At 41.2% G+C, this 59,499-nt stretch overlaps 1 protein-coding gene and 1 long non-coding RNA gene across 2 annotated transcripts; both read left to right on the top strand.

Moving 5' to 3' along the window:
• Positions 1-986: 986 nt before the first annotated feature.
• On the top strand, positions 987-1,856 carry LOC135246892 (uncharacterized). Its single transcript, XR_010328013.1, has 3 exons — positions 987-1,126; positions 1,300-1,321; positions 1,466-1,856. It is a non-coding gene; the product is annotated as an uncharacterized LOC135246892 (long non-coding RNA).
• Positions 1,857-22,705: 20,849 nt separating this feature from the next.
• Positions 22,706-46,128, top strand: LOC135246891 (basement membrane-specific heparan sulfate proteoglycan core protein-like). The gene is made up of 8 exons (XM_064320161.1): positions 22,706-22,836; positions 24,293-24,316; positions 24,682-24,939; positions 26,048-26,332; positions 27,317-27,604; positions 43,384-43,674; positions 44,666-44,952; positions 45,421-46,128. Exons 1-8 carry the CDS (start codon positions 22,806-22,808, stop codon positions 45,448-45,450), a joined length of 1,494 nt encoding a protein of 497 aa, XP_064176231.1. The 5' UTR covers positions 22,706-22,805; the 3' UTR covers positions 45,451-46,128.
• Positions 46,129-59,499: the final 13,371 nt, after the last annotated feature.

Raw genomic sequence — 59,499 nt, forward strand, 5'->3', positions numbered from 1 at the left:
CAGTACGGCCAACCGGATGGCCAGTTCCTGATAGACCAGTGCATCTTACAGATAGGAAGTGTAAGCTACACTACACACCTGTGTCAAGCACATATATGAACAGGATTATTCTGTAACATTTGGATACTCCTGCAGTTCCCTGGGAATTATAAAGAAAATATATTTAAAGTGTAAAGTCAAATTGCAAACGTTTGCACATCATAACAAATCTGCTGAAAATACATCTTTCAGTTTATTTAAAAATCGAAAGTATTGGAAAATGTTTAATTAATTTACCCAGGGTAACTTTAGCTCATGAATCAAATCAAATATATTCATGAGCTTATGAATGACTACAGTTAAAATGTGAATTAACTATCAGTAGACAGTCTCGGATTGGGGTCTCCACCATTTTGTTCTGACATTAATGGGTGGAGACCCCAATCCTGGAGGCTGGACCTGCTTCTGAATTACTGAATGAAGTTCAATTATGTATATTTACACAACCTGCCATTCATTCATAAGTATCTGGTTTTGTTCTTCAGGAAATGGATTCTGCTAGTGAAAGCACCAGGAAAAGCACTGCGTTACTTCCTATAGAAATACTCAAAATGCATGTGGCCCGTTCCTGGATATCTGTCTTGCATCAGACCGCCCATCGACGGATACCTGCTTCCTGCTACTGCTGTTAAGATGCCCATTCTTCAGGGGTGAGGAGAACATCTTGTCATGCGGTTATGTTGAAATCCCTAAAATGATCCTCATATTCTTTGGATTCAGGAGAGCCTTCTTTCAATAAAATCAATGAGATGAAGGACAGTGTCTCCTCACTGAAGTTCATCACCAGCATACTCCTTCAAGCTGAGCTGCACATTCGAGCATATTCAGAAACGGTAACTACTTTACTTTTTACAATGTGCTATTTACTGTTGTGTGTTCAGGAATTCTCACATAAGATAGGACTGCATGTGATCAGAAACATCAGCAAATGAACAACTCCAGTGACCTTTGACCTTCAACCCTGATTGTTTCTCTTCTGATCATCAACATCCTGCCACAGAAATGGCAACCAGGCTCTGTGATCCATCAGACAGCAAAGATGGTCATGTCCATGACACCGGCTTTGGATGTGCTCATGAGAGGAAGAGTATGCATTTCTCTCATTATTATCAGTGCTAAGTGTCGCACAGTTTTCAAAACATATTGTACTGTATAAAGACTGTACCTTCTATTGACCAAGATTCTCTGCCTGCTTGACTTTTTTATTAAGCAAAATATTCTATTCTGATACCTCCATTCTATTATATTTTCCTTTTCCAGCTTAAAAGCAGGACCAATCAATGTGAGTTTATTTATTTTATTATATTGTTTGATTAACTACCATCTATTTCCTTCTGTAACATATTTTATGTAGATCTTAGGGCCAGATTATCATGTGCTAGAGTCTCATGTAGTCTCATACTTCCTTTCTATTTTGATTTCTTAGTGACCAACAAGCAATTTTTGGAGCAGTTTGCTCAACACATGGATGAGAGTCATGTGAAAATTTCAGCCCTGAATAAAAAAGTAAGCTTCAGATGAATTTTATCCACATGTAAAGTATATGCCTCTGGAGAGTTTGTATTTGTCATAATCCATGTGTTTGTCCATTTTACATTAGAGACACTAAAGAAAAAATTAGAAGAATCGAAAGAATGCTTTCTTCCTCCCAACTGGAACCTGAAGGTGAGAAACAGAAATTAGTAATTGGCAAATTTCCCAGAATTGTATGAATACTGCTCGATACTGTCATACTGTAGATGAGTGTGATTAATTTCAGTTACTTTCAGAATGTGAAGCTTTAATGGAAGCTATGGCTGAAGTAGTGCACTGCTGTTTGTGCAATGTGAAATGTGTATTTACGCCATTTTATATTTCATAAAGGCATGTTTCGGAGAGTGCAAAGGAGATGCATGAAAATATGTGAAGAGAGAGATGCACTTGACTTGATGCTGGAGGAGAGAGAGAAAAGTGCTGATCTGGAGCAGGAGGAATTTAAGAAGACATTTCAAGAGAAATCTACAGCAGTGAGTACCAAGCAAGACTGTGTTAAGGGAAACCAAATATGACATCTAAATAAGGTAACCATGGCAATGGGAGAGTGAGGCTTCATGAACTCCATTATAGGTGGGACTACCGTGTGCTGTTAGTCATTGACATTGATATGAACCAAACTATCAAGTTTGGTCTCCATAGCAGACCACTTTGACTGGATCAATTTTATCAGCTGTTAATAACTCATAATAGCTCCACCCATTTCTTATTCCAAGTAACAGTCATTGGAGAGGAAAGGTAATAATATTGATGCTAATTTTAGAAGTAACAGTATCTGAGTTAACAATGGACAGACACTTAACAGAAAGCTTAAATTGTACTTGAATGATGAAGCTTTTGATTATTTTTTAACGTGCTGGAATCCTGTACAGGATAGATGAGTGTCACATGGTGTCTCATGGTGTCACATTCGCTCTCCAGTCCAGCTTGAGCAGGACTGGAGAGCGAAGCTGGAAAGAGTGATGGAGGAGAGGAGCGAGCACGAGCAGCGTGTGAAGAAGGAGATCCAGGCTCTGCTCCTTAAGCTGTTCAAGACTGAGCAGCTGCACCAGACCCAGGTGAGCACATCCAGCGAGTACCAATGCTCCACTCTACCCTCTCTAGTCAGGTCTGGCTCCTATTATAGGATTGCATCCATATGTGTGGGTCTTAGAAACATCTTTAATCTCCATGTTCTCCTATTCCATTGCAGATAAGTGACTATGAGGTCAAGTACAGGGACTCACTAAAACTGGTGTCTGAGCTGCAGCGTCAAATCGAGGAGCGTGAGGTGAGAGGCTGAAATAGAGGTCGACAGGAAGATCCGTATTTGTGAGTGTGTGTGTGTGTGTGTGTGTGTGCATGTTCTGGCAATGAATACTTGCCTCACCTGTCAGATCTTTTGCTGACTGTCACTTGTCTTTCTCCAATGCAGTTCTTCAGAACAAACGGAGAAACTTGGTAAAAGGACACTATCAGTTGTTTTTTTAATTGGTATCCCTGACAGAACATAATTACCCTCTTTTCCCTCATATTCAAAGCAAAAGCAGCAAGCGATGTCCTTGAGCCGAAGAGAACGATGGCCATGTCTCGGGAGATATATTGGAGCACCACATGAAGAAGGCCTCTAGATTATTAGATGATTGTTTGTACTGTTTAGAGGAGGCATTCACATCCACCTGGCCTCCTGTGGTTAAGACCACACTCACGCCATGGCAGGCATATGAACCCACACCGTACAACCAATCAAAGCCCTTACTGCTGAGAGACGGGTATACATTCGTTAACAGACCAGAAAACTCTCATAGCACAGTGAATACATTTTACGACATTTGACCAAACTCTGAGATCAGTCCAATAATTCCAATTTATGACTCCTGTATAAGATTTTAAAAATCAATAATTTTACGCTTTTGGAGTTTCATTGTACATGGCAACAAAGCGAGTGAAATTCAGTGTTTATTAATAGTAAAACAATGGTATGTGAGAACAGTTATTGCTCACACATGGACACAGATGGGAAAGGAGATGTTTAGAGATGTTTGTGCAGCATGGCTGTGAGCTTCAGGTGCTCATTGGTCAGTGTCATGGCGGACGTCACATAAGCAATGAGAACAGGGCCGACCACACTCAGATCACACAGCTCCTGCAGAAGACTGACAGCATGGAGGAGAGGAACAGAGGAGGCTCCTGCAGCATGAGAAAAAGACATCAGAGAAGATCCAGAGGGAAGTGGACGAAGAGAAGAAATAAGAAGAGGAAAAGAACATAATAAAGGAGGGAGGGAATAGGCAGGAGCTCCAGGGAGTGACACAGATGAGAAAAACAGCAGGAGGATTGGGTGATTTAAGCATAATGTCAGAGGAAAGGGAATATTCACACCGCATTTTTTCTCCAGAGCTGAACCTCTCCTGGTGAAAACCCCTGTTATGACACTACTTGGGGGCCTGGATGGATGACCTCGATTTTCTGCACCGCATTTTAATAAACACGGGCTGTTAATTTTCTCAGCTAATTTAATACCTCAGGCCATAATCTGTACAATCTCTGATTATTTGCTTTAACAGATTCCTATTTATCCCGTCTTTAACTGTTGATACCAGACTAGTATAAACCATTTAATCATCAATGTTTCAGTATTTTTACTTTCCTTACTGTGTATTGGGAGGCTCAGGCTTGATCTTGCCCATTTTTTAATTTGCTGTTTTGGCTGACCGTGAAACATGGCCTCTGCTGACCTCGCCTGGTCACAGATGAGTACAGCATCAGCATTAACCCCCTGCAGGATATCTCACTCCGGTATAGAGACTTAAACATTAAAACAAAGAGTGGTTGGTATGAAGTTATTGTCTAAGTTAAGTTGATTAATCAGTGTTGTTTATTTGTTTATTTAGTGGCCTCCCCTTGCTCTCATACCTTCTGTTTCCGTCTTGTAGGAGGGTGTAGTTACAAGGCAAAAGCCACACATTTACACAGACAGTGGTGGAATGGTCATTGGTCACAGGTGTTTCTCACATGCAGGTCCAGGCACCATGAACATCTGACCACCAGCACATCCCCTACATCTGAGAGGTTACACAACACCTTCACTTCCTCACATACATTAATTCCCCAAGCTGTCACTACAAAAGAGAATTTAGTTCTCATTTACTGTCTGATGAAATGAAGATTTTTTAATTTTGAAAATGGATACGGTGAGAACATAGGTAATTGGATATTGAGGGCAATAGAGTGTGAAGTGAGATTGGGGTAGTTGGAGCAACATTCATATCCATTATATATGGCAATGGTATATGCTGGCAGGTGAGTGTCTGCGTTGTGAAAGGCTTGCATATTTTCACCACTAGGTGTCAGTAAACTCCCACTAAAATCCCTTTTCAGTGAATGTGGGGAAATGATGGTCTTTCTCTGGGACATAACCAGACTTCTGTCAGGATCACTGTCATCACAGTAGAACTTTATTGACAATAAAGGCAATACAGTTATGTTTGGTGGTATGGCTCTGTTCTGGAGCTCTCCCGCCAACCACGTAGCCCGCATGGATAAGGCCGGGAGGCCAGCAGCCAAACCCCCCTAGAGGGGTACACACAGAACAGATCCAGCAGCAAAGCAAGTTCTTAACACATAGGGATGGAGAAATGCAATTTCTTAACACATAGGAATGGAGAAATGCAACTTTTTGACGCATGGGGATGGAGCTGGGGTGGTGGAGGGGATTTACGAAGCAACGTGCAACGCTTGCATGCAGGAGGAGCAGCCGAATGAGTAGAGGGAAATATACTACCGACTACGTCAGTGCAAATGAATCCTCACTCGTTGCATAGGCCTACCGGAGGAGCCAGTAGTAGCAGCAGCAGGAGCATGGTGGCAGTAACGCAGCAGCGTAGGAGCCATAGCGCAGCAGCAGTAAGAGTAGTGATGTGAAGCACATGTTCAACGATGACATGATGACTATGTGTACGACCACCTGGAGGAAGCCCTTCGTCCAGTCAAGCCCTTCGGCTTGAGGCCGTCTATTTTTTACATGGATCAGTGGTTATGTGTACCAACAGCATGTTGGACGTTCCCCTGAGGCCAATAGTTAGATTAATTATTAATTAATAAACCAGGGGAACATACTATGTTAGATGTAATATTAGGCTATGTGTACCGACAGCTTGTCGGTATTTCCCCTCGAGCACCGAGATTTAAACTAAACCGGGGGAAATATGCTATTACCTGCATCAGTGTAAATGAATCCTCACTCATTGCCATCCATACAAGCATGCATGGACAAAACCCCCAAAACAACCATACGCTGACATGTTGTTAGTACTTAGTCTCCGGCTGAAGTGATGACTATGTGAAACGCCATTCGGCTACCGGAAGGGCCCTTCATCCGGTCAGCTCGAGGCCATTCTAACATTGTGGGTCAGTGGCTGTGTACCAAGCTTTTTTTTTTTTTTTGGCCTTTCCCCTGAAGCAAGAGTAAAATTAAACCAGGGGAAAATACAATTTGTAATGTTGAAGGCTATGCCTACGTGTATGGCCTTGGCTTCTATCAATCAAATTTATTTGTATAGTGTATTTTACGGCAGTTGTCACAATGCACTTTACGGACAACCCTGGCCTGAACCCCCACAGGAGCAAGCCTAAGGTGACATTGGCAAGGAAAACTCCCTGTGGCAGATAGGAAGAAACCTCGGAAGGAACCAGGCTCAAGGGGGAAACCCATCCTCCTCTGGTCGGCTCAGGTTGTTGATTGTGACAAGCATGTCAGTCAGTGGCTTAGCTACCTCGTAAGCCCAAGGCCATTCAAACTAATCACCAAATATTATTAGGCTGTGTGTACCAACAGCTTGTTGGTATTTCCCCCCAGCACAGAGATTTAAACCAATTAGAGGGAAATATACTACTCATATAGTGTAATGAATCCTCGTTCGGTAGTAGTAGCAGCAGCAGCAGCAGCAATAAACAGCAGGAGCAGTAGGAGCAGTAGCATTGTGGAATTTTTAAGAGTTCAATTTATTCCGCCGTACTTTTGTAAGTAGAAAAATAAATGCAGGCACGTCTTCGTTTCAAAATAGGTTGTTTAATGTAGCAAAGGAACTAGTGGGTCTGTTACCCAAGTACAGATAAACACAGAACCAACAAATGACGGAGACAGTGAATACTTATACCCTGTTCCTTCAAGGAAACAAAGGGCCAAATGGTTATCTTAAACACATCACGGGGAAAGGGGGGGGGAGGTAATCAGACATTGGGGGGGGGGAGAAACAAGGTGTGGGGGAGTTGGACTGAAGTAGGGGGTAGAGGATATCACACAATGGTACTGCATATCAAAGTGAGACAATTTGACTGGGCAAGGGGGTAGAGGATGTAGCACAAAGGGTGTGATTAAAAGGTTAATTTAACTGAGTGTGGTGGTAAACAATCAATGTTGTCTGTAACTGGCCCACTACAATGTGAGACACCTCAGAAGGGTAAACTGTGGCTCCCATGTTTTCCAACATTCCCTACTTTTTTAAAATTTTTTATAAGAAAGTCTTCTATATTCAAAGGTGTATGTAAAGCAAAGAATATGAAGCAAAAACAAAAAATAAAATATAAAAATTAAAACAAACCCACAAATTATTCAGGGGTTATTTCTGAGCCATCCCACAGTTTCATTTCTATCAATGACTTTCTCCAACTGTCTTTTTCTGTTTATGCCAGCAATAACATTGTGTTTGATCATTGGGGATATGAATTACTATTAGACCTACAATTGCCAGGAATATCCAGTTCCAAAAATGTGTTTTCATCAGAGCATCCTTGTCACTTCAGGACTGTGGCCTCTGCCTGGGCCAAGCTCACCTCCATTTTTGTTCTGAGTAGTGTTGAATCACTCTCCATTAGAGCTTTCTTTACCTGAGCATGAATACCTGCAAACACATTTGACTGAGGAACCAGGTAGGCATCATCCCACATGGCCAAGCTGTTGGACTCACTGGCATCAGTAGTAGGTAAACGAATGTTCCCCATCTGAACAGTGTATGCTGGTGTAAACCAGAAACCAGGGGGTGATTAACACCTTATATTACCATATGGAAATCCTGTGGGGTGACTCAGAATACATCAGTGACACTGGTCCACCACGCTCTCCACTTCCTCTAAAGGGTGAACATTCCTCTCTGTGGACAGTTCATTATAGTTAATAGATATAATTATTGCATGACTTTCATGCATAACATGTATGAGTGTAATAATCTGTTGATTCAGCCATTCCCTTACCAGTTCAAACCTTAACAATAGTAAACAATACTGATCAAACATGACAATGACATTAGCTCAATCATAAACAGCATGCATGAATACCATATTTACATCATATTATAAAACCCCTTTTTTTTTTTTTTCTTCTGGTCCAAAAATGATGCCTTCTCTAGGAATAGGGTGCAGTGGAGGACATTTGCTCCAGTCCAACTGCTTGAGTCTTCCCATTCCTTTAGAGGTTGGCATTGTCTATTCTCAAATGTAACTTCATACATATATGTATTATTACTATTATTATTTATTTTATTTATTTATTTTTTTAACCGTATAAATTTAGATGCATCATTGTTAGACCAGAGTAATATGTACATTCATGCTCCACGGCCCATCTCCCCAGGTTATCCTGTCCCTCATCCCAACTAGTTATTGCATTATCATAATGTGTCCAATTACATTACATTTAATGTAATGTACATTACAATTACGTGTTTTTACTGTCACAATGAATTCTTGTATTCTTGGAAGCTGTCTTCCACCCTCAATCATGTGTTCTAAATGAAGATTCACTTGATACTTTCCATGTGTCCTCTGTTGTGAACGGTTCACCATCTTTCCACCTGTCTGATGTCCATTTGGTGAATCCAACATCAACTGCGTCTATTGTCCTTGCCACATTGTGTGTCGTTTATGAATATGATAGGAATGTCCCACTTAGTGCTGACTTCCAACCTGTTCCTGAATACCAGGAGCCTCGTCCTCATCACGATTAATTCTGTAGGGGAGAGAAAGACCAAGTGTGAGTGTATATTCTTATGCAGTTTTAATCATTTAAACATTGACATTGGTATCAAGTTCAGCTTTGTTATATAATTTGCATTGGTCCCAATGATATCGGAAATACTGTATTGCCCTACCCCGCTTTTGCATCACCAATTTCAAATTTGTTTCACCAAGTTTGTTCATAACTTCTTATGAACCTTCTCAGTTTGCTTCCCAGCCTCCCCCTTTTAAATTTTTATTATTATTATTATTATTTTATTTTATTTTTTTAAGCATCCCCGATTTAGAAAGTCACTGTATGTGGGGTTGGACTGTGAAAGGGATTCTCAGAGCCTTTCTGGCTGCTCTGCTCAGCATGTGCCTTAATCATAGACAATAGGTCTGTGTATGTAAGAGTGCCTTCAATCTGGGGCTGTTCTGTCTGAGGCTGCTGTGCACGCAGCTGTTTTGGCCCTTTTCCTTCCATCCCTCCTCCTTTTGACCAGCAGTGTCGCTTGGAATGGCCAACACGCTTGCAATTGGCACACACACGGGGGCTTCTACACTCATTCTGAATGTGACCTGGCTTCCCACAGTTAAAACAATGAAATTTGGCCTGGCCCTTATTAGATGCTAGCACAGCAACCCTTTTTCTAGAGCTCTGTTTAGGGCTCAGTGAACTGAGTTGCGACTCATTCCACACAGTTAAACAGTCTTGGATATCCCTGCCTATGTGCTGTCTGACTGGCTGTGCACCCAGTTCTCTATTCAACTGTAACAATAAATGTTGGCAAGTAGGCGAGACGAGATCTTTATATTTATTGATTACCAAACTCCAAAACATTGGATCGTCACCAGTTAGTAGTGCTCTGTTCCCTCCACCTATGTTTCGATTGTACACAATCACAAATGTTCTAAGAAAATCAGTGGGATGCTGCCCTTTCTTAGGTACAAACTCAAGAATTTTATTCATGTCAGCTATAACGCGATAACCCACAGCCTCGCTCATTAGCCTTAACCTCGCATCATGATTGGGGAAAACAACAGGGTTTCCCTGACCCTGTATGAATTCTAACGGAATAGTAACCGATGTAGGGAGCACATATTGCAATAATTTACAACAGTCCTTGTCAGCTAGCGAGTGTATTCGCTGCAGCGTTTGCACCTTTTCAACAACTGCGGTCGGGTCACTAACTCCGTCCCACGTGGGAAGTTGTTGTTGCAGTGTAATCAACTTTGAAAGTGTAAGATTGCGATCCACCTGTTGATCTGCATATTCATATGTGATAGCCCCATTGACAGGATTTTGTGTTGCGCTTGTACGAACTCTGCGTGTTATTATTGGTGCGATTTTCGTGTTTTTTGTCCCGACTGATTTAGTTGCTTTTTGTGATGTAGAACTTCTAGAAACCAACCTTCGGCAATTAGAAAGAAGTGAATTGGTAATAGATGCATTACATTCTGTCCCCCCAGTAGGCCTATGAAACCCCGGCTCCTCATCTAAAATTCCATTATCACTTCTTTCATCATCCACATCTAACAAAGGAGCTGTTTGGCAGTTTGTATGTCTGACTTCCCATTCGTCATCATCAGAACTGTATACTGACTCACTCTGCTCCTCTAATGTCCTTAAAATCACTGCCACTCGCCGTTTCATTATGGTATTTGCAAGTTTTTGCTTCGCCATTTTTTCTTTCAGCGACCTGAACTTCTGTACAATCGCATTATCCTTATTCTCCCCAGACACATTCCATAACTCTTTATATGCCACCTGAGCATCGCGTCCCTGCGTTTTAACCAATTCTGCAGTTGTGGTACTCAATTTCTCCCTCAACTGGCAAATTTATTTTCTAAATTCTAAGTGTGTTGTGGCATGTAATATACGTTCTGCAACAGATGCTTCCAACTTCCTTGAATTTACCTCCAGTGCTTTATTCAAACTTTCAACTTCATCTCGCAATTTAGGAACCTCTACAACTTTATCGGTCAAAAACTTAATTGTTTGGACCATAGCCATCACACAGTTAGCGTGTCTCGTTTTCTCATTTTTCTTCTTTTCATTGCGCTGCTCACAAGCAGTTTTAAGATATTCAACAACATCTACTTCCTGTGGTACGTTATAACGACCCTCCTTACAATGTTTGGCCAACAACATAGCGGCCCACGATTTCCAACCATTCACTGCCATTACTAAACTCCTATACAATGGACACACAAACTTTTGGTACTTGAAATTGTCCATGGTCTGTGTAACTTTATACAAGCCCCTGTCTAGAACACTGTACACGTGTACAATCAATTCTGACCATTTTAAAACATTACACAATTTCCGTAACTATTCCTCTACAATATTACATACATAAATATTTCATACTCACAAATGTACGTGGTCCGTTCCGTGCCTTCAGCGTTGGCAAATGGCTTCCAAAACAGTCCTCCTCTTGCTGTAATCCTTTCTTGAATTCGGCGTCAACGTAAAAAAGAAAGTCTCTTCTATAGGCCAGTGTCACACGCGAATGTCAGCCTCCCCAGTTTTTTTTTTTTTTTTTTTTTTAAACGCAACAAGAACGACGGATTTGGGCTGGCTCGCCAATAATGTGGATTTTTTAAGAGTTCAATTTATTCCGCCGTACATTTGTAAGTAGAAAAATAAATGCAGGCACGTCTTCCTTTCAAAATTTGTAGTTTTAATGTAGCAAAGGAACTAGTGGGTCTGTTACCCAAGTACAGATAAACAAAGAACCAACAAATGACGGAGACAGTGAATACTTATACCCTGTTCCTTCAAGGAAACAAAGGGCCAAATGGTTATCTTAAACACATCACGGGGAAAGGGGGGGGGGGGGGGGGGTAATCAGACATTGGGGGGGAAGAAACAAGGTGTGGGGGAGTTGGACTGAAGTAGGGGGTAGAGGATACCACACAATGGTACTGCATATCAAAGTGAGACAATTTGACTGGGCAAAGGGGTAGAGGATGTAGCACAAAGGGTGTGATTAAAAGGTCAATTTAACTGAGCGTGGTGGTAAACAATCAATGCTATCTGTAACTGGCCCACTACAATGTGAGACACCTCAGAAGGGTAAAATGTGGCTCCCATGTTTTCCAACAAGCATCAGCAGCAGCAACACAGTAGCAGTAACATCAGCAGTAGTGGCAGCAGTAACGCAGCAGCAGCAGTAGCAACCAGCAGCAGTAACAGCAGCAGCAGCAGAAACAGTACCAGCAGCAGCTTCAGTAGCAGTAGCACCCAGCAGCAGCAGCATAGAGGAAACATTGGCGGCTGTGACACCGGTACTTGCCAGTAGAAAGTAGCAGCCGTGCTCCTATACTGCAAAGCTCATAGCTTTTGAACGGAAATTATGTCAATGCCAACGGATGAAGAAGTACATGTCCAAAGACCCGTAGCTTCACTGAGGATGCCGGGAACCATCACTGCTGTCGTTGCCGCACTGGAGCAGGAGTGGTGGTGTAGAACTCCAGAATGGGGACCACATTGCCAATGAGACAGAGGCGGATGGCAACCAGATTGCGTCATGGCATTTCCCAATGAAGGCTCCTAAGGGCTCGCATGGGGGTGCCACCACAGGTACCGGGTCATGGAGGAGAGGATGGAAAACAGTGCTAGTATGCAATAATGACACGAGTTCCTTCATTTTCTCAGATTAAAAGCTTGAGGTGTATACAAAATATAGCTAATTTAAGCATATTTGCCATGGTGAGATCATATAAAGAACCATGAAGTATAAGGAAATGCAGTTTCCAACTGTGGGTACTTCGGGGTTGAAACTCTTGCCTTAAAAGAGAGACCAGTTGTGGACGGAGTTATGAGGCTGAAGAGTCTATGCATCTTTTAAAAATTGTGGGGAAATGCATTATGCAGAGATTGGATGAACAGATTACTGCTTCTGCCCATCAGGCGTCACGATGAGGCTAATCTTGCGTTGCGCTATCGGAAGCGACTGCCAAATGGATACGCTGGAAAAGATGCATAGTCTGGTCCCGAAAGCCGAGACGATTGGCGATCGTGTTTTTGAGTTTCGCTTAATTCGCTGACATAAGGGCCACTCCGGGCGAGGGCGGGCATCGAAGCAAAAAGGTTCGAAGAATTATTTCTCAATACGTCACTATTTAAATATTATTTAACAGTTGGGCACAGTGGGCTGCTTTAAAGCGCCACATTGCATTACTAATATGCTTACCGAATGAGTAGCCTATATTAGGAGAGGAATTGGAACCAGGCTTTTTTTTAAGCCATCGTATTGCACTCTATTTAGACGAAAATGCAATGTACGATTAAAGAAACTATGACAAAGTTGCGAAAGCACATGCTACAAATCTGCCTGGAACCAAGCGGCCAAAACCATTTCCTGGTCTTGTTGTTCCTGGTTGCTCACTAGCGCCACTACGGTTGGCTCCATTATTGGTGTTTTCATATCCGGTTTCCATGTAAGTCTACGGTACAAATGCGGTCAAAATACAAAGTCAGTAATTTTTTCTCATGAGAACAAATAGTCACAATATGTGTATTTTATTCGTCTTATGACTGTCCATGGGTCGATTTCATGATTTATTGTGTCATTTGGGCACCGTTATAATATTTGTTGTGGACCAATGAGGTACAGTTTGTGTCACTTCCTGATTACTGCGGTGGACTAGGCTACAGTAAGGGCTACAGTCTATGGTCACTAGGGTGGGAGGTGGCGCCTCTTGGCCTTGACATTGCGGCTCCGACCACGGTCCACCTGTGTGAAGTCAGAAAATGCAGGCATCCCATTTCGTAGTGATTTCATTATGGCGTGTGCTATTTACAGCTGCACTAGACGAGCATAAAATAATCCTCCTCTGAAGTTTTTCGGTAGCCGAGTCATTTTTACTATTTCCTTTAGCCTACTTAACCAAATAATTAGTTGGCAGAAAGCGTAATCAGCTTGCTATATTTGGTAGTCCAGTAGCCTATGCTAAAACAGTTTGCAACTTCGGCTACCAAGCCATTTGACTAGCTAGCTAACCCTAAACTGCAAATATTCAATCTGTCAAACGTGTTTGACGGCTTGTCAGTCGTGTACATTCCGTAAATGTCTACCTGGGCCATGCTTCACGCATGTGACAAAGCTACTATAATCCCGATTTTGGGATAAACACTGCAAAATTTTCAGTTTCACGAAGCGAATTAAGAGTCTTAAGGTTTATTTGCTGAATAGCATACACACGATGAAATCACACACACAGAATTTAACGAAATTAACCATCTTTATAAATGGACTGCATTTATATAGCGCTTTTATCCAAAGCGCTTTACAATTGATGCCTCTCATTCGCCAGAGCAGTTAGGGGTTAGGTGTCTTGCTCAAGGACACTTCGACATGCCCAGGGTGGGGTTTGAACCGGCAACCCTCCGACTGCCAGACAATCGGTCTTACCTCCTGAGCTATGTCACCCCACCTTTGTAAGACTGACATTTAGAAAGGAACATGTTTTTAGCATTTAAGAGATCGACAAGAGCATTTAAGACAGTGGTTCTCCGAATCGGTCCTGGGGGCTCCTTGCGTATATTGGCTTTTCTCCATTGGTTTTGATAATAAAAATAAAAGTCTAATAATAATTAGAAATTCAATGTGGTTCATATTGCTAATGCGTGAGCTAACCACGGATAGCCTACCTAGCTCACTGGCAAGCTGATATGCTGGCTAAGCATATTCGTTTTGCTGAGAAACATAAATTGAAGATAACTGAACATAATTGTATTATTAATGCCAGACATATAACGTGATTACATGACACAGTACAGTCACGGATGGAAATTAAACTCCGTAAACATTTCATAATATATCTCAAAACATAACGGCAGACAGTCAGCTAGCCTCAAGTTCGTTCTGCAATCGTTCGTTCAGGTTGATGGGCTTTTCCGCACCGGACTGTCAATCACATTATAAAAACCACAAGACCGCATAACTCTATGGTTTTGGCTCCAAATCGACAACATGGCCGCGCCCGCAATTGAGTTTCAAAACGTGTTTTAGAGACCCACGGAGAGTCAATGGGTGACGTCACAGTAGATTTGTCCATATTTTTTACAGTCTCTGCCTGGAACCAGCCATAACCGGGAGCAGATGCAATGGATGACGCGCAACGCCATTCGCGTGAGCATGCAACTGTAGAAACGGCGAGGCCAATACCTAGGCTATGCGGAGCATGTCCGTAGCAGGAGCAAGCGGCCAAAACCAGACTTCGTTTTTGAAGCTCATTTCCTGGTGTTGTAGTTCCTGGTTGCTCACTAGCGCCACTACGGATGGCTCCAGTATAGGTGTTTTCATATCCGGTTTCCATGTAAGTCTACGGTACAAATGCGATCAAAATACAAAGTCAATAATTTTTTCTCACAAGAACAAATAGTCATAATAGGTGTATTTTATTGGTCTTATGACTGTCCATGGGTCGATTTCATGATTTATTGCGTCATTTGGGCACAGTGCCAATATTTGTTCTGGACCAATGAGGTACAGCTTGCGTCACTTCCGGATTACTGCGGAGGACTGAGCTACAGTAGGGGCTACAGTCTATGGTCACTGGGGTGGGCGGTGGCGTCTCTTGGCCTTGACATTGCGGCGCCGGCTACGGTCCGCCTGTGCTAAGTCTGAAAATGCAAGCATCCCATTTCGTGGTGATTTAATTATGGCGTGTGCTATTTACAGCTGCACTAGACGACCATAAAATAATCCTCCTCTTAAGTTTTTCGGTAGCCGAGTCATTTTTACTATTTCCTTTAGCCTACTTAACCAAATAATTAGTTGGCAGAAAGCGTAATCAGCTTGCTATATTTGGTAGTCCAGTAGTAGCCTACGCTAAAACAGTTCGCAACTTCGGCTACCAAGCCATTTGACTAGCTAGCTAACCTTAACCGGCAAACATTCAATCTGTCAGACGTGTTTGGCGGCTTGTCAGTCGTGTACATTCCGTAAATGTCTACCTGGGCCATGCTTCAAGCATGTGACAAAGCTACTATAATCCCGATTTTGGGATAAACACTTTTTCAGTTTCACGAAGCGAATTAAGAGTCTCAAGGTTCATTTGCTGAAATCACACACAGAATTTAACGAAATTAACCATCTTGGCATTTAGAAAGGAATATGTTTTTAGCATTTAAGAGACCGACAAGCTAGGCATTTAAGACAGTGGTTCTCAGAATCGGTTCTGGGGGCTCCTTGCGTATATTGGCTTTTCTCCATTGGTTTTGATGATTTATAAGAAAAAAACGATAGCCTAATAATAATTAGAAATTCAACGTAGGCTACATTATTTTTGTCTTCATGCACCAGGTGGAAAACTTGCTGTACAAAGTGCGTTGTCATATTTACACGCCTGCAGATCAGTTATTAAAATACTTGGTAGATTTGTTAATAACCGCTGACAGTGTTAATTTTTATTCGGTAGAAAGTGATTTGCGAACGATCGGTCAGCTAGCGTCACCCAGCAAGTGAACACCACAAACGGCGATGGAGTAGCTAGTAGTAGCAGTTACTGGCTCATTAACTGACTGGCGAAAACCTACGACGATAACTTGCTCGGTTAACAGCAGATCTACCAGACAGTTATACGAAAATTAGCCTAGTCAAATCACCAGTAGGCTACACATCTCCGATTGATTGACCATCAGTGTAGTCAATGTTCTTCCCCTGTGGTTCATATTGCTGATGCGTGAGCTAACCACGGATAGCCTACCTAGCTCACTGGCAAGCTGATATGCTAGTTAAGCATATTCGTTTTGCTGAGAAACATGAATTGAAGATAACTGAACATAGCCTAATTGTATTTTTAATGTCATACATATAACGTGATTACACGACAGTACAGTCACGGATGGAAATTAAACTCCGTAAACATCTGATAATATATTTTAAAACATAACGGCAGACAGTCAGCTAGCCTCGTTCAGGTTGATGGGCTTTTCCACACCGGACTGTCAATCAAATTGTAAAAATCACAGAGCGGCTTTTAAACTCTGTGGTTTTGGCTCCAACTCCAAAATGGCCGCGCCCGCCATTGAGCTTCAAAACGTATTTTCGGAGACCCACGGAGAGTCAATGGGTGACGTCACAGTAGCTTTGTCCATATTTTTTACAGTCTCTGAGCAGGAGGTATAATTTTTCCTCAACATATGTGCTCAGTCGTGTGGTCACATGCCTGATCACATGCACGGTGAAGAGGTCAGAGCAGTGACGTGGAGAAGGCTACATGAAATCCCTTCTCCGCTGTGATAAGCCTAAACGCCCGTTTAAGTGTCATGGAATACAACGATACACTTATGAATGCGGAACGTACGGATTGGCGTCTTAACAGCACAATATTGAGAGAACCAGTTGGACGAGACAACGTTAAGCCTAATTTGTCTCATTACAATGGACATTAGCAATCCCTAAACATTCAGCATCGTGATCTGACAGCTAAATTAGATAGCCAACCAAATTGTATCCTCGCAGATTTAACACCAATATGAATTTAATGTTTTCATTTTTCTGTCGCGATGTTTGGGTCCCGATAGGGAACCGGCTTTTTAAGCGCAAATCGTGAATCAGTGGAGAAAACTTTCTGTTTCTTAAGTTGAAAGCCGAAGCTGGTTTGCATTTTTACAACATTGGCTGTAGCCTACTTGCCGGTAACACTCCTTGTAGTGTAGCGATTCAGCGAAGGGTAGAATGCAGCTTTGAACAATTTAGACGACTCTGCATCTCTGCTCTTTGCAACTGTGGCAATATAGAGACAATGACGGGTGACCCCCCCCCCCCATTCCCTATTTTCTTGTTTTAGTTTACATTGTTTAGATTTAAGTATAGCGGCTGTGGGATGTATTCTCTTATTTTACTGTTAGTATTCCTGTATATTGGTCATCTGGGTCAGGTATCTATGGCTATCTGAGTATGCAGTACTCGCAATGCACAGCAGAGTAGCGGAGCTGCTTGGGAAGGAAATGGGATGACTCGGTGCCAGAGACTGTAAAAAATAGAGTTTAGTGTTTTCCAAAGCAGTGAAAGTGAAACATGCTACTACGAAGTGATCATTCTTTTGTGCATTGTATTGCAGGTGAGATAATGGTTTATAAGTGATGCAGCGCCACTGTATTAGGAGGGAAATGTGTATAATGTGTTTTGAGGAACTAGAGTGTAGATTTGGAGTGTAAGTTAGCTAACGTGGCGCATGTGGAGTGGAGCCTAGCAATATGATTAGCCATAGCAGAGATGTAGCTAGCTACTTCGCGGGAATATCGTTCACCTACCTGATGTCAGTGATGAATGTATGGGATATGATCAGTGTAAATGGGTTATTGAGATAATTATTTTAGTTAACAGGAAGCGTCAAAGCTCAACGTCGGCGTGTCCGACCACAAACGTCAACCTGAATCGCAGACAATCCGTGGCGTTAGCTCCCGACCGAGTGCTAGCCCTTATAACGTATACAGTAAATGGTACTAACGTTAGCTAGTAGGTTATGTGTTGCAGGGCTACGGTAATAGCAGCTGCCAAAGTTTTAATTGTTTCTTCTGTTTGCGATGAAGGGGGCAAATTATCAAGCGAGGTATCCAAGTAGTTACGTTATAACTAGTAGGTCAAAGTTTAAATCACATTAGCGCTATTATCACTGGTTTCTAACAGCCAGTTAACCAACTTTCTGCATGACCATCGTGTATTAAAAATGACCAAACTGTCAGCTTTTCATTACTCCTGCAAGCAAGCTAGCTAACAGTTGCTTGTGAAGTTAACTGGTGCTGTAGAACACAAACTGCTTGCAGATGGTTTATTGAAGTTCTTGTTCTCTGGTGTTTATTGGGGGTTGGTCAGTCAGCGTATAGGTGCATTACCGCCACCAACTGGACTGGAGGGTGGAACAAGAGATGTTAATGCGAATATAGGAATGTTAATGTGATGATAATATAATAACTGTTATTATTTTGGAACACGAGACTTGAGTGTTTGCCAAAGCAGTGAAAGTGAAACATGCTACTACGAAGTGATCATTCTTTTGTGCATTGTATTGGATATTGCAGAGTTTTGATAAAGAACCCTCAACAACATGCGCGCTTGAAGAGTCATCTTTATGAGTGTGCAACACAACACGCCCTGCCGCCCATGTTCAATCTGCCAAACCTATAACAGCCAGAGTTTAACTGCCATCTCGTAGCCCAATCCTTCCGGAATAACTGTGTACACCAGGAAGTAGGCCATTAGCCTACAAACACACAAACTATAGCCCGTGTGAGACATGGGGGCTATCTAGTAGCTGCGTGGTAGCGACTGCCCTTAATCCATTAGCCGTTCACAATGAACAAAGATTCTTTATCGATACGCCTACTTTTCCATCTCAGCCTAGCATGAGAACTTTGGCGTTTTCACAATTGAGACATTTCCGCTTAGATTTACGTGCACAAATTCCAAATTCGCGTAAAACGTTTGATTGGAAGACCCCGCTCTGATCAAGTAGGGGATGTAGTGTACGACCCAATTCTACTGCGTTCCGGAAGGTAGGCGAAGGCATTCACGCCAGGGATTCTTTAGTAGTGACAGCATCTAGCGTTGACTCTGGTGGTGAGAAACTCGACAATAAGCATGCCATTAACTTGTGCCCGCATATGTTGGAACGTTTCCGCTTTTAGCGAAAGACTTGCGATATTCGTGAAAACAGCCCCTCTGTGAGACGTCCCCGCAATCGAATGTGTATATTCGGTGTTGTCAATTTAGCGACTTTTAGAGGAGGCCAAAGCTACTTTCCATAGAAATAGTTGGCAACACTGTGTATATTATGCGTTTACCGCTAGACTCAGAGCTCAGCAGAATTTAAATAAGGTTGATGACATTACCCGGCAAGAATCTGCAGCTAGCAGATATGGACGTGGCAGCAGCTTCCAGTCTTGAACATGGCGTCCTCCATGGAGGGGCGGCGGCCGCCGCAAAGCAGCGCTCCTTGAATGAAGCTCCCTGGCCAGTTAGCAGTGAAGACAGTGCACCGGTATCCTCAATATCTGGAATATGCCGCTTAAACAACGCTTTGCGTGGCTGGCCCCAAATGGATCGCCTGCCTGCTGCATCTATAGAGCTTAGAGGTAAGGAGCGATGCAAATAAATAGCAAGACTTCCTCATAGTGCCTAGGCTGTGAGCTTAGACTAGCAGCTAACATGTAGCAAGCAGACATGGTTTACGCTGGCAGCATGCCGTAGCTGGATTGCAGGAAGAAGCGCCGATTTACGAAGCAACGTGCAGCGCTTGCATGCAGGAGGAGCAGCCGAATGAGTAGAGGGAGGCTGTTTAAGTAGACCGCCCTGTTAGTGAATGTACTGTGATAGGCGAACATCACTCAGCTGAGCCATCAGCTGATTCAGCCGGAGCGCTTGACTCTCGTGGCCTGCCAGAACTACGCGATGCTCCATTTCTGTTCACTGGTTCTGCCTTTCAACAGGTCAACTGAAATGGCACGAAATAAACGAGTGTCTGTACGTCAGGAGTAGCGCTGTCTCCTAAATTTATTGGGCCTGAACTACGGGAGTAATGGGGGTTGGGAGTACGTGTGGAATGCTGATGGCAGAACAGAATCATTTGAAGACTGCCAGAGAGGTGGGAGATCTCTGGTGTTCACTGAGAGAATTAGTTGAGCAGTACGTGTATAAAATTAAAGGTGCATGTAGGATCGGTGAGGATAAAGAGATTCCCCCAGGGGGGTGGGACTGGGGGGAGATTCATTGTGTGCCAGTTAATTTTATTTTGGTTTATTTTTGGTGGCCAGGTCTGTGTTGTGTCTTGAGATACTTTTAACCTTTGGTACAGCACCTTTGTGTGGTGTCAGTGTTGTGATTGGTTGTGCTTGTAACCTGGACGAGGGGCTTATCTGGCGGCAGACGGGGGGAGAAGCCCTAGCCTGGAAGCCAGAGTGTACAGCAGTGTTGGCAAAACCGCGGATCAGGCTGGAGGCACTGCAGTAAGTTGGAACAGGAAGTGCAGCAGTTTCTTGAGAAGTCTTTAGTTTATTCAGAGCTCAGAGTGCAGTAACTCTGCCCCCTCTATCTATTTTCTCATCAGTTTCCCACATAGTGGTCCTTAGCTATGACCTAACACAGCTCTTCTGCTGCAGCCAATCAGCTCCCAAGCTTGGAGAAACAGACAGAACACAAATGATTCTGTGGCCAAGCAGCCATGAAGTCCGCATATGCAAGAAGGGTGGAGCCAGTTAGACTGTCTCTGAGCTGATGGAGCATGGTGGCCAGATGTTGGGCTTTGACTGGGCATTGTTGGGCATTGTTTTTGCAGAGTTCATTATAGTAGAACCTCTACTCTCCATCACCATCAGGGAATCCGTGGTGCCAGATAGTAGAAAAATTTGTATAGTAGAGCGTACCCTAAAAATTAGGCAGGAGCCAAATTAGTGAAGTAGTTATTTATTTTATATTTTTTTAAACTCAATGTATTATTTTATTGCTCAAAGGCCCCACCTGCTGGCCAAATGATTTTATTATTTTCAATAAATGTCAGAGGGACATGCACTGTAAGTTTAACGGACCACAGACAAGCACCCCATCCTGTGTAAGTTTGTAAGCACACAGACTAGCACCTCAATCTTCTGTACGTTTTTTAGTGCACAGACAAGCATCCCCATCTTTTCAAATCAATGCAACCAGCCTGCTGCTTGACTATTGAGTCAGACCAATCAGAGGAGCTGCTATGTTGTGATGGGACGGTACTCCTCACAAACTGATGCCACCTTTCTGTGGACCACACTACAGCCTCTGGACAGCACAGTAGCCAATCACATACACCCAGGGCTTCACTCTAGCCAATTGTGAGCTGTCCTGCAGGTCCAACATTCACAGTCAGCTCTGGCACAGTCAGGTTTTTTAGACCATGCAGTGTTTCATTTCACAGAGGACCAGTGCATTTAAGCAAGGTGCTGCCCTAAAGTCTCTCTGATTCCCTGTGATAACGAGTGGAGTTCTGCACTTTTTCTTTAGTTTATAAAAAAGAAGAGAAGAAACCATGAAGCTGGTTTGCTGTGCAGGACCTACTTCCTTATTTTTGCTCTCACGAACAGAGCCCCCCGAATGTGTTATAATGGTAGAGGGAAATTGGTTATTTTTGCTCTGTGCTTACGGTGCTTGGATATGAATATGAGACAAAAGTACAGTGAGCTTTTAATATCATGGTATGTGTGTTACCATTTCACAGAAACTGCCGTCTTTGTGTTGAGTCCCCCTATTTTCAGCTGTGTGAAGGTAAAAAAAATAATTAAAATTAAAAAGCAGAAGTTATTTCCTCCACACTTTCAGCTTTCCATTGCTTTTTTTTTTTTTTTTTTGGTCTCATCTGTTCACAAAACTGCTTCAAAACTCTTCAGGATTGTGTTTGTATTTTTTGGCAAATTCTAATCTGGCCTTTTGATTCTTGACGTTGTTGTGAGGTTTTGCATTTTGCTGTTTAGCCTCTATAATTCTGCTCTGAGTCTTCTGCATTTGGGGGTTTGCTATATTTTTACCCCTGCCCTGTGGAGACTGCTGGTGACATCACTGACTGTAGTTTTAGGGTTCTCCTTCACAACTCTTCACAGGATTAATCTGTCATCAACTGCAGTACAACTCATACAGGTAGGCTACTTAGAGTTGTCTGTAGCCTACACAACTCACATACAAGTTTGGATAGTTTATTCTCTGTTTGGCACTGTGAGTGCCTGTGGGTTTTTTGGCTTCTGTTGTTGGTGGCTTTTTGTCAGTAGACAGGAAATGTAAGAGTGATCTTCTGCAGATATATATTTAAATTTTGTTGATTGTAGTTACAGGAAAGCGGAAGGTAAAGCAGTGATGAAGTAGAAGGGTGGGAGCTTCTGTGAGAACTTTTTCACAACTTGCTGCTCACACAAGCAGATAAGAAAAGAATGCATTAGAGGTGCTGTACAGTATATCTCATAAAAAAACACGTTTTCAACGTACAAAAATGCCAAGTTACTAAAAAGTATTGATATCAAAATGACGCCAAGTTACGATACTACAAACAATATAGCCTATCTTGCCTCACCGAAATGACATAAGATGTATCTCAAAGCAATGCTACCCAACATTTCCTCAGTTCTTTCAAGTCAAACTCTCGGTGCTGTATAGGTATGGGGCATGCCCCCGCCATGGCGTAACTTGGCGGGATGGCATACCTGCCATCCCAATAGCCCAGGGGTTTCTTTTTTATCGCTCTTTTGATCACTGAAGTTGAAGCACTAAACTTCCTCTTGAATCATGCAGGCAAACAGAGGGGTCACATTGATCTGTGAGTACTACCGAATCAGTTTTTTAATGTAAAGGTTTTTAACAGACAAGTATGATTTTGTGGTGAAATTAGCATTTGATTGAAAAATAAAAACAACACATTTGTGAAGTTATGCTTAAATAAGTAAGTAGGATTTTACCTCACTAATACTAAAATGCTCTTTAGCATTTGGGCTGCATTGGAATGACCTGCGTTATGGGAAAAAAAGAAAAGTATGAGTGAAGAAGTATGCTTTTGCTTCGGTAGATAACATACCTTGAATGATCACTAACATTTTCTGTGAAAGAAGAAATACAATTTTATGTATTTGTTATTTGAAAGAGACATTGGACAGTTAGTAACTGCCCCAGAATTAGCTTGTCCCTAGTTGTCCCTTGGCAGGTGGGAAAGTAGGAAAATTTACAAAAAATATGTACAAGCAGCAATTTGCAATTATAATATAAAGGTTGGTGTGCATCAATACACTCTAGCAGTAAAATGAAAAATATAAATAATCGCAAAAGGTCCCAATATAGCATATTGTGCTACAAATATAATAATAAAACAAAAATTACATGATAAATGGTAAAACAATTGTACTTAATTACATGTCAGTGGTGATATGTAACTGGCTTTTTAACCAGAACTTTCAGTGTATTTTTGCACAGAACATGTAAAGGCTTCAAATATGTTCACACAAACAGATATACGCTCCATTCAAACTGATTATTGCCGAACACAAACACTGACTGGTGGACCTGAGTTTACCCAACTTCCACAGTACTGCATGGATGATATCTTGAAATCAAACAGCAATGATGTGGATGTCATGGTTCTGTGTTTTCCTGTCTGTGTTTCCTTGTTGGGCCGCCAGATGGCGGCACTTCTGTTTTGTGTCCTGTTTAATTGTATTATTGTTTTCAATTATCCCATTATTGTTTGCTGGGTGTCTCGTTTTCCCTTCCCTCCCTGTGGCCTGAGTGTTCATTGTGCCCTCCTGTGTCTCGTCTGTGTCTGCCTATTTAAGTTTCCCGTCTCCTGAACTCAGTGCTGGATCCTTGCTCGTTGTTAGTTAGTTTGTTCGGTTGTGTTTCTGATCCTGTTCCTGCCCTGTGTGTTCCTGCCCTGTTCTGTTTCCTCGTGCTTTATGGATTTTTGGATTTTCTTTGTTTGATGTTTCTGAAGTTTTCCTTTATTTTGAAGAGTTGCCCTGCAAGGCTTTTTGTTCCCTTTGTTCCCTTTTTGTTTAGTAAAGTCTTTTGTTCTTACCCTTTTTTTGGAGTTTGAGTTTTTCCCCCTCCGCATTTGGGTCCTAACCCTCCACCTCACCGTGACAGGGGATGTGTTTAGGCTTTATTTAGAACATTTATGGTTTTGTATTTTTCTTGCACTTACTGCATTTCTTTGGCCATTTCGATGATGTCAATGATTCCTGTCTTTTTTTTATTTTTTATTTATTTATTTTTTTAAAAAACAGTGCTGAGCCTAATGACAAGACTGGGTGAGTGTTACTAGATTTTAAAACAAACCCCACCTTCTGTTACCTGATAATTTATCAGAGATAAACCTTATTCAGACAGTTTAGTGAAACTTATGATCGATAACAGAATGTCATGCTTCACAATAAGACTGCCTAACAGCATTATGATGTGATTAATTTGACTGCATATGTGGACGGTGATGTAGAAATATTATTCTGTGAGACTCGAGGCATGTCCTACAGTAGGGGGTGATACAGAGATCACAAACCGAATCAGTTCTTTACTGTTCTAAACTAATGAAGCTGAGGCATTAATCAGGACACTATAAACATGTCATGAGTATTTAAACACATGTACTGACGTAGTGCATGCACTGTTTGTACAGGGAGCCCAAAGGATGTACTGACTCTGCAGCCTAACTGGCCCCTGTTCTTCACTGGAGAGACCGTCACTCTCAGGTGTTTGGGACAGCCATTCAAACATTTTGGATTCACATGGTCCAGATATGAATCAAATAGTCTTGTGACAAAGCACACATCCCAAGAAAACTACTACACCATCGCACCTGTTACTGAAGCCCACAGTGGTGTATATAGGTGTTATGCTGAATCCAGCAGTGATCCTGTTAGACTGAACGTGTCAGGTGAGTCAAAACTGGTCAGCAGCTGATCACTGGTGGTCTCACTCATCCCACAGAGAGACCATATTTAACACATTTATTCAATCTTCCCCAGTGCACATTATGCTTCCCGTATCAGTTCATTTATTACAGGCAAATATAAATAACTTATTTTCACTTAAATGGGGTGGGTATACCACCAACTGAGTTGAGTTTGACTGTCACACTGTTTGTATTGTTAATATTTGAGCTTCTGTATGTTTAAATCCATGGAATGTAGTCTTTTCTATCTGTTACGACAATGAGAGAACCTACTGCTTTAGCTCTTTGTTTCAACCCCAATCAGAGCATGCCTGTCCCTTTGTAGTCATGTCTACACTCCACTAGCAAAGTTGTATGTAAAAGTTGTGTAAATCGCTCTGGGTAGGAGCATCTGCTAATGCCTGTAATGTAATGTAATGTAATGTAATGTAATGAGCAGTTAGAGCTGTGACAGTCTGTCCGTCTTCACAGCCTCGCCCACACCCATTCTGAGAGTCACATGCTTTCCCAGTACATGGATAAGCAAACCATGTTCTACTGTATCACAGATTAAAGCCAGATTGCACTGTGTGATTGATTGCCATTATTAGGAACCTGGGGGAGAGATTCAGTCTGTTCTCTCTGTTATAGAGAAACCCCGCCTGTCCTGACTGTCTCTCCACACAGGCAGTTATATGCAAGAGAACATGACAGTCTTTCTTGAAAGGTTACAGTGACATCAGCTGGCTGGGAATATTACTGGTAAAAAGACCCAGTCTGGTACACAGAGTATAGTTACCCCACCCACATACAGGTATCAGGTGAGTGTTGACAGGCATTAGTCAGTGTGCAAAATTGGTACATTCCCATAATGCACTGGGTCCAACTGCTGTGATGATTCTGGGGTCCTGTTCCCTAGTTTAATTCTTACCATTACGATCAGTATTAGAGCTTTTTCATTTCTGATTTTTGAATATCTTCTCTTACTATCATTGAAAATAGGAATGCAGCTACCCTGGTTTTTGTTCATTTAGGGTGATTTGTTTTTTCCATAGTCATAAAAATACTGGCATGACAACAGAACTGAGACCCAGTCTGTCTGTTTCTACAGCACTGCCTAAAGCCACTCTGACGGTACAGCCAAAATGGCACCCACTGTACAATGGAGAGAACGTCACCCTGAGGTGTGAGGTGGACCCCTACAGCAACTGGATATATTCCTGGTACAAAGACCAGGCCCAGATGGCTTTGTCTCAGACTGCTGGTCACAGTGTAACTGGTAACAGACTCAACATCCCTGGTGCAGCTGGGTCTGACCAGGGGCAGTACTGGTGTGAGGGGAGGCTGGAGGGGAGAAATGTGACATCACAGCGCAGCGACTCCATCCCTCTTGCAGGTGAGTCTCAGGTATGCTTTCAATTTGGATATGTCACATGCTCTATTGGATTCAGATATGGGGACTGTGCAGGTCATTGGAGTAAAATGAAGTCGCCGTCCTGTTTGTGGAACCAGCTAGAGGTGACGTGTGCTTTGTGACAAGGCAAATTACCTGCTGGAAGTATCAACTTGATAAAAGCTAGACTGTGGTCCTAAAGGGATGCATATGGTCTGCTACAATGCTTAAGTATGTTCTGGCACTCAACTGATGGTCAGTTGGTATTAAGGGGCTTAATGTGTGTCACAAAAACACACCATTACACTACCGCTACCAGCCGTTACTGCTGATACAAAGCAGGATGTGATTTTATGCAGTATGGATTCATCCTGTTTTGTCAAATTCTGACCCTACCATCTACGTATGTGTCGTAGCAGAAATTGAGATTCGTCAGACCAGACATTTATCCATTCTTCAATTGTTTAATTTTGGGTTGTGCATTCAGAGATGTCCTTCTGCGCAGCACTGTTGTAAATGGCTGTTATTTAACCGGCCTTTCTGCTAGCTTGAATGAGTCTGCCCATTTTACTCGGACGCTCTCATTAATAAGGTATTTTCACCCACAGAACTGCCACTCACTGGATTTTATTGTTTATTGCACCTCTCTTTGTAAATTTCAGATATGTTGTTGGGATTCTAATGAACTCAGCAGTGCTAGAGGCTTTGTATAATTATCCTAATTTCAATGATATTCAACTTACGCTCACACTATAGAGAATAAAAATATTCTGTGAATGATTTCACATATATAATTTACTTTTGAAGTTATGCTTCAAATATTTATATTTTATGAAATATTGCACAGGACCATCTATTGATTCAAAGATAATTAATCTTTCTGACATGGTTCTTTTTCCCTTGTATTTTATACACAACTGTTTCCTCCTCAGTCACTTCTACATTCTGACAGAAGAAACTGTGACCCAGTCTGTCTCCTTTCCACAGCCCTGCCTAAAGCCACTCTGACTGTAGAGCCAAAATGGCGCCCACTGTACAATGGAGAGACCGTCACCCTGAGGTGTGAGGTGGACTCCTACAGCAGCTGGACATATTTCTGGTACAAAGACCAGGCCCAGATGGCTGTGTCTCAGACTGCTGGTCACAGCGTGACTGGTAACAGACTCACCTTCCCTGGTGCTGCTTGGTCTGACCAGGGGCAGTACTGGTGTGAGGGGAGGCTGGAGGGGAGAAAAGTGACATCACAGCGCAGCGACTCCATCACTCTGACTGTAGGTGAGTCTCAGGTACGCTTTCAATTTGTATATGTCACATGCTCTATTGGATTCAGATCTGGGGACTGTGCAGGTCATTGGAGTAAAATGAAGTCACCGCCATGTTTGTGACATGATGCATTACCTGTTGGAAGTATCCACTTGAAAAAAGAGACTGTGGCCTTACAGGGATGCATATGGTCAGCTACAATGCTTAAGTATGTTCTGTCACTCAAATGATGCTTTAGTTGGTATTAAGGGCTAAGGGGTGTCACAAAAAAATTCCCCACACCATTACCAGCCTTACTGCAGAGACAAAGCAGGATGATTCATTGTTGGGGCAAATCTTACAGTCTCGCCATTTTCAATTGATAGTCTTGGGTTGGGTATTCGAGATGCACATTCTACCAGTACTTTTGAAACAGCTGTTATAATGAGCATTGTAGCTTTTCTGCTAGCTTGACGAGGTGTCCATTTGTTCTGGCCTCCTTATTGGCAAGGTGTTTGCCCCAAGAAAAGTGCATCAAGGATGTTTATTGCACCACTCCCCATGAAAACTAGAGACTGACGCATAAAAATCCCAGGAGCAAAGCTTCTGTTGGATGCTTGAATCGCCACTCTGGAACCAGCTATCATACCGGTCAAAACGCTTTAGATTGGGTATCTTGCTCATTATAATTTGTTAACAAAAAACTAAAACTCTTTACCATGTGTCCATGCTTATATGTTGACTTGCAGATGCCACACCTTGTTGTGAGTGGTATTAAAAGGGAATAAAGAGGAGGAAGGAAATGACTGAACACAGGAAATTATATTAATCAAGATGCAGCTCACAAAAAGGGCCAGCTTTTGGTTTTCAACCTCAGCACCAATGAAATGTCGCCCCGCTGAATCATTTACTCAAAAGCAAGTTCCCATTGGTCCATTCATTTTGAAAAAAAATAAAAACTCAAATAATTTTTTTAATTATTGGGAAGAAAAACTTTAAATTTGTTCAACTGTCAGGCCTTGAATGAATTTTGGGCTTTGGGTAATTGAATTTCAATGAATTTTTTGAAAAAAAAAATTCAGAAATTTTTTTACATAAAATTTCTTTTGGTTTTTAAATTGAGGGCGGGGGTCGTCTGGGGGAAGCGGGGGGGCAAATACACTGAAGAAAATGGGGAAAATTGGGGATTTAAAAAAACCTTCATACAAAAAGTGGATCAGTGTCCATGTAAAATGAAGAACTTTTGAGAGCCAGGTTTTTTTTTCAAGGGATTTTTTTAGCCAGGGGGGAAACCGATTGGGGGTGAAGGGGGGGGAAAAATTGGTTTTTTTTGGGGGAAAAAAAAGGGGCGTGGGCCTTTTTAACAGGAGGGGGTTTTAATTTTTTCTGGGGTTCTGATTCAGGGGGCCCCAAAAATTTTGTTTCCCTTTGTCTGTTAGTCTGTTTGATTGCTGTATGTTTGTTTCGGTTTCCTATGCTAAATTTTTTTATATATTATTTTTTTTAAAGGGGTTCCCAAAAAAGCTTACATACAGAAAAAAACAGCTGAGATTTGCAACATGTTAAAAAATTTTGCTTTCTTTTTCTGCTTGTTTTTTTTTTTTAAAATTTTAAAAAAGGATTTTGGGGGGGGGTTTTCCCCTTTTTTTAAAAATTTTTGGAATAAAAAACCAAATCCAATTGTGAGAAGGAGAAACCAAAGGGGGGAAGGGGCCCCCTGAATGTGGACAGAGATGGGGGGCCCCCGGATTTTTTTTATATTTTTTTATATAAAAATGTTAATATTTTTTTACTGAAATAAAAATTTTTTCCCAGTAAATTTTTTTTCTTGTCTTCTTTTTTCCCGTGGGATAAATTTGGGACAAATAAAAAATAAGTCCCAAAGGGGGCTTTTGGGTTTTTTTGGGGAACCCCCAATATTACCCGATTCCACCATATTTTTTTGATTTTTTGGGTAATTTTGAATTGCTTTAAAGCGATTCCCTTTTTTTTTTTAAATTTTAAAAAAGGGGTTTTTTAAAAAAATGTTTTTAAAGGGGGTATTTTTTTTCCCTTGAATTTTTTTTTCCCCGAAAAAAAACTATGAGTAATTAAAAAATGAAAAAAAAAGGGGGCCCCCATCAAAATAAAAATGAGAATAGAAAAATTTTTAAAATTTGTTTTTAAAATTTTAATTTTTTTAAAAAAATAAAATTGGGCCCAGGGAATAAAGGGGATGGGTTGTTGGTTTAAAAAAGCATTTTTTAAAAGTAGACTACAAGGACTTAAACCCCCGGGGTTTTTAGTCCCCCACTGTGATCCAGGGGGAGGGAAAACCCCTTTTACTTTGGGAAACCTTGGGGGTCCATTTATACAGCTGGGCCTATACTGAAACAATGCAGGAGGTCCCTTTTCCGGGACAACGGTTTTGCCTACACGGGAATAAAACCGGGCCTTTTTGGGGTTTCAAGACCGTTCAAATATTATACTGGCTACGTCTTTAACATAATAGCGTGTTTTTTGGGGAAAATTAAAACTTTTGGGGAGCCCCCTTTTTAAAAAGATGTTCTTTAAAGCAGACCCCTTTTAAACCCCACATAAGGATCATATAGTTTTAAAGTGCCCTAAGGTTCTGTTTTTGCGGGGGTGCCAAAGGACAGCGGCACTCCTGGCTCAGGGCTGAAGGGGGGAAAAAATCGTGGACAGGAGACCCCGGGGTTGAAAAAAAGGCTGCAGTCATTAAAAAAAGTTTGGGGAAAATTTTAATAGGAATCAATAAAAAAATTTCAGCACAAAAACGTTGATATAACGACTTTAAATAATAAATTATTTAGATAAAAACCTTTTTTTTTTTTTAAAACCCCCGGGGGTGGGAAAGGACACCTTTGTTTTTTACCTGACTATTAAAAAAAAAAAATACGGAATTTTTCCCCCTTTTTCCAAAAGGGAAAAAAGGGTTTGAACAAGACCTGGGGGATCAACACTGTTTTTTTCCCGCCACCACAGGGGGAAAAGGGGGGGAGAAAAAATTTTTAAAAAACACAGGGATGTCAAAACCCCTTTATTTTTTTCCCCCCAGAAAAAAAAAAATTTTAACCCCAAAAAGGGGGCGCCCGGGGTCATTAGCTTTTCCCCCTTTTTTTAGCATTTTTACAATTTAGAAACCACGCGAGCGCCCCCAACCTGCAGCTCCGTCTTTTTCCCGAGCAGAGGGGGGAGGAGCATGGGTAAAAAAGCAGACGCACATGGGAACCGGGGGCAGCCCCGCAGCGGGGGTTTTGGGGAGGAATTTTTGGGGGTTTAGAGGGGGTGGCGGCCCTGGGGAGCCTCAGTTTTAAGAAAGTGAACTTTTTGGGAGCTTTTTTAGGCCAAAAGGAGTTCAGGGGGATGTTTGGGGGGATGCAAATTTCTTTTCAAAAATTTTTAACCCCAGCCAAAAAAGATCAATTTGGGAATAATTTTTTTAAAAAATTCCGACAATTTTGTATTCAAAAAAAAGTTACATTATAAAATTTAGGGTTTTTTTAGACCTTAAAAGTTGCCCAAAAAGGTGGTTACAAAGATTTCAGAGGGGGAGTTGGGGGCTTTCTTTTTTTAAGTTTTTTTCCCTGACCCAAAAAAGGCCCAAAAATTTTTTTAAAAAGACTTTTTTTACGCCCTTTTTTCTACTAAAGGGGGCCTTTTTTGGCAGCATTTCCAAAAAAACCTGTTTTTGGGGGGATGGGGGATTGATGGGTTTAATATGAGACTTGGTGATTTTAAAAACCCCAAAAAAAAATTAAAATGTGACCTTGGGGTCTTTTTTTCCTCCCTTAAAAAAACTTTTCCCCGCCTTTGGGGGGCCTATGATCCCAAAAATTTTCCCCCTTAAATTTCCCCGGAAAAAGGGTTGGGGGTATAACAAATTTTCCCCAAAAAGGAGTCTTCAAAAACATTAGCCCAATTTCCCCTTTCCCCGAAACCCCCCCCCATTCCCCCAAATCAATAACCCCTCTCTCTTTTTTCCTTTTCCCCCCTTTCTTCTCTTTTCCAAGCCCTTTTTTTTCCTTTTCATACTCTATCTTCCCAGTCACATTTCCAGTCTGTTTGACCCCTGGGGGTGGAATGAGCTTCTGACGCGGGGGGGACTTTTTGAAACCCCCCCATCTTCCCACTGCAGTCAGGACAGGAAACCCTGCCCATTTTTCCCCCTTTTATACTGAAGACTGTCCCCCAGATTCCACCATGGCCCCTAACCTACTTTTTTTTTTTTAAATTTTTTTAGAAAAAATTTTTTAAATTCACTGTGAAAAGATAAGTTTTCGTTAATGGTACTTTTATTTATCAAAAACAGTTTTTTTGTAGGGGAAAAAATTTCACTTAAAAGTTATAAAGAGCATCTATGCCTTTTTACCCCAAAATTTTAACCCTTATTTATTTTTAAAAATTTTTTTTTTAATTCATTATGACCCGAGATTTGGTCCCCGTATTTGTTCCCCCGGGTGTTTTATCTTTTCCTGTGACCCCACCCCGGATTCCTTTTAAAGGGTTCCCCGACTGGGCCCCCATATATATATATTTCAGACCCAGTTCCTGTTTTAGTAAAGGGTTTATGTGACTGTATCTCTGTTAACAGAACCATAAAATAAAAATAAAAAATTAAATCCATTTTTTTAAATACAGAAATTTCCGCTGATTTTCATAATGGGCAATGAAACATTCGTAGACCTGGCTACAGACAGGTCGGCCGTGTTTCTCGTTGCGTAACCTGCTGTTCAAATCTGAATTACGACAAAATGTTATATTTTATTTTTAAAAAACAAACAAGATTCATGTTGGGGGAAGGGGGCAAAATTCCAGCAACTTGTGGATCCCTCTTTGACGCTTTTGACAACTCACAAACTGCATTGGGTCATAATTCGAATTCGAATGAACAGAGGTTCTGCGCCGGTTTTATATTTAAACGCGTTTCCAAAATCCAGCCGTTAGTTCATGAGTGCGCTTTTTTATATACAGATTGTGTTCATCTTTCAATTTATTTAAAAATCGAAAGTATTGGAAAATGTTTAATTAAGTTACCCAGGGACAGTCTTTAGCTCATGAATAGTCAAATCTATTCATGAGCTCATGAATGACTACAGTTAAAATGTGTGTACATAATTGAACTTCATTCAGTAATTCAGAAGCAGGTCCAGCCTCCAGGATTGGGGTCTCCACCCATTTTGTTCTGACATTTAATGGGTGGAGACCCCAATCCTGGAGGCTGGACCTGCTTCTGAATTACTGAATGAGGTTCAATTATGTATATTTACACAATCTGCCATTCATTCATTCATAAGTATCTTTTTTTTTTTCTTCAGGAAATGGATTCTGCTACCAGCACCAGGAAAAGCACTGTGTTACTTTGTATAGAAACACCCAAAATCCACCTGGACATTGGCCCGTTGCTGGATATCTGTCTTGCATCAGATCGCCCATCAACAGGTACCTGCTTCCTGCTACTGCTGTTAAGATGGTCATTCTTCAGTGGTGAGGAGAACATCCTGTCATGCGGTTATATTGAAATCCCTAAAATGATCCTCATATTCTTTGGATTCAGGAGAGGCCTCATTCAATCAAATCAATGGGATGAAGGACAGTGTCTCCTCACTGAAGTTCATCACCAGCATACTCCTTCAAGCTGAGCTGCACATTCGAGCATATTCAGAAACGGTAACATCTTTACTTTTTACACTGTGCTATTTACTGTTGTGTGTTCAGGAATTCTCGTATAAGATAGGACTGCATGTGATCAGAAACATCAGCAAATGAACAACTCCAGTGACCTTTGACCTTCAACCCTGATTGTTTCTGTTCTGATCATCAACATCCTGCCACAGAAATGGCAGCCAGGCTCTGTGTTCCATCAGACAGCAAAGATGGTCATGTCCATGACACCGGCTTTGGATGTGCTCATGAGAAAAAGAATAAGCATTTCTTTCATTATTATCAGTGCTAAGTGACTCACAGTTTTCAACACACATTGTATTGTATAAAGACTGTACCTTCTATTGACCAAGATACTCTGCCTGCTTGACTTTTGAAAAGTTTAATTAAGCAAAATATCTTATTCTGATACCTCTATTCTATTATTTTTCCTTTTCCAGCTTAAAAGCAGGACCAATCAAGGTGAGTTTATTTATTTTATTACATTGTTTGATTAACTACCATCTATTTCCTTCTCTGACATCTTTTATGTAGATCTTAGGGCCAGATTATCTTGTGCTATAATCTCATGTAGTCTCTTTCTTCCTTTCTATTTTGATTTCTTAGTGACCAACAAGCAACTTTTGGAGCAGTTTGCTCAACAAAAGGATGAGAGTCATGTGAAAATTTCAGCCCTGAATAAAAAAGTAAGCTTCGGATGAATTTTATCCACATGTAAAGTATTTGCCTCAGGAGAGCTTGTATTTGTCATAATCCATGTGTTTGTCCATTTTAGATTAGAGACACTAAAGAAAAAATTAGAAGAATCAGAAGAATGCTTTCTTCTCCCATCGTAATAACTGGAACTGAAGGTGAGAAACAGAAATTAGTAATTGGCAAATTTCCCAAAATTGTATGAATACTGCTCGATACTATCATATACTGTAGATGAGTCTGATTAATTTCTGTTACTTTCAGAATGTGAAGCTTTAATGGAATCTATGGCTGAAGTAGTGCACTGCTGTTTGTACAACAGCTTATATTAGAAATGTGTATTTTCACCATTTTATATTTCATAAAGGCAAGTGTCAGAGAGCTGCAAAGGAGATGCATGAAAATGTGTTAAGAGAGAGATGCACTTGACTTGATGTTGGAGAAGAGAGAGAACAGAATAAAAAGTGCCGATCTGGAGCAGGAGGAATTTCAGAAGACATTTCAAGAGGAAGAGATGGCTCTACAGCAGTGAGTACCAAGCAAGACTCTGTCAAGGAAAAACCAGATATGACATCTAAATAAGGTAACCATGGCAATGGGAGAGTGAGGCTTCTTGAACTCCATTATGGTGGGACTACCGTGTGCTGTTAGTCATTGACATTGATATGAACCAATCTATCAAGTTTGGTCTCCATAGCAGACCACTTTTACTGGATCAATTGTATCAACTGTTAATAACTCATAATAAGACAAATTGAGAATTTTAGACGTTTAGTCTTAATATCATTTCATTTCACTTTTTTACTTATCACTTATCTAGATAATTATTTTCCTATCAATTAAACTTTGCATCATCATCTTCAATTTCATCATCGTTGTCACCACCACCACTGTTGTTGCATTGATGACAATCACATTAATAATTTTCATTATCCTTGTCTTTACTATTTAACACAATGAATAAATACAAGGCTACACTGAATCACAGTACAATGTGTTCATTATATTACATGTTTTAAACAGCGGCGTGTTTTGGTGGGCGCAAAACCTTCCTTTAAACTAATTGATCTCAAACTGTTTTAATTAATTTTCAGTGATTAACAAGCATGCAAACGATCTGACTAATCAATTGGAAAGTGACAGACAGCTCTTCGCATTGTGTTAGGGAGATTAAATGATAAATGCGATTTAGAAAAATCCGTTTTAATCACTAAGCAGTGGCAGAAACTTCCCTGATTTTCCTTGAGTATCAATACAATTAATCCACAAAATAGGCTACTCAATACTATCATATATAGCCAGCTCTCCCCAAATAGGCATTTTAGCGAGTAGCCTAGGCCTTATAGCCTACATTTATTTTCATTTGCAGTACGAAATTGTGCACATTTTTAATCTATATTATTTGCGGATACATGCGCTTCTTTCTCCGCACTCGTATTCATGGCAAATAACCACAATGCGTAGGCTAGATTGTAAACAATCTTGAAATGCATGACATGGCATCGGCGATGATGTGAAGTTACAGATGATAATGTTACAGCTTTCAGGGAGCAGGTAAGCTAACGCTAGCTAACTAAACATCGCCTGTCAGTCAGCATATATAGCGAGGCTGACAGGTGTTTTATAATGTGATTGCTAGTTTCTCAACGCTTAATGTCATCGTTACTTAGCCTACCTGGGTATTTTCTTTTCAACACCAGTTCCACTATCCTCTTTCCCCTAGATAGTGCCATCTTAAACAGCTTTGTTGTGTGAGGTTAGATGGGTGAAATCAGCTGGTGGTAGAATCCCAAGCAGTCGCGTGAGGTAACTTAGATGGGTAGAGCGCAAAATCGGCCGGTAGAATCCCAAAGCAGACCGCAGTAACTTCACTTACTGCGGTCTGCCATGGTTTTGAGTCGGGTTTTGTAGTTACTGCAATTTTTATACCGTTTTTTCTCTAAAACAAAGCAAAATTTAACTCTGAAACTTTGTCACAAGATAAAACAGATATCAAGAAGTTCATTTTTAGTTATAACTCAATTTCGACCAATATGTAGTTACTGCGGTTAGCCTTTGGACGGCAGAATCTATGAGTTTCAAGTACAGGGACTCACTAAAACTGGTGTCTGAGCTGCAGCGTCAAATCGAGGAGCGTGAGGGAGGCTGAAATGGGGGTCGGCAGGAAGATCCGTATGTGTATGTGTGTGTGTGTGTGGTGTTGTGTGTTTCTGGCAATGAACTTGCCTCACCTGTCAGATCGTTTTCTGTCTGTCACTTGTCTTTCTCCAGGTTGCAGTTCTTCAGAACAAACAGGAGAAACTTGGTAAGAAGGACACTATCAGTTGTTTTTTTAATTGGTATCATGACAGAACATTAATTACCCCTCTTTTCCCTCATATTCAAAGCAAGGCGGCAAGCAATGTCCTTGAGCCGAAGAGGCCATGTCTCGGAGATATATCTGGAGCACCACATAAGAAGGCTCCTAGATTATTAATGATTGTTTGTACTGTTTAGAGAGGCATTCACATCCACCTGGCCTCCTGTGGTTAAACCACCCCCACACCATGACAGGCATATGACCCCACACCTGTACAACACAATCAAAGCCCTTTACTGCTGAGACGGTATACATTTCTGTTTAACGACCAGAAAACTCAATAGCATAGTTAATACATTCACTACATTTTCCTATTAAAAAATAAAAAATATCAAAAAATTTTACGCTTTTGGAGGTTCATTGTACATTGCAACAAAGCAAGCGAAATTCAGTTTTATTAAATGGGAAATGAGGTCCAAGGAAATACTGTTGAGATGCTGTGTAATTTTCAACTGGCATCAGTGCAGCCCTGCGTGTCAGGAAGCACACTCCCTGGTGGTTGGGGAGGAGCATTGCAGTGATTGTCACCCATTCTAAAAGTCAAACAATGGTATGTGAGAACAGTACTGCTCACACATGGACACAGATGGGAAAGGAAATGTTTAGAGACGTTTGTGCAGCTGGCTGTGAGCTTCAGGAGCTCTTGGTCGTGTCATGGTGGACGTCACATTTTAAACCCAATAGGAAAGGCTGCCACACCGATCACACAGCTCCTGCAGACGACTGACAGCATAGGGGGAGGAGAGGAACGGGAGGCTCCAGCAGCATGAGAGAGACATCAGAGAAGATCCAGAGGAAGTGGAAGAAGAGAAAAAATAAGATGAGGAAAGAACATAATAAAGGAGGAGGGAATGGGCAGGAGCCCCAGGAGTGACACAGGTGAGAAAAACAGCAGGAGGATTGGGTGATTAAGCATAATGTCAGAGGAAAGGGGATATTCCACGCTTTATCTCCTGAGCTGAACCTCTCACAGTCAAAACGCTGTTATGACATCTGGGCCTGAATGAATGACCTCGATCTTCTGCACCTCATTTTAATAAACACGAGCTGTTAATTTTTTTCAGCTAATTTAATACCTCAGGCCATATTGTACAAACTCTTGGTTATTTGCTTTAACAGATTCCTATTTAGCCCGTCTTTAACTGTTGATACCAGGCTTGTATAACCATTTATCATCCTGTTTCAGTCTTTTATTTTACTTGCTGTGTATGGGGAGGCTCAGATATGATCTTGCCCTTTTTTATTTTGCTGTTTTGGCTGACCGTGAAACATGCCTCTGCTGTCCTCCCCATGGTCCAGATGAGTACAGCATCACTTTAACCCCTGCGGATATCTCACTCTGGTATAAAGACTTTTATAAACATTAAAACAAAGAGAGGTTGGTATGAAGTTATTGTCTAATTTAAAGTTTATTAATCAGGGTTGTTCATTTGTTTTTGTGGCCTCCACTTGCTCTCAGCCTTTTGTTTCTGTCTTGTAGGAGGGTGTAGTCAAAAGGCAAAGTCACACATTAACACAGACAGTGGTGGAATGGTCACTGGCCACAGGTGATTCTCTCACCTGCAGGGTCGGGTCTACAAACATCTGAGCACCAGCAGATCTCCTACTCTGAGAGGTTACACAACACCTTACTTCCCCACAAAACATTAATTCCCAAAGCTGTCACAACAAAGAGAATTTAGTTCTCACTTGACTGTTTGATGATTTTTGAATTTTGAAAATGGATTAGGTGAAACATAGGTAATTGGATATTGTGGCAACAGAGTGTGAAGTGAGATTGGGGTAGTTGAGCAAAAATCATATCATATGTCTGGCTATGATAGATGCTGGCAGGTGCGTGTCTGTATCGTGAAAGGCTTGCATATTTTCACCACTAGTTGTCATAACCTCCCACCAAAGTCCCATTTCAGTGAATGGGGGGAAATGCCAGTCTTTTCTGGGACTGCCAGAGCGGTGGGACTCTCGGTGTTCATTGAGAGATTAGTTGAGCACAACGGGTAATAAAATTGTAGGATCGGGGAAGATAAGAGATTCCCCCAGGGGTTTGGGGCGGGGTGGAGATTCCTTGTGTGCCAGTTAATTTTATTTAGGTTTACTTGGTGGCCAGGTCTGTGTTGTGTCTCGAGATACTTTTAACCTTGGGACAGCACCTTTGTGGCTGTCAGTGATGTGATTGGTTGTGCTTGTAACCTGGACGAGGGGCGGCAGACGGGGGAGAAGCCATAGCCTGGAGCCAGAGCTTACAGCAGCGTGGCAAAACCACGGACCAGGCTGTGGGGCTGTGGGAAGTTGGAACAAGAAGTGCAGAGTTTCTTGAGAAGTCTTTAGTTTATTCAGAGCTCAGAGTGCAGTAACTCCGCCCCCTCTATCTATTTGCTCTTCAGTTTCCAACATGTGGTCCTTAGCTTGACCAACACAGCTCTTCGCTGCAGCCAATCAGCTCCCAAGCCTGGAGAAACAGACAGAACACAAATGATTCTGTGGCCAAGCAGTCATGAAGTCCCATATGCAAGAAGGGTGGAGCCAGTTAGACTGTCTCTGGGCGACGGACATGGTGGCCAGATGTTGGGCATTATAGTAGAATCTCTACTCTCCATCACATCAGGGAATCCGTGGTGCCGGATAGTAGAACATTTTGAATAGTAGAGTGTACCCCAAAAATTAGGCAGGAGCCAAAATTTGTACAGTATTTATTTATTTTTTAACTCAATGGATTTTTTTATTGCTCAAGTGCCCCACCTGCTGGCCACATGATTTTACAATAGCTTCTGTTTTCAAGTAAATTCAGAGGGACTGCCTGGAACTTTAAAGGACCACAGACAAACACCCCATCCTGTGTATGTTTGTAAGCACACAGACTAGCCCCTCATCTTGTGTATGTTTTTTGTGCACAGATAGCAGCCCCATCCTTTCAAACGCATGCAACCAGCCTGCTGCTTGCTATTGAGTCTGACCAATCAGAGGAGCTGCTATGTTGTGATGGCTGTACTCCTCACAAACTGAAGCCACCTTTCTGGGGGACCACACTACAGCCTCTGGACAGCACAGTAGCCAATCACATTCTCCCAGGGCTTCACTCTAGCCAATTGTAGCTGTCCTGCGGTCCAACATTCCCAGTGAGCTCTGACACAGTCAGGTTTTTGAAACATGCAGTGTTGCATTGCACAGAGGACCAGTGCATTTAGCAAGGTGCTGCCCTAAAGTCTCTCTGATTCCCTGTGATAACGAGTGAGTTCCGCATTTTTCTTTAGTTTATAAAAATAGAAAGAAAAACATGAAGCTGGTTTGCTGTGCAGGACCTACTTCCTTATTTTTGCTCTCACAAACAGAACCCCCAAAAGTGTTGTAATGGTAGCGGGAAATTGTTGTTTTGCTCTGTGCTTACGGTAATTGGATTGAATATGAGACAAAAGTACAGTCAGCTTTTAATATCATGGTATGTGTGTTACCATTTCTCAGAAACTGCTGTTTTGGTTTGTTATTTCCAGCTGTGTAAAAGTTAAAAAAAAAAATTAAAATAAAAAAGCAGAGTTCTTTCCTCACACTCAGCTTTCCATTGCTTTGGTTTTTATTTATTTTATTTTATTATTTTTTTTGTCTCATCTGTTCATAAAACTGTTTCAAAACTCTTCAGGCTTGTCTTTGTATTCTTTGGCAAATTCTAAGCTGGGCTTTGGATTCTTGACGTTGATGTGAGGTTTTGCATTTTGCTGTTTAGCCTCTATAATTCTGCTCTCAGAGTCTTCTGCATTTGGCGGCTTCTATATTTTTACCCCTGCCCTCTGGAGACTGCTGGTGACATCACTGAACGTAGTTTCAGGATTCTCCTTCACTACTCTTCACAGGATTCATCTGTCATCAACTGCAGTACAACTCATACAGGTACTTAGAGTTGTACGTAGCCTACACAACTCACATACAATTTTGGATAGTTTATTCTCTGTTTGGCACTGTGAGTGCCTGTGGGTATTCTGACTTCTGTTGTTGGTGGCTTTTTGTCAGTAGACAGGAAATGTAAGAGTGATCTTCTGTAGATATATATTTAAATTTAGTTTATTTTAGTTACAGAAAAGCAGAAGATACAGCAGTGATGAAGTAGAAGGGTGGGAGGTTCTGTGAAATTTTTTTCACAGCTTGCTGTCCACACAAGCATAGCGGTGCTGTACAGTATATATAAAAGGCCAGGGTTATTTTTATGGCTCTTTTGTCCACTGAAGTTGAAGCGCTAAACCTCATGTTGAATCATGCAGGCAAACTGTGGATTTGCATTGATCTGTGAGTACTGCCAAATCAGTTTTACAGTGTAAAGGTTTTTAAAAGACAAGTATGTTTTTGTAAAGAAATTTGCATTTGATTGAAACAAAAATCAACAACACATTTGTTAAGTTATGCTTAAATAAATAAGTATGATTTGACCTCACTAATACTAAAATGCTCTACAGCGTTTGGGCTGCATTGGAATGACCTGCGTTATGGGAAAAGAAGAAAAGAATGAGTGAAGAAGTATGCTTTTGCTTCAGTAGATAACATACCTTGAATGATCACTAACCAATTTTTTTTGAAAGAAGAAATGCAATTTTATTTATTTGATATTTGAAAGAGACATTGGACAGTTAGTAACAGCCGCAGAATTATCTTGATAACTAAATTTCATCAGTAGACCCTTGGCAGGTGGGAAAGTGGGAAAATTTACAAAAAATATATACAAGCAGCAATTTGTAATTTGAATAAAAAGGTTGGTGCGCATCAATACACTCTAGCAGTAAAATAAAAAATATAAATAATCGCAAAAGGTACCAATGTAGCATATTGTACTACAAATAAAATAATAAATCAATAAATTACATGATAAAAGGTAAAACAATTGCACACAATAATATGACAGTGGTGATATGTAACTGGCTTTTTAACCAAAACTTTCTGTGTATTTTTGAACAGAACATGTAAAGGTTTCAAATATGCTCCCACAAACAGATATACGCTCCATTCAATCTGATCATTGTTGAACTCAAACATTGACTGGTGGACCTGAGTTTACCCAACTTCCAAAGTACTGCATGGATGACATCTTGAAATCAAACAGCTTGAAATCAAATGATGGGGATATATTGAGTCTTTATTTGGAACATATTCATGGTTTTGTATTTTTCTTGTACTTATTGCATGTCTTTGGCCATTTCGATGATGATGTCAATGATTCCTTTCTTTTATTTTTTACAGTGCTGAGTCTAATGACAAGACTGGGTGAGTGTTACTAGATTTTAAAACAAACCCCACCTTCTGTTACCTGATAATCTATTTTAAAAAAAACCTTATTCAGACAGTTTAGTGAAACTTATGATTGATAACAGAATGTCATGCGTCACAATAAGACTCTCTCACAGCATTATGATGTGATTAATTTGACTGCATATGTGGACGGTGATGTAGAAATATTATTCTGTGAGACTCAAGGCATGTCCTACAGTAGGGGGTGATACAGAGATCACAAACAGAATCAGATTTTTACTGTTAATCTAATGAAGCCACAGCATTAATCAGGACACTATAAACATGTCATGAGTATTTAAACACATGTACTGATATAGTGCATGCATTGTTTGTACAGGGAGCCCAAAGGATGTACTGACTCTGCAGCCTAACTGGCCCCTGTTCTTCACTGGAGAGACCGTCACTCTCAGGTGTTCGGGACAGCCATTCAAACATCATGGATTCGTATGGTACAGAAATGAATCAAATAGTCTTGTGACAAAGCACACATCCCATGAAAACATCTACACCATCGCACCTGTTACTGAAGCCCACAGTGGTGTATACTACTGTGCTGCTGAATCCAGCAGTGATCCTGTCAGACTGAAGGTGTCAGGTGAGTCAAAACTGGACACTAACTGAACACTGGTGGTCTCACTCATCCCACAGAGAGACCATATTTGACACATTTATTCAATCATCCCCAGTGCACATTGTGCTTCCCGTACCAGTTAATTTATTACAGGCAAATATTAAATTAACTTATTTTCACTTAAATGGGCTGGGTATACCACCAATTGAGTTGAGTTTCTGCCTGTCACACTGTTTGTATTGTTAATATTTGAGCTTCTGTATGTTTTAATCCATGGAACGTAGCCTTTTCTATCTGTTATGATAGAATGAGAGAACCTACTGCTTTAGCTCTTTGTCTCAACCCCAATCAGAGCATGCCTGTCCCTCCGTAGTCATGTCTACACTCCACGAGCAAAGTTGTATGTAAAAGTTGTGTAAATTGCTCTGGGTAGGAGCATCTGTTAATGCCTGTAATGTAATGTAATGAGCAGTTAGAGCTGTGACACAGTCTGTCCGTCTTCACAGCCTTGCCCACACCCATTCTGAGATAGTCACATGCTTTCCCAGTACATGGATAAGCGAACCATGTTCTACTGTATCACAGATTAAAGCCAGTTTGCACTGTATGCTTGATGATGCCATTATTAGGAACCTGGGGGAGAGATTCAATCTGTTCTCTCTGTTATAGAGATACCCCCGCCTGTCCTGACTGTCTCTCCACACAGGCAGTTATATGCAAGAGAACATGTCAGTCTTTCTTGAAAGGTTAGAGAGACCTCAGCTGGCTGGGAATATTACTGGTAAAAAGGAACTGGATCACATGACATTGCCCATATTTCCAGAACATCTAAAGGCTGGCACACCCTCAGAGCTGCTGCTGTTACACACACAGGGGGGTTACCCAGTCTGGTATAGTATAGTTACCCCATAGAGTATAGTTACCCCACCCACATACAGATATCATGTGAATGCTGATTTGTACACAGAGTACAGTTACTACAGTTGCAAAATTGGCACATTCCCATTATGCACTAGGTCCAACTGCTGTGATGATTCTGGGGTCCTGTTCCTTAGTTTAATTGTTGTGCCACTACAATCAGGATTAGAGATTTTTTCATTTCTGATTTTTGAATATTTTCTCTTAATATCATTGAAAATAGGAATGCAGCTGCCCTGGATTTTGTCCTTCATTTAGGGTGATTTGGTTTCTCCATAGTCATAAAAATACTGGCATGACACTGTGAACTGTGACCCAGTCTGTTTGTTTCTACAGCACTGCCTAAAGCCACTCTGACTGTAGAGCCAAAATGGCGCACACTGTACAATGGAGAGACCGTCACCCTGAGGTGTGAGGTGGACTCCTACAGCAACTGGATATATTTCTGGTACAAAGACCAGGCCCAGATGGCTGTGTCTCAGACTGCTGGTCACAGTGTAACTGGTAACAGACTCACCATCCCTGGTGCTGCTGGGTCTGACCAGGGGCAGTACTGGTGTGAGGGGAGGCTGGAGGGGAGAAAAGTGACATCACAGCGCAGCGACTCCATCAATCTGACTGTTGCAGGTGAGTCTCAGGTACACTTTCAATTTGGATATGTCACATGCTCTATTGGATTCAGATCTGGGGGCTGTGCAGGTCATTGGATTAAAATGAAGTCGCCGTCTTGTTTGTGGAACCAGCTGCAGGTGACGTGTGCTTTGTGACATGGCACATTACCTGTTGGAAGTATCATCTTGAACAAAGGTAGACTGTGGTCATAAAGGGATGCACATGGTCCGCTACAATGCTTAAGTATGTTCTGGCACTCAATTGATGCTCAGTTGGTATTAAGGGGTCTAATGTGTGTGCCACAAAACAATTGCCCACACCATTACACTTCCACTAACAGCTGTTATTGCTGACACAAAGCAGGATGGGATTTTTATGCAGTATGGCTTCATCATGTTTTGCCAAATTCAGACCCTACCATCTACGTATGTGTAGTAGCAGAAATTGAGATTCGTCAGACCAGGCATTTATCCATTCTTCAATTGTTTAATTTTGGGTTGTGTATTCAGAAATGTCCTTCTGCGCAGCACTGTTGTAAATAGCTGTTATTTGACCATTTGTGGCCTTTCTGCTAGCTTGAATGAGTCTGCCCATTCTTCTCCGACGCCCTCATTAATAAGGTGTTTTCATCCACAGAACTGCCACTCACTGGATTTTTTTGTTTATTGCACCACTCTCTGTAAATTTCAGAAATGTTATTGGGATACTAATGAATTCAGCAGTGCTGGAGGCTTTGTATAATTGTCCTAAGTTCAATGATATTCAAATAATGCTAACATTAAATAATTCTGTAAATTTTTTTGCATACACAATTTGCTTTTGGTTAAATTCTTCAAATATAATAATAATAATTATTTTTTTTGTGGAGGCCTGTCTATTAATTCAAAGACAATGTACCTTTCTGCCAGGTTCTTTTTCATTACATTTCATACACAACTGTTTCCTCCTCAGTCACATGTACATTCTGACAGAAGAAACTGTGACCCAGTCTGTCTCCTTTCCACAGCCCTGCCTAATGCCTCTCTGACTGAAGAGCCAAAATGGCGCCCACTGTACAGTGGAGCGACCGTCACCCTGAGGTGTGAGGTGGACTCCTACAGCAACTGGACACATTTCTGGTACAGAGACCATAACCAGACAGCCACATCTCTCACTAAAGAGTACAGTGTAAACATCACTGGGGCTGCTGGATCTGACCAGGGGCAGTACTGGTGTGAGGGGAGGCTGGAGGGGAGAAATGTGACATCACAGCCCAGCGACTCCATCACTCTGACTGTTGCAGGTGAGTCTCAGGTAGGCTTTCAAATTATATATAAAACTTTATCCTTACAATATTTACATTGCTTCCATTCACTTACCATACAGTATAACAATTTATACTATGCCTTGGACAAATATTTAATTCCGATTGGTTGACAGCCATGTCAACCAATCGTTTTATTTGTGTTTGTATATAGGCATGGCAATGTGAATAATTTTGCCTCATTATGGTTTCAAATCACTACACGAAAACATTCAATTTGTTGACTTAGAAATCCTGAAATAAAAGGAAACTTAACACTACGTTATTTTAAAAAAATCAATCGCTAAGTTTAAATGTGCGGACAGAAAGCTTTTTTTTATTCAGAAAATATCTGTTTCAACACATTTCACATTTTTGTGGTCAGGGGTGCAGCATTTATTAAGCTTGGAGATCTTAACGTATCGTAGTTATGTGGATTAGAATATATGATACAGCTGACTGTTTTCCCACTATACCAGAATGAAGAGAATGTGGAAGTTGCCTTATAAAACCTTCACACAGAAGCTGGATCAGTGTGCTCATGTGGAATGAAGAACGTTTGAGAGCTCAGGATTATTTTTCAATGTGTTGTTTCCTTTAGAGTGCAGGATCTGTATAATACATGTGAGGTTCTGATTCACCAGAGCTGCACTTGTGATGTTTCTCTAAGTTAGTCAGCTTTGATTGCTGTATGTTTGCTTCAGGTCCTACGCTGAACTTTATATATTATGTAGTAAACTCGCCGCAAGCTTACATACAACCTAAACAACTGAGACTCTGCAACATGTTCAACATGCATTTCATGTGTCTGCTTGTATTAGTATTAAATTAAATGGACTTTAAAGTGTGTTCTTTTTTGTTCCTTCTTTATTTTAACATAAGAAATAGATGGAAAAATAAACATATGTGTAATGTAACATCCCCAGTAGGTCAGTTATACCACCTTCCACTGTGGTGAACAATACAATCTAATCGAAGTGTGAGAAGGAGAACCCGAGCAGGAATGGTGAGCTGAATGTGGAGAGAGAAGCTGAGGGCTCGATTGTTTTTATTATATTATTTTTATATAATTACTGTTAATACTTCTACTGTAATAACAATTTACCAGTCATAACTTTCTTGTGCTCATTCTTTGTGGTGATGAATCGTGACAAATAAATATTAATAAATAAGTAGGCTAAAGCTGGCATTTGTCTCTCTGATGCTATATTATGCTGATTCCACCATATTTTTTTGACTACATTGTCATTTTGATATTGCTTGTAATAGCAAATCGTCATTAAAAATGTTATTAGTTGTGGTATTTCTGTCTTTGCATGATGGAGTTTTCGATGATAACAAAGAGTAATCACATATGAAAAATAAATAGGCCATTATTGTCAGGACTGGCGAGGGAATGGACCCAAATGCAGAGTAAAAAAATCCAAGAACTCCAAAAGGAAAATTTACACAAAGACTTTAATTACCAAAACTAAGGAAACAGGAAACCGCAGGAAACCAAGAAATGCCTTGCAGGGCAATTCCCAACAACACAAAAGAAAAATACAAAAAAACAGAAAACAGAAAATCCAAAAATCGCAAGAAGAAAAACATACAGAACAGAACTCGGGCAGGGCAGGAACTCATGGGCAGAAACACAGAGGCAGAAAAACATGTGGAAACACAAGGAACCAGCACCCGAGTCAGGGAAGCAAAGAACTTAAATAGACATGACACTAACGAGGCACAGGAGGGCACAATGCACAATCAGACCACAGAGAGGGAAGGGAAAACGAGATAACCAAAAAACAAAAATAGAATAATTGAAAACAATAATACAATTAAACAGGGAAAAGGAACAGAACTACAAACTGAAGTGCCGCCATCTGGCAGCCCAAAAACGGAAAAGCAGACAAACACAAAACCATGACAATCATAATTAAAAAATGCGAATAGCTGCATTTAATTTGATCTTAAATAACTGTTCAGCACAAATTGGCCAGGGCAATGAAGGGATAGGCTGTTGGCTTGACAAGCGTTTTTGAGGAAGTAGGCTACAAGTGATTTACATTACCGGCATTTAGCAGACACTGTTATCCAGAGTGACTTACACAGCTTTTACATTGCATCTACTTTGGATCCATTTGTACAGCTGGACCTATACTGAAACAATGCAGGCTAGGTACCTTGCTCAAGAGTACAACGGCTGTGTCCTACACGGGAATCAAACCTGTGACCTTTGGGTTACAAGACCAGTTCTACTCATTATACTGCGCTATCGCTCATGCTAACATAATAACAGTGTCTTTGGAAGTTCATCACATTTGCTGTCCTTTCTGAACCGATGTTGCTTTAAATCAGTATCCATTCAAATGCCTACATAAGGATCATATAGTTATAAGAGCCCTAAGGTTCTGTTGACCTCGTGCTGGGTGCCCCCTAAAGACTGTCAGAGATTGCGCCTTCGGCCTGGGTGAGCAAATGAGGTGTTTTTTGGGAACAGATTGGGCTACAATTGGCGCATCACTGATGAAATGAGCAATACAGAAATCGCAGCTTCAGTCTTGCATGTTTACGGAGTGAGACTGCTGTGACGTGGAGCTGAATGATATTTGCAGTACTCTGGCAGCGCGTGGTGCTCAATGGACAGCGGTCACTCCTGGCTCAGGGCTGATGTATAATGCTCGTGTACAGGAGACCTCAGGATTGAAACAGTGCTGCAGTCATTAATGCATGTTATGAAACATTTCTAATAGGAATCAATAAAATGTATACAGCACAATAAACGTTGATATAACGCACTTAAATAATAACTCATTGAGATAACTGTTATTTTTTATAAGCTCCCTGACATGGAATGGACACCTAGCTGTTTACCTGACTATAAACACAAACATACGGACTTTCACATTTCTCCAGAGGAAGAAAGTGCTGCATCACACATGTGCTCTGGCGTATGCACACACTATTATTTTCCTGCCACACACAGGGGGAAAGCTGCAGAACGGTTATAAAATACACAAGCATGTCGAACTTCTCTGATTACCTCCTCTAAAAAAAAAAATTAAAGTACCAATATAGCGGGCGCTGCGGCTCATTAGCTTCTCTTCATGAGCACGTGATCAGAGCACAGAAACCACGCGAGCGTCTCCAACCTGCAGCTCCGTCTATATCTCGAGCAGAGGAGAGAGGAGCATGGCACTAAAATGCAGACGCACATGGTAACCGTTGCAGCTTCCTACAGCTGTGTTTAGTTAAGGACACTCTGTGATTTCAGAGGGGATGGCAGCCGCTCTGAGAGCTTCTCAGTGTCACAGTTAAATGTGTAACTTTCACAGCTTTCTTCAGGTCAGCGTAGTTCAGCTGGGCATGCGTGAGTTATGCAAATTTCTATTGCAAATTACACCTCAGTCAACATGATCAATTTGTGAATAATATTTCTGTAAATTATATTCCGTACATCATTTAGCATTCAAACAGAGTTACATTAAAAACTTTAGGGTTATCTGAGACTTTAAAAGTTGCAGAAAGAGTGTGGTTACAGTATGATTTCAGAGGCAGTTGACTCTTACTCTGCCAAGTTTCTGTTCATGACCAAAAGGCTCAATTTTGGTCAAACCAGACAATTGATTTACACAATTGCTCTCACTAAGGCCTTTGTTTGTGCAGCATTTCCAAAGAGCCTGTTGGTATGACGGTTTGATTGTATGGTTTAATATGAGACTTAGTGATCTCAAAAAGCAGCTAAATTCAAACTGTGATCCTTGGGCTCTTCTTCGCCTCCCTCATCATCTTCCTCGCTGGGTGGGGGGGCCATATGTATCCCAACTTTGCCGATTCTTTCACAGGAAGGTTGCTGATATTTACAAATCCTTCAAGATGGAGTCTTCAAACACATTAGTCAATCCTCTTCCCAGACAACCCTCCCCCATTCCCAACTCAATACCCCTCTCCCCATCTCTCTTTCTGCTTCATCTCCTCTTCTCTCTCTTTACCAAGTCTCTTGTTTCTGTTATCTCCTCTCATACTGTATCTTCCAGGTCACATCTCCAGTCTGTTCTGACCCCTGGTGGTGGAATGAGCTTCTGACTGCTGTCAGGACTGCAGAAACCCTACCCATCTTCCCACTGCAGTCAGGACAGCAGAAGCACTGCCCATCTTCCCACTGCAACATTGTATGAATACTGCTCGATACCGTCATACTGTACATGAGTGTGATTAATTTCAGTTACTTTCAGAATGTGAAGCTTTAATGGAATCTATGGCTGAAGTATTGCACTGCTGTTTGTGCAACAGCTTATATTAGAAATGTGTATTTACACCATTTGATATTTCATAAAGGAGAGTGTCAGAGAGCTGCAAAGGAGATGCATGAAAATGTGTTAAGAGAGAGATGCACTTGACTTGATGCTGGAGGAGAGCGAGAACAGAATATAAAGTGCCGATCTGGAGCAGGAGGCTCTTCAGCAGTGAATACCGAGCAAGACTGTTAAGGGAAACCAAATGTGACATCTAAATAAGGTAACCATGGCAATGGGAGAGTGAGGGTTCATGAACTCCGTTATAGGTGGGACTACCGTGTGCTGTTAGTCATTGACATTGATATGAACCAATCTATCAAGTTTGGTCTCCATAGCAGACCACTTTGACTGGATCCATTTTATCAGCTGTTAATAACTCATAATAACTCCACCCATTTCGGCGTTTGTGTCTTATTCCAAGTAAAAGTCATTGGAGAGAAAAGGTAATAATATTGATGCTAATTTTAGAAGTAACTGAATCTGAGATAACAATGGACAGGCACTTAACAGAAAGCTTAAATTGTACTTGAATGATGAAGCTTTTGATTATGTTTTAACATGCTGGAATCCTGTACAGGATTGATGAGTGTCACATGGTGCTCACCTCCATGTGCTGTGAACCGGTTTATAAAAGCACATGAGTTACTGCTGGCTCCAGCACAGTGTAAGACCGAAGCCTGTGTGCTTCGTGCTGCAGGAAGCTGGGGCAGCTTGAGCAGGACTGGAGAGTGAAGCTGGAAAGAGTGATGGAGGAGAGGAGCGAGCACGAGCAGTATGCGAAAAAGCAGATCCAGGCTCTGCTCCTTAAGCTGTTCAAGACTGAGCAGCTGCACCAGACCCAGGTGAGAACATCCAGCGAGTACCAATGCTCCACTCTACCCTCTCTACGGTCAGGTCTGTCTCCTGTTATAGGATTGCATCCATATGTGTGGGTCTTAGAAACACCTTTAATCTCCATGTTCTCCTATTCCATTGTAGATATGTGACTATGAGTTCAAGTACAGGAACTCACTAAAACTGGTGTCTGAGCTGCAGCGTCAGATCGAGGAGCCTGAGGTGAGAGGCTGAAATGGAGGTCGGCAGGAAGATCCTTATTTGTGAGTGTGTGGTGTGTGTGTGTGTGTGTGTGTGTTCTGGCAATGAATACTTGCCTCACCTGTCAGATCTTTTTCTGTCTGTCACTTGTCTTTCTCCAGGATGCAGTTCTTCAGAACAAACAGGAGAAACTTGGTAAGAAGGACACTATCAGTTGTTTTTTTAATTGGTATCATGACAGAACATTAATTACCCCTCTTTCCCCTCATATTCAAAGCAAAAGCAGCAAGCAATGTCCTTGAGCCGAAGAGACGGATGGCCATTTCTCGGGAGAAATATCTGGAGCACCACATGAAGAAGGCCTCCTAGATTATTAGATGATTGTTTGTGCTGTTTAGAGACCCTTAAGGAGGCATTCACATCCATCTGGCCTCCTGTGGTTAAGACCACACTCACACCATGGCAGGCATATGAACCCCACACCTGCACAACACCATCAAAGCACTTTACTGCTGAGACGGTTTACATTTCTGTTTAACAGACCAGAAAACTCTATAGCATAGTTAATACATTCACTACATTTACCAAACTACTGAGATCAGTCCAATAATTCTCTATTTGTGACTCCTATTATAAGTAAAAAATATCTAATAATTTAACGCTTTTGGAGGTTCATTGTACATGGCAACAAAGCGAGTGAAATTCGGTGTTTATTAAATGAGGAAATGAGGTCACAAGGAAATATTGTTGGGATGCTGTGTAATTCTCAACTGAGCATCAGTGCTGCCCTGCAGTGTCAAGAAGCACACACCCTGGTGGTTGGGAGGAGCATTTCGGTGATTTTCAGCCCATTCTAACAGTGAAACAATGGTATGTGAGAACAGTTACTGCTCACACATGGACACAGATGGGAAAGGAGATGTTTAGAGACGTTTGTGCAGCATGGCTGTGAGCTTCAGGGGCTCATTGGTCAGTGTCATGGCGGACGTCACATGTTAAGCAATAGGAACAGGGCTGACCACAATAAGATCACACAGCTCCTGCAGAAGACTGACAGCATGGAGGAGGAGAGGAACAGGAGGCTCCAGCAGCATGAGAGAGAGACATCAGAGAAGATCCAGAGGGAAGTGGAAGAAGAGAAGAAATAAGAAGAGGAAAATAACATAATAAAGGAGGGAGGGAAGAGGCAGGAGCTCCAGGGAGTGACACAGATGAGAAAAACAGCAGGAGGATTGGGTGATTTAAGCATAATGTCAGAGGAAAGGGAATATTCACACTACATTTTTCTCCAGAGCTGAACCTCTCCTGGTCGAAACCCCTGTTATGACACTACTTGGGGGCCTGGATGGATGACCTCGATCTTCTGCACTGCATTTTAATAAACATGGGCTGTTAATTTTTCCAGCTAATTTAATACCTCAGGCCATAATCTGTACAAACTTTATGGTTATTTGCTTTAACAGATTCCTATTTAGCCCGTATTTTACTGTTGATACCAGGCTCGTATGAACCATTTTATCATCACTGTTTCAGTCTTTTTACTTTACTTGCTCTGTATTGGGAGGCTCAGTTATGATCTTGCCCTTTTTTATGTTTGCTGTTTTGGCTGACCGTGAAACATGGCCTCTGCTGACCTCCCATGGTCACAGATGAGTACAGCATCAGCATTAAACCCCTGCAGGATATCTCACTCCGGTATAGAGACTTAAACATTAAAACAAAGAGAGGTTGGTATGAAGTTATTGTCTAAGTTAAGTTTATTAATCAATGTTGTTCATTTGTTTATTTAGTGGCCTCCACTTGCTCTCATGCCTTTTGTTTCTGTCTTGTAGGAGGGTGTAGTCACAAGGCAAAAGTCACACATTAACACAGACAGTGGTGGAATGGTCACTGGCCACAGGTGATTCTCTCACCTGCAGGGTCAGGTACTACAAACATCTGAGCACCAGCAGATCTCCTACATCTGTGAGGTTACACAACACCTTCACTTCCCCACATACATTAATTCCCAAAGTTGTCACAACAAAAGAGAATTTAGTTCTCACTTGACTGTTTGATGATTTTTAAATTTTGAAAATGGATTAGGTGAGAACATAGATAATTGGATATTGGGGCAACAGAGTGTGAAGTGAGATTGGGGTAGTTGGAGCAACAATCATATCCATTATGTCTGGCAAAGGTAGATGCTGGCAGGGGCGTGTCTGTGTCGTGAAGGACACTAGGTGTCAGTAACCTCCCACTAAAATCCCATTTCAGTGAATGTGGGGAAATGCCAGTCTTTCTCTGGGACTGCCAGAGCGGTGGGAGATCTCTGGTGTTCATTGAGAGAATTAGTTGAGCAGAACGGGTATAAAATTAAAGGGGCATGTAGAATTCGGTGAGGATAAAGAGATTCCCCCAGGGGGGTGGAACGGGGTGGAGATTCCTTGTGTGCCAGTTAATTTTATTTTGGTTTAATCTTGGTGGCCAGGTCTGTATTGTGTCTCGAGATACTTTTAACCTTTGGTACAGCACCTTTGTGTGGTGTCCATGATGTGATTGATTGTGCTTGTAACCTGGACGAGGGGCAGCAGACGGGGGGAGAAGCCATAGCCTGGAAGCCAGAGTGTACAACCACGTTGGCAAAACCGCGGACCAGGCTGTGGCGCTGTGGGAAGTTGGAACAGGAAGTGCGGCAGTTTCTTGAGAAGTCTTTAGTTTATTCAGAGCTCAGAGTGCAGTAACTCCGCCCCCTCTATCTATTTGCTCATCAGTTTCCCACATAGTGGTCCTTAGCTATGACCTAACACAGCTTTTCTGCTGCAGCCAATCAGCTCCCAAGCCTGGAGATACAGACAGAACACAAATGATTCTGTGGCCAAGCAGCCATGAAGTCCGCATATGCAAGAAGGGTGGAGCCAGTTAGACTTCTCTCTGGGCTGACGGAGCATGGTGGCCAGATGTTGGGCTTTGACTGGGCATTGTTGGGCATTGTTTTTGCAGAGGTCATTATAGTAGTATCTCTACTCTCCATTACCATCAGGGAATCTGTGGTGCTGGATAGTAGAACATTGTGTATAGTAGAGTGTACCCCAAAGATTAGTCAGGAGCCAAATTAGTACAGTATTTATTTATTTTTTAAACTCAATGGATTATTTTATTGCTCAAGTGCCCCACCTGCTGGCCAAATGATTTTACAATAGCTTCTGTTTTCAAGTAAACGTCAGAGGGACATGCACTGGAACTTTAAAGGACCACAGACAAGCACCCCATCCTGTGTAAGTTTGTAAGCACACAGACTAGCACCTCAATATTCTGTACGTTTTTTAGTGCACAGACAAGCATCCCCATCTTTTCAAATGAATGCAACCAGCCTGCTGCTTGACTATTGAGTCTGACCAATCAGAGGAGCTGCTATGTTGTGATGGGACGGTACTCCTCACAAACTGAAGCCAACTTTCTGTGGACCACACTACAGCCTCTGGACAGCACAGTAGCCAATCACATACTCCCAGGGCTTCACTCTAGCCAATTGTGAGCTGTCCTGTGGGTCCAACATTCACAGTCAGCTCTGGCACAGTTGGGTTTTTTAGACCATGCAGTGTTTCATTTCACAGAGGACCAGTGTATTTAAGCAAGGTGATGCCCTAAAGTCACTCTGATTCCCTGCAATAACAAGTGAAGTTCCGCATTTTTCTTTAGTTTATAAAAATAGAAGAGAAGAAAACATAAAGCTGGTTTGCTGTGCAGGACCTACTTCCTTATTTTTGCTCTCACGAACAGAGCCCCCCAAAAGTGTTGTAATGGTAGCAGGAAATTGGTTATTTTTTCTCTGTGCTTACGGTAATTGGATATGAATATGAAACAAAAGTACAATCAGCTTTTAATATCATGGCCTCCTTACGGAGTGTAGCACAGTGGGTAAGGAACTGAGCTTGTAACCAAAAGGTCGCAGGTTTGATTCCCGGGTAGGACACTGCCGTTGTACCCTTGAGCAAGGTACTTAACCGAAATTGCTTCAGTATATATCCAGCTGTATAAATGGATACTGTGATGTCCTCTGGGCCATAGCCTGGCCTGTGTGGGTGTATGTCTCTCTCTCCTTGCTCGTTTGGGAGTGGCTTTCTTGCTCTCTCTCTCCTAGCCTTGCCCCTCCCATTTTTAATTGTGCTTGCCCTTGCCTAACTCTCCTCCCCTCTCATTAGCAGATTGGCTTCACCTGGAGAGGAGGCCATAAAGCATGGCTTCACAGCTGGTTCAGGCTCTCTCCACTCCTGCCTGGATGGCAGCTGCTGGGCCTGTTTAGTTTCTCTCTTTGAATTTTTTTCATTATTTAAATTAAAATTATTGTTTAACCAAGTTCTTTACTGTGTGGTCTCCCCTTTTTTGTTATGACTTTAACGATCGGTCATAATAAATGGGGGCTCGTCCAATTGTGGACCTAGTTTTTGTAGTTTTGGATTTGACATTGTTTTGTCTAAAACAAATACCCTAGACTTAAATTCTGAGGCATAGTTTTTGCAGGGGGCCAGTTGTTGGGAGACACACGGTAATTGTTTTTTGGTTTATGCTTTATTTGGTTAATATTTGGTTAATTTTTTTTGTTGTTGCAAATTGAAGAAGTGAAATACAGGGAAGCACCACAGTGAAAATCTGTAAGTGCTCACAGTTCACAGCCAATGGGGATGAATATTGCCTGTTAGATATGTCACTGCTAGCTGACTGGAGCTAAAGTCAATGTAAAAAGTTGTGTAAGTCGCTCTGGATAAGAACGTCTGCTACATGCCTATAATGTAATGGTATGTGTGTTACCACTTCTCAGAAACTGCTGTCTTTGTGTTGAGTCCCCATATTTCCAGCTGTGTAAAAGTAAAAAAAAAAATTAAAATTAAAAAGCAGAAGTTCTTTCCTCCACACTTTCAGCTTTCCATTGCATTGGTTTTTATTTTTTTTATTTTTTTCTCATCTGTTCACAAAACTGCTTCAAAACTGTTCAGGCTTGTCTTTGTATTTTTTGGCAAATTCTAATCTGGCCTTTTGATTCTTGATGTTGATATGAGGTTTTGCATTTTGCTGTTTAGCCTCTATAATTCTGCTCTGAGTCTTCTGCATTTGGCGGCTTGCTATATTTTTACCCCTGCCCTCTGGAGACCGCTGGTGACATCAATGACTGTAGTTTTAGGGTTCTCCTTCACAACTCTTCACAGGATTCATCTGTCATCAACTGCAGTACAACTCATACAGGTACTTAGAGTTGTATGTAGCCTACACAACTCACATACAAGTTTGGATAGTTTATTCTCTGTTTGGCACTGTGAGTGCCTGTGGGTTTTCTGGCTTCTGTTGTTGGTGGCTATTTGTCAGTAGACAGGAAATGTAAGAGTGATCTTCTGCACATATATATTTAAATTTAGTTGATTTTAGTTACAGGAAAGCGGAAGGTAAAGCAGTGATGAAGTAGAAGTGTGGGAGCTTCTCTGAGAATTTTTTCACAACTTGCTGTTCACACAAGCAGATAAGAAAAGAATGCATTAGAGGTGCTGTACAGTATGTATAATAGCCCAGGGGTTTCTTTTTTAGCGCTCTTTTGATCACTGATGTTGAAGCACTAAACTTCCTCTAGAATCATGCAGGCAAACAGAGGGGTCACATTTATCTGTGAGTACTACCAAATCAGTTTTTTAATGTAAAGGTTTTTAACAGACAAGTATGGTTTTGTGGTGAAATTTGCATTTGATTGAAATAAAACAACAACAACAACACATTTGTTAAGTTATGCTTAAATAAATAAGTATGATTTGAAGAAGAAAAGTATGAGTGAAGAAGTATGCTTTTGCTTCAGTAGATAACATACCTTGAATGATCACTAACAATTTTCTGTGAATGAAGAAATTTTTTTTTATTTGTTATTTGAAAGAGACATTGGACAGATAGTAACTGCCCCAGAATTAGCTTGATAACTAAATTTAATCAGTAGTCCATTGGCAGGTGGGAAAGTGGGAAAATTTACAAAAAATATGTACAAGCAGTAATTTGCAATTAGAATATAAAGGTTGGTGTCCATCAATACACTCTAGCAGTAAAATAAAAAACATGGAACATATTTATAGTTTTGTATTTTTCTTGCACTTATTGCATTTCTTTGGCCATTTCGATGATGATGTCAATGATTCCTGTCTATTTTTTTTTACAGTGCTGAGTCTAATGACAAGACTGGGTGAGTGTTACTAGATTTTAAAACAAACCCCACCTTCTGTTACCTGATCATTTATCAGAGATAAACCTTATTCAGACAGTTTAGTGAAACGTACGATTGATAACAGAATGTCCTGCTTCACTGTCTCACAGCATTATGATGTGATTAATTTGACTGCATATGTGGACGGTAATGTAGAAATATTATTCTGTGAGACTCGAGGCATGTCCTACAGTAGGGGGTGATACAGAGATCACAAACAGAAGCAGTTCTTTACTGTTGTAAACTAATGAAGCTGAGGCATTAATCAGGACACTATAAACATGTCATGAGTATTTAAACACATGTACTGACGTAGTGCATGCACTGTTTGTACAGGGAGCCCAAAGGATATACTGACTCTGCAGCCTAACTGGCCCCTGTTCTTCACTGGAGAGACCGTCACTCTCACGTGTTTGGGAAAGCCATTCAAACATCATGGATTCATGTGGTACAGAAATGAATCAAATAGTTTTGTGTTAAAGCACACTTCCCAGGAAAACATCTACACCATCGCACCTGTCACTGAAGCCCACAGTGGTGTATACACGTGTGCTGCTGAATCCACGAGTGATCCTGTCAGACTGAACGTGTCAGGTGAGTCAAAACTGGTCAGCAGCTGAACACTGGTGGTCTCACTCGTCCCACAGAGAGACCATATTTAACACATTTATTCAATCTTCCCCAGTGCACATTGAGCTTCCCGTACCAGTTCATTTATTACAGGCAAATATAAAATTAACTTATTTTCACTAAAATGGGCTGCGTATACCACCAATTGAGTTCAGTTTCTGACTGTCACACTGTATGTATTGTTAATATTTGAGCTTCTGTATGTTTAAATCCATGGAAAGTAGCCTTTTCTATCTGTTATGATAGAATTTTTGCTCTCACGAACAGAGCCCCCCAAAAGTGTTGTAATGGTAGCAGGAAATTGGTTATTTTTTCTCTGTGCTTACGGTAATTGGATATGAATATGAAACAAAAGTACAATCAGCTTTTAATATCATGGCCTCCTTACGGAGTGTAGCACAGTGGGTAAGGAACTGAGCTTGTAACCAAAAGGTCGCAGGTTTGATTCCCGGGTAGGACACTGCCGTTGTACCCTTGAGCAAGGTACTTAACCGAAATTGCTTCAGTATATATCCAGCTGTATAAATGGATACTGTGATGTCCTCTGGGCCATAGCCTGGCCTGTGTGGGTGTATGTCTCTCTCTCCTTGCTCGTTTGGGAGTGGCTTTCTTGCTCTCTCTCTCCTAGCCTTGCCCCTCCCATTTTTAATTGTGCTTGCCCTTGCCTAACTCTCCTCCCCTCTCATTAGCAGATTGGCTTCACCTGGAGAGGAGGCCATAAAGCATGGCTTCACAGCTGGTTCAGGCTCTCTCCACTCCTGCCTGGATGGCAGCTGCTGGGCCTGTTTAGTTTCTCTCTTTGAATTTTTTTCATTATTTAAATTAAAATTATTGTTTAACCAAGTTCTTTACTGTGTGGTCTCCCCTTTTTTGTTATGACTTTAACGATCGGTCATAATAAATGGGGGCTCGTCCAATTGTGGACCTAGTTTTTGTAGTTTTGGATTTGACATTGTTTTGTCTAAAACAAATACCCTAGACTTAAATTCTGAGGCATAGTTTTTGCAGGGGGCCAGTTGTTGGGAGACACACGGTAATTGTTTTTTGGTTTATGCTTTATTTGGTTAATATTTGGTTAATTTTTTTTGTTGTTGCAAATTGAAGAAGTGAAATACAGGGAAGCACCACAGTGAAAATCTGTAAGTGCTCACAGTTCACAGCCAATGGGGATGAATATTGCCTGTTAGATATGTCACTGCTAGCTGACTGGAGCTAAAGTCAATGTAAAAAGTTGTGTAAGTCGCTCTGGATAAGAACGTCTGCTACATGCCTATAATGTAATGGTATGTGTGTTACCACTTCTCAGAAACTGCTGTCTTTGTGTTGAGTCCCCATATTTCCAGCTGTGTAAAAGTAAAAAAAAAAATTAAAATTAAAAAGCAGAAGTTCTTTCCTCCACACTTTCAGCTTTCCATTGCATTGGTTTTTATTTTTTTTATTTTTTTCTCATCTGTTCACAAAACTGCTTCAAAACTGTTCAGGCTTGTCTTTGTATTTTTTGGCAAATTCTAATCTGGCCTTTTGATTCTTGATGTTGATATGAGGTTTTGCATTTTGCTGTTTAGCCTCTATAATTCTGCTCTGAGTCTTCTGCATTTGGCGGCTTGCTATATTTTTACCCCTGCCCTCTGGAGACCGCTGGTGACATCAATGACTGTAGTTTTAGGGTTCTCCTTCACAACTCTTCACAGGATTCATCTGTCATCAACTGCAGTACAACTCATCAGGTACTTAGAGTTGTATGTAGCCTACACAACTCACATACAAGTTTGGATAGTTTATTCTCTGTTTGGCACTGTGAGTGCCTGTGGGTTTTCTGGCTTCTGTTGTTGGTGGCTTTTTGTCAGTAGACAGGAAATGTAAGAGTGATCTTCTGCACATATATATTTAAATTTAGTTGATTTTAGTTACAGGAAAGCGGAAGGTTAAAGCAGTGATGAAGTAGAAGTGTGGGAGCTTCTGAGAATTTTTTCACAACTTGCTGTTCACACAAGCAGATAAGAAAAAATGCATTAGAGGTGCTGTACAGTATGTATAATAGCCCAGGGGTTTCTTTTTTAGCGCTCTTTTGATCACTGATGTTGAAGCACTAAACTTCCTCTAGAATCATGCAGGCAAACAGAGGGGTCACATTTATCTGTGAGTACTACCAAATCAGTTTTTTAATGTAAAGGTTTTTAACAGACAAGTATGGTTTTGTGGTGAAATTTGCATTTGATTGAAATAAAACAACAACAACAACACATTTGTTAAGTTATGCTTAAATAAATAAGTATGATTTGAAGAAGAAAAGTATGAGTGAAGAAGTATGCTTTTGCTTCAGTAGATAACATACCTTGAATGATCACTAACAATTTTCTGTGAATGAAGAAATTTTTTTTATTTGTTATTTGAAA

This window comes from Anguilla rostrata, unplaced genomic scaffold (assembly GCF_018555375.3).
Source record: "Anguilla rostrata isolate EN2019 unplaced genomic scaffold, ASM1855537v3 scaf0959, whole genome shotgun sequence".
In the NCBI taxonomy this organism is placed as follows: Eukaryota; Metazoa; Chordata; class Actinopteri; order Anguilliformes; family Anguillidae; genus Anguilla; species Anguilla rostrata.

Bases quoted from the DNA above. Each gene is read 5' to 3' on its own strand.
- LOC135246891 (XM_064320161.1), top strand. From the start codon at position 22,806: ATGCAGGCAAACAGAGGGGTCACATTGATCT. The intron at 24,317-24,681 runs GTGAGTGTTACT...CTGTTTGTACAG, and splicing joins GAGCCTAATGACAAGACTGG to GGAGCCCAAAGGATGTACTG. The intron at 24,940-26,047 runs GTGAGTCAAAAC...CTGTTTCTACAG, and splicing joins TGTTAGACTGAACGTGTCAG to CACTGCCTAAAGCCACTCTG.